This window comes from Centruroides vittatus, unplaced genomic scaffold, assembly GCF_030686945.1.
Source record: "Centruroides vittatus isolate TY-2023 unplaced genomic scaffold, ASM3068694v2 contig_6, whole genome shotgun sequence".
NCBI lineage: Eukaryota > Metazoa > Arthropoda > Arachnida > Scorpiones > Buthidae > Centruroides > Centruroides vittatus.
Window position 1 is genome coordinate 256,789 of NW_027122364.1, and position 72,089 is coordinate 328,877.

General features: G+C 28.4%; 3 protein-coding genes across 3 annotated transcripts; 1 reads left to right on the forward strand and 2 right to left on the reverse strand.

Annotated features, from left to right (window-relative positions):
• Positions 1 to 926: 926 nt before the first annotated feature.
• LOC136979242 (death-associated protein kinase 2-like) lies at positions 927 to 35,109 on the reverse strand. Its single transcript, XM_067275186.1, has 3 exons — positions 34,895 to 35,109; positions 3,005 to 3,226; positions 927 to 987 (listed from the first exon to the last, which is right to left on the reverse strand). Exons 1-3 carry the CDS (start codon positions 34,954 to 34,956, stop codon positions 927 to 929), a joined length of 345 nt encoding a protein of 114 aa, XP_067131287.1. The 5' UTR covers positions 34,957 to 35,109.
• Positions 35,110 to 37,346: 2,237 nt separating this feature from the next.
• LOC136979245 (TIMELESS-interacting protein) lies at positions 37,347 to 58,591 on the reverse strand. Its single transcript, XM_067275189.1, has 5 exons — positions 58,176 to 58,591; positions 54,799 to 54,874; positions 47,743 to 47,865; positions 44,920 to 45,165; positions 37,347 to 38,163 (listed from the first exon to the last, which is right to left on the reverse strand). The coding sequence occupies exons 1-5, from the start codon at positions 58,382 to 58,384 to the stop codon at positions 37,612 to 37,614; spliced, it is 1,206 nt and encodes a 401-aa protein (XP_067131290.1). The 5' UTR covers positions 58,385 to 58,591; the 3' UTR covers positions 37,347 to 37,611.
• Positions 58,592 to 65,772: 7,181 nt separating this feature from the next.
• Positions 65,773 to 66,983, forward strand: LOC136979246 (innexin shaking-B-like). Its single transcript, XM_067275190.1, has one exon. The coding sequence runs from the start codon at positions 65,812 to 65,814 to the stop codon at positions 66,898 to 66,900; it is 1,089 nt and encodes a 362-aa protein (XP_067131291.1). The 5' UTR covers positions 65,773 to 65,811; the 3' UTR covers positions 66,901 to 66,983.
• The last annotated feature ends 5,106 nt before the right edge of the window (positions 66,984 to 72,089 follow it).

Consider the following 72,089-nt stretch of genomic DNA (forward strand, 5'->3'; position numbering starts at 1 on the left):
ATACATAATTTTTTGAGTGGGCGAGCTCTCTCTCTCTTCAATTTCTACCTACGAACTCCATAATAACAGTGTCGCAATTTTTTGTTTAACAAGGCGCATTATACCTATCTCTCATAGACTGTATCATAATAATCTGATGCTCTACATAAAGCTAAGGACCCTTTTTAAACGAACATCTTACTAATCGCTAACAGATCTTTCTTTCTTATATAACTTTCTTGTTATACTATATTCACACACATTAAAGCTCGAGTGTAATTCTGAATCTAATATCTCTCTCATAATAAACAACGTATAAAAACGATTATCTCTCTTCTCGTGCAACATATTCTCTCGATTCATTATGCGTTTTCGTATATCAATTATGGCCAGAATATGTATGCGTAAAAAAGAGTGGCGTCGTCGTTATTCAACTATCCGACCTCTCTAGCACTCTTCCCGTGCGACAGCATCCCTGATTAGCCTCGTCGACTAGGAACAATTGACCCACAGGCAGTGAACCTTCTACTAACCCTATCGCCATACTGCCTCGATAGATATAATTAATAGTAACAGTGCTCTTGTATAAAGAGAAAGCCACATAATCATTTAACTCTTGACCATAACTTACTTAATATACCTAGCGATCTCTGAGATTATCTCTGCTTAATACCGTGATCCTCTCTCCGGACTCGAATTAAACAGAAATAGAATTTATGTTACTCTTGAATGATAATAATCCTTTTTATTACTGATTCAAGAAGACGTAATATTTTCCAAAATTTTCAACTCCTCTACTTTATTTAACACTACTTAAGATGCGCCATGAACATTGCAATTTCTGTCTTATGCTCTAAATGTTTGCAGTCTCCAATCCACCGTTGTAGAGGATATTCTCGTATTGAGTCAAATTGGTGACCAGGATGCTCCAGTTTCTCTCACAAACTTTAGATAACTGCAATCCTTTGAATAGTAGAAAAGTGACCAAACAATTCTCCACCTTTAACACTATTCAAATAAAAATTAAAATGTAATTAATAATAATTTTTATCAGATATAATATGCATATTTCTATTAATGTACAAAACATTTAAATAATTGATCTAAAAATATATAAAATACCATATTAATTTACTACATCATGTGATTTAAAATTTATTTTAATTAATATAAAACTAATTTTAAACTTTATTTTGTTTTAATTAAATTTTATTTCTGTTATTATAGCAGAAAAGAATATTTTTACAAAATATGCTGAAGATGGAAACTTATTTTTTTTCTCAACAGATGGCGCTACAATTTTCTTGGTTTTTCAAAAATAAAACTAAGTAGGAGAGAAAATAAAATAAATAGACAGAAGAAAATAAATAGATATAATGAAAACTAATGGAATGTTATTTATCTCTGCTCAGAAATCAGATAAGAGAATAATCCACAACAGAGGAACATTGACCCATAACAACAAGCGCGTGAGGGTGGCATGCACATGAATTATGTCACATTGTCGCTGGCAAGACTTTTCTTAAAAGACATTCAAAATTTCCGTGCGTGTATGAATTTAATTAGTGTGGCAATAATGGGCGTGTTTCCATTTTATATTGTAGAAAACAAGAGAACAATAGGAAAGAAGCTTGGGACAAATTAACCAGTTGACTTAATCGCATTTCATACTAGAATAACACGTAATCATTTCGGCACGGATAATCGATAAAGATAAAAGAATGAAAGCAGATGTATGCGAGAAAGATGAGAGAACAGACGTTTGTTATGACAGCTGGTACGAAACCCACATCACACCTGCACGCTAAATGGCTTTTCTAAAAGGTCGTGTGAAAAGCAGCAGGCTGAAAATCAACTTTGTATGTTTTCTGAACTAGTCGATTCGCCTCGTGTATGTACTGTACGAAAAGAAGAAAAATACGCGAGATGATGATGATGTTAGCTAAAACCAAGCTGAAAAAAGAAAAGAAAAAACAGTCAACTTTGTATGGTCTTCCGAACAAATTGATGTACGAGTACAGAAGAAAACCACAGAGATGCTACTAGTTAAACTAGGGTGTGGTTAAAAATATTCTTTCCAAATCATGTTCCCTAACCACACCCACAACAGTAGCACCGGTCCAAAAATACGAAGAAAGAAAAAACGGCATTCTGATGAGATTTCTGACCGCACCCGGTTATAAGTACAATGCTGCAGCAGTTAAGAAAAGATAGAAACCTGCTTCGATTACGTCGTTAGAGGTACAAAGACAGAACGAGCGTCTTCCCAGAAACAAACCACGATTTAACCCTGCAACTAGTATAAAGGGGAGAAAAAAATTTTCCCTCCCAAACGACACGTGATCAAAGATCGATATTAGAAAGTAGCTGATTCATAGGGAGGTACCGACATCCCAAAACAGCGCTATTTTAACTGTAATGTACTGTACAATCTATAAATATCTTCAATATGACCGAATTTTTTTCTCTTTTAATAGTGAGGTAATACAAACGAGCCAAAATTAAATCAATAACAAGATTTAATACTGACAGGATTTATTATTTAATATGAATTGATCATTGTTGAAATGAATAAAGCATGAAAACATAAATAACGTGCATGTTATATGTTAAGGCAGGATATTGCACCGCATTATTATTTTCACGTACGATAAAAGGATTTTAATATTATTTTACGGTAAGTTTTGTTACGGACTGATATGGGACGATTACACACAAAAGCTGTGAATGAATCAGAATGGAGTTTGTTGTCGGAAGGGGTGTCTTTTATTAATCACTTCCCTCTCTTATCTTCCGGTCTGACGAGGGTCACGGTCAAATGGTGACCAGTTTGACGAGTATTTTTTCGTAACCCTACTTGCCAGGCTGTAGGATTTACTTCCCAGAACCTTTCCTCGAATGTCGTTGCCTCCGACGTGATATAAATAATTAAAAAATTCCACCTCGCTGTTAATAAAGCCGTGCCGTAACTGTTAAAGAATATTACGTAAACGAGAAATGCACGGAAGATAAGAGAGTATCTTACAGTTCCATAACGAGAATGACTTCTGAACCGTTGTCGTAGACATCGTGTAAGCTGATGACGTTGTCGTGGTTCATCTGGCACAGAATTTCCACTTCTCGAACGATGTCTTCCATCGGTACGCCTCTCCTACTTGTAGAGGTTTTCCTTTTCCTGATAAATTTGGCTGCAAACTCGACTCCGGTCGATCTTTTAACGCATCTTCGAACGACTGCAAACTGACCACTGCAAAAAGAAATATTAAATATAAATTTGAAGACTTAAAAATATTAAAATTTCACATTTTGGTAAAGATTTGTTTATTTATTAAAAGTTAATTTGGAAAATAATATGTTATAAAACGCAACAAACAGGCTGGAGATGTTTTAAAAAAGTCTTCAAAATTATCCTCTAAAAACACTCTAATTTTGTAAATAATAGACCTATTTTCTAGATTGTATAATATATTTTTGAATGACATTGTAAATGGTAGAAAAAAGTTCCAGACGAACAAATATAAATCAGTAGAATCACGAAAGCTAACAATAATTTTTTTCCCCTCTCGGACAAAATTCATCTTTGAAGAAAGCGACATTCAATGGACATCATTAAAACAGAAAAGAGTTCTATTTTTTTTTTTTCTTTTTTTTTTTCTTTTTCTTGTGAAAATTCTCATGAAAACGCGCCTTTCTTTCAGAAGTGGAGCGAACTAGTCACGTGTGGAGGAGGATCTGATTGTCGTTAACGAACCAACAAACAGTACTAGCTGTCAAACTAGATGTCCAAGAGATACAGATAATTGGTCAAGACATCACATTGTTCCCTATAGAAAAACGGCGCAAGAGAAAAAAAATATTGTTCCAACAGGCTTCAGACATTATTAGAGGTCAATGAATGCATCCCGATTAGATTACAACTAGCAATTGCTCCTGTCTCGACATTTATTATAGTTTCAAAACTTAGTTTCTATTTATAATTTCTGCTATTTTAAACGGCTGGTATTTTTTTTTAAATATCTGATTGCATTTTTCTACAAAACAACAACAAGTTTCAATTGAAATAATTCGGGAATATGCTTTATTCGTGTTTAAAATTTGTTTAGAAAAATCGATTACTTTGATTTCACCAACCAAACTTGCCGTGGCGTAAATCAGATAATAAAGATAAAAGCAGACAATCGAGACAAACCCGGAACCTAGAAATTTGTGTAAATGAGCGTTTCAGATATGCGAAATAATCTTATTTGATACAGGATGACAAGATCAAAGGTCATCATCATCTAGACTTTGAAGTACAATATCCTCCAGATTGAAGAAAAAGAAAAAAAAAGAAAATCAATGAGCGTGTCGCCCATCAGTTTTCAAAGGGAACACCCCTTTGAAAACTGATGGGCGACACGTGTATATTGGTTTCCTGTATTACCTTCCTTTTTTTTTAACTAAAGAGGAATATTTGGAAAGATACCTTAGAATATTAATTTTTTTCTTTAAAAAATAATTGCAAAATATATGATTTAGAACACACGCGGTTCATCTTTATTATATTCTTAATCGCTAATAAAATCAACCCATGTTTATGCTTTTTTTAATTTTAGATAGTGTGTGAAGAAATTATACTAGGTTAAACAATTAGAAATATTTTAAGAATTTATATAACAAAATATGCACACGAATTGTAAGAAGAAATGTCGATAAATTATGTCACTAATTGGCGAGTGAAAAGAGAATTTGGCTTTCTCGCTAATGGTTTTGTTAAAGATGATTTGCTCAAAACACTTTTCTAAACTATTTCGTGCCGGATGTGCATGAATAACTATGTCAGTTTAACAAAGATTTCCGCTGGACAGGAATTATGGTTACAATAAGTCGGGGAGAGAGAGTCGAGACAACGAGAGAAACAGTTTATCAGCTTTACCTTTTGTGTAAATGGTGCAATTAAGGTTAGCTCCGGGCTTAACTAAAAAGCACGATTTTCTTGCCACTAAAGAAAGTAAAAAAAAAAAAAAACTAGGAAGGAATGCAAGAAAGATAAAAACCGTAGCTAGTCTATTACGAGAATCTCGGTTTATGTTATGATCAAAACATAATTAACATTGATTTTAATTTAAAAATTCGTACGGAGTTCATTAACCCTATTAAATAAGGAAGAAAATTAGAGAGAAAAAAAAAATGTTAATCTCTATAACCATCCAGCTATTTCACCTCTGTCAAAGGAAGCCTGACCAGAGAGGAGGGAAGTGACCCATATATAGGACGATCAGATGATAGACAATAGTACCGTGTATACAGATAGCCGTCTTGGAAACGATACGGACTCGACGATTTACAATCAGTGAAATCATCAGTGAACCGTACTGTCCTTTTTTCCGCTCCAGAGACAAATCATTGTTTGTCGTTTCCCAACTGTTGTCTGTAAATTGTCAACGGGTAAGGGTTTATATATCAACAAAACTGACACCTTGTACTTTAAGACTTCCTCGTTTATACGGCGTGGGATGGAAATATATGGTTGTTTTCACTATATAACCGGTTAGATAAAGAACTTCCGTGCTGCATTCTACAGTCTTATTTTACCACTAGACTGAAAGAGATCTTTGCATTCGTGTATATATATATACATACATACACAAACATATTCCTGACATGATTTGCAAAAAAGTGATATGGAATGTAAGAAAAATGAAGAAAATTTTCGAAAGGAGAACGACCGCCTAAGATAATTAGATATACAGTATTGGCCTGGAGGAGTTGAAATGGCCTTCGAGTTCTAAGTAGATAGACAATCATTAGAAAATAGTCTACAAGGACTATTTTCTATGTATCGATTATAAAACAGTGATACAGTTTTCTTAAACATATTATTAAATTGTTTTTTCCCCCATTTAGTTGCATTGACATACGTTAATCCGTCCTAGAACAACATTTAAAATCCAATAGATCAACAAAAGGCGAGTCAACATTAGGAACAAGGTGAACTAGAATAATGAATCTCAAGTATGTTCCCTCTCGACGAAAGGAAATTTTATCACGCATTAATGCTATATCATGTTAAAAAGACACATTAATAAACCAGAACTGATTTATCATTTTTAAACCTTTATTATTCAAAAATGATTGGAATTCTTTAGATGGACGATAAGATTAAAGAATCCAGATTTATTAGCATTTAATTGATGTTTAATAGATTTTTTTCCTGGCGGAATCTTTTTTTATATATAATATAATAGTTGCTACATGTTAAAAACGTTCGACTCGAGTGAGTATAAACGATAGATTCATTTAACCGGCAATTTTCCACAAAAAATATGCAAAATAGATAATTATCCGATATTAAGTAGGTTAATTACCGCAATGTATCCATAGTAACTTATGTATGCAACCAATTAAACTAGCACTTATTTCCCGAAAAAAAAATTTTATTGAAAAATTCTGACTGTTCTTAGAGAAGTGTAAGATGATACCCTCGTGACAATAAACATTTTTAAACCTCTTTGTATTATTATTTGCATTGTGTATTGTTTACAATTGAGAAATTTAAGTCTATAAATCAATCACGAAACTTGTTTAATATCAGAGAAAGGTTTTCAAACATCCTATTAGTATTAAACAATATTTCTGGAACATGACATCTCTGTTCATTTCATCCGTGTCAGATGTCATGTACCAATGCTATTATGCATTCTTATATCGCTAAAGGTCATGAATAAGTTCTCAATTCTTGGTAAACCATGCGGTAGTTAAGATCTTTTTTTTTACTGCTTTTTTATTCTGACATCCGTCGTTACGATATCTGATCTAAATTCGATCCGTAATGCAGATAAAGTAATCTTATGGTTTGAAAAGTGTTTCCAGGATGTTTATGATGAAGGAGTGGTGAGAAAACTAACTGGAAACGTGAAGCATCTACTCCAGAATAAAACTGGGGCCAATGAAAACGCTAGAAACTTTCACGATAGCCAGTATGGCCCTTGGCTATAACGCCTAATTGTGAGAAAAGCGAGAAAAGGTTAGCGATCCTAAGATGAATCTCAACTAACGGAAAAGGTCACGACCTCTCGACGAAATACAAAAGAGTATTTCTGAAAAGGAATAGTGGCCTCAACTAGCGGGGAAGGTCGTCCTTCCTGCATGACAAGGACACTCAAATACAAAGCCGGTGGGGGCAATCGCGGGTACGGTCGTATGTCAGTCCACTGACCTCAGACGATTCTAGTGGCGGAATTCTCTAGACCGTCACGTAATTTACGTGAACTTGATGATCTATCACGTTTTTCTTCTGAACGGAGCACTGGATCAAGTGCACAAAGAGATGTTTGTTTAAAAGACGTTGATGATGAATAAATCTTACTCTAACTACGAGTTTCATATGTATTGGTTTGAATTTTGACCAAAGCATTTAAAATTACAGTAAATATTACTGTTTTAACTTTAATACGTTATATAACTTAAATATTTATTAATATTTTTAAAATGCTAAATTATTTCTAACCTTGCACTTTTTATGGAATAAAAAAGCATGTTCCTACGGATAAACTATATTGCTCATAAACATTACACAGGAATCATTTTTGAAAAGACGTTACTTTAAATATCATGATTGATTTGAAACATTAGTTTATCTATTCTACCATTGTTGTAACTAAATGAGCTAAATTTCCATACTCTCTCAAACAATAAATCTGTTATTCATGAAGAGATAAATCTGGAGCTCTAAACATATTCCTGCAGAGAACAACCAACTTCCTTGTATTCAAATCTTAATCATTAAAATATCTAATAGTTGCAATCTTATGTAAATAAGTATTCTGAATAAATGTTATACCTAGGAAAGATTTGATGCTTATCTGATATGAAAGATTCATATTTCTCATAATACTGTATATAGTATAATTGAGAAATTTGAATTTTGTTTAGTTTCTTGGGTATGTAAGAAAGGCAAAGATATTTAATGTAACTTGACTTATTTATTATTGTTCCACATTAAAACAAAAAAGTTGAATAGAATATGATAATAAAAGTTAAAATGCAAAAAAAAAAAATTTATGCGCTCTGTTTAATTAATGAAATAAAAGTTAACAAACTTTGATTATTATTTTACGTATTTGCTAACGACATGAAACAATACAGAGTTCAAAAAGAACATTCCTTCTGTAATTAAAACTGCAATTTTAATAAAACAAGACTTTTTCCAATGAAATTATCTAATATAAAACAATTATGAGAATATAGTCATACATAATAAAAGAATTAATTGCCATTTTATTTCACTAATTGAAGTAATTCAAATCAAAAATTGTTATAGCACATGGCACGATTAATCAATTTAAAAACTACAGACACCTGTCATTTCACTGAAAACAACACATTAAATACTTTAAAAAAAAATAACTAAACAAATAACTGAAGCATTTAAACATCAATTAGCTCTGGAATTTCCAATTTTATTTATATTACTTGTATAATATTCACCGCTTTTGTTTCTCCTTTAAATCTATTAATTTTTTTTTCTTTGATTTTGTTCTCATAATTAAATAACCAAGTTTTAAATATTTTTTTTTATAATAGCTAAAGATAAAGTTTTCAATTATAATTTTAATGGTATGAAATTTGACTGATGTCACAAGTTCATAAGATCAACTCGTGTAATTAAAACATGAATTAATTTATTAAAAAAAAATACTTAATAAGGAAGCGAAGAATTTGTAATTATGATTTTTAAACTAATTAATTCTTTGGTATCAACATATTTTAGATAAATCTTTTCCTATATTTTATATTTAATAAATTATATCCTACATTATATAAATATAATATTTAAAAGTAGATTATTGATATTGGGTACATTTACATTATACATGCATATATACTGGTAATCTTTTATGTAAATTTTTCAAAAATTATTAACCTCATTAAATTTTTTTAAATTAATTAATTTATCCTTCAGCTTACAAATGGAATAAAAATTAAACAAATGAAATAATATCTAATTAGGAAAAAACTATTCAAAGCTATAAACAAATTTTCTTTCTTTAAATTCAATATGAAAAATGAAAATAAAAACTGGCATTCCAAACATTTTAAATATTTGAAGAAGTTTAAAAATGCTATTCCGTCGGCAATAAAATTCAAAATAATCTTTCAAAAAAATTCTTTATTATTAAAGAAAACTGTAAAGGTATTTTATATTATAAACGCAAGTAAAATACATATCAAATGAATATTCAGTATAATAAACATATAGTAACATGATGTGTTGATATCATCTATCAAACTTAGAATATGACATTGAAATTATCCAGTTAACTAACCTATATCATAAAACAAAACCAGCAGGTGTTTAAAGAATACTTCAATTATAATTGTACTTTTTGAAAGTTCATTCTTAATTAATAAATATTAACTGCTATCTATCAATTTGCTAAAATAATTAATTAGGATTATCAAATTATTTTAAACTTAAAAATTACTTTGATTAATTATTTTAAACAGTAACAGTACTTCATATTTTATTATTTATCTTTAACTGAAACTTTTTCATAAACACTTTATATATAAATTGAATGAAATAATTGAAAACATTTTATAAAAAAATTTGCATTTAATTTAACTATTATAATTTAGTTCATGTTCATTCATTAATCATAACTATTATAATTAGATATTCAATGATTTTACAGTGAGTAAAAACAGATTCTATTACTAAATTTTAATTTGAGTCTTTTGTAATTAAAAGCTAATTAACTTTATTGATCAATTTCAAAAACATTAACACAATTAAAAGAAATATATGTTCAAGATCACTCGTTTAAACAAATGAAGAAATATCCCTTACTTAAGATTCCAATACTTATTATATTTGTTATTGGAACAAGTTGTTATTTTCAAAATGTATAATACAACACTAAAATAACTTGAATACTTATAAACAGAGCAGCTAGTTGTAATTTTTTTCTTTTTATAAATGCTAATAAAAAAAATTATGCTTGTTTGTTAAATCTTCTGAAGATTAAACTTTAGTTACATTTGAAATCAACAAAAAAAAAAGAAAAAATTGGATTATTTCTGAATATTATGCTTTTATATTACGTATCAGATCAATATATAGGTAATAAACAAACAAATTGGATAATATTCAAACTAATTATTTTAGAGTTGTTATTTGATTAAATTTTTCTTCATTGCGATTAGCTAAAGTCCACATTCTTGGATCTAAATTATTTTTTTCTTTCTTTTATTAATAAATATAGGAAAGTTTTTGTATCACACCACACTTCATATATAAACAAACATTAATTTGAAACGTTATCTTTTCATTAAACTAAACATTTTCATTAAAAATGGCAGTTTGTAAGTCAGAATATAATATTTATGTAAATGAAACAGTCCATAAAACAAAATTAAATATATGAATTTAAAAATATTTTTAAAAATTCAAAATATAATTTAAAATCATTTTAAAAATATTTGATATATTTGTCAGCTAAGACATTTTCCATACCTTGGAACATAATTTTCCACACTCGTGGCTAATAGAAAGGTTTGGAAGCATACTTGTATATTGATATGAAATCTCAAAAACAGTGTAAAAATTTGGTTTTTTTATACTTAAGATTTTAACATGAACATAATACTTGATACCATCAAAGAAAAAGAAGTCTGGTTTTACACTGTATCTCACCAGCATTTTCCTTCAATTCAAGAAGGCATTTTGATATGGTTCTTGATCAGCATTACAGAGAATTAACATCTGGTTTTACATATTGATGCATTCATTACCTTGCTAACATATCCATTTTTTTTTTTATATTCAAACTGGTGCATATTACATGGAAGAAAGACTTACTGAAGATCCTCAAGAAAGGCCTCTATACTTCTGACTTGACAATTTTAACGTTGAATTTTCCCATTGAAGTGATAAAATCATAATCTGTCTCTCTATGCTGCTGATGCATCACACACTAATGTTGAATGCAGTCTGATTATATCAGAGCATGTGTATATCTATATGACCCAGATAAATTATCCATACCATCCCAAAAAAACATTGCTTTTTGTCTGAAAATACTACTATATTTAAATTAGTACCTTTGGAGAGATGGTGCCAGTGAACACCAGGCATTCCTGATGGTGCTTTTGAGTCAGAGACATTTGTTTCAACCTTTTTCAGGAGCTAAAACCCTCCTGTTGCAGAATCTGGTGGATAGGTTTATTTAGATTATTACATTATTATTATTATTATTAGATTATATTACAGAAGGTATATTTAGCTCCAAGGATTCCTGACAATAATAATTTATAATGAGCTGATTTTGTTTGATTACTGCCTTTACTATCTATGACAGACGTCCTATCCCAATTTTTACAAAAAGTTGTCACAGTTTCTATCCTGTCCTCTTGTTCCTATTATGAATGATATTGATGGTAGTATTTCTAGGAATGGCTGTCATTTCATCTATCTTTTGCTGACTATAGTACTATTCACATAAGGTCATCACTTGTGAGCAGATTTCATCGGAATGCATTCTGTTGCACAGAATTCAAGTCAAACTACTTCCACAAATATGATACAATAGGCAGAATGTGATAACACAACCTGCAAAATCATTTTTCTCAATGATGAAAAACTTCTGGTCACACTATTTATAGGAATCTTGTGGAAAAATCTGAAAAGTTCAAGAAACTTTCTGAACATCTTGACCAATTTATTCATTAGTCAAGTTTGAGTTATTTCCAGGTTAATCCTCTAGCTATATCTTATCAACTTACACTTTTAAGTGTTCAATGTTGTCCAGCAGTGAAGTTAGTTTTTATTGTATATTACATTTTAATATATATTAACATCACTAAGCTATTAACAATAAACCAAACTATTGTCACAATTAAATTGTTATTTTTTGCTACTATTAATAATTAGATATTAAATATATTGCCATAATTGGGTTAATACAAATCATTTGGTTTATTACCTTTTAATATATACTGTATATATAGTTATATTTTTTATTTTAAAAAAAAAACTACTGTAATAATTTTTGTTTAAATTTGTTGTATGTTTATCATGTTAAAATGTTTTGTTACAAATAACATCTATTTATATTGTGTATAAAAATCTTAAAATGTTTTGATATCCAGCACATGTTTCATAGATCCACTTTTTTTGTACTTGTACAAAGAATCATCCACTGTGACTATTTCCTGACAAAAACATCATTTTTCAATTGAATTTTATTCAATAGTATTTTCTATTAGTATTTGTATTAATATTTTGTTTTTGTATTCATATATTAAGTGGTAACTATAAAAAAAAACACATACTTGAATCAGTTATTTTCAAGCATTGTAAAAATGTCTAAATTATAGAATTTGGTCTAAAGATTATGCTTTAATCTTCTGTTAATATTAATAATTGGAAATTAAATTCAACAATTTATAAAATTCTGGAAGAAAAGATCAATTTGAACTAGATTCAAACCTCAAGTTTATTTATATGAGGATGTATTACCAGTTATATTATCTGGACCTCCATCTGATCTTATCTTTTCAATGTTGTAGTTATCTACAATTAACTGTCTGATTATATGATAGGTATAAATTATGCATATATCTAGAACAGTGGTTCCCAGTTTGTGTTCTGCACAACTCTAGAATTTTGCCAATAAAATCTGGAGTTCCACAATAAAATTACCTTTGGAGATTTAATAAATAGTTTAAAATATAGTTTCATAAATTATTAAAATTAATATTCCTTAGAAACAGGGGATCTATGCAAAGACTCTGCACTGCTCAAACTTCTGGAAAATAAACCCCATTGAGTAATGGTAAGAAAATCAAATCATGTATTTGATTTTTCTTGAGTATTCAAATCTTTGTATTTGAAAATTAAAGTTTTCATTCCTGTCAAAGAAACTGTTGTTTAGAGGGTAGCAATATTCGAATAACTGCGTATTGTAAAGCCAAACAATTGCTTGATTATGTCGGGCATATACCAGGCTATTACTACTATATATTATTAGTACTATATTATATTTTAATATAAATGAATTATTTTATTTATAATCAATAAAAATTGTCAGGTTTCAAAACTTTTTTCACAGTGATAATCTGCATAAATAATTTAGATTAATTTAGGTATCCACAAATATTCAGTTTTGCTCAAATAATATATAGGGTAATAAAATAAACTTCAAGAAATGAGTTATTACTATCAGCACTTGTCCAAAATATTATAGAAATTTCTATCAATTTTGTCTATTTCATCAATTTAGATTTAAAAGTTTTTAATTATAAAAATGCAATATAACTGATAATTTGAGAAAACTATTACTATCTTAGTTCACATTTAATGTATCAGCTAACATATCAATGATACGCACAAGTAGAAAAGTAATACTGTGATTCAAGCACCATTGTAACCATAGGGTAATTCTTTCTTATGATATATCTTCTCTGGTTGAAGATCATTTTTAATTCATCATTTATACTATTTATATGCAAATCTTTTCATCTTACTACTTGATCTTAACCAATTCCAAATTATTTTAATGTTCCTCAATGCTTTTTCTAATATTATGTGGCATCTCCCTGACTTAAGTATCTCTTTTACGTCCATTTATTTTGTTAATGCTTTTTTTTATATGAAAATATATTTAATCTTTGTAATTTAAATTGGAAATTGAACACAAAATGTAAACACTGATTTGGAAAAATGTTTTTGTTTTTCATCATAAAATAAAATTTCAATCTGTTAACAATTTTATAAACTTAAAGAAAGCTGCTTTATTTGGAGCTCACTAACTTATATCAAATACAATCACCTTAAGTGCTTTCAGGTTAGTAAACCCATATCAGAAGAAACAACAGTGAACTAAATTGACTGCAAAGTCAACTGTAGCTGTTCAAATACATCTGGATGTTGATCTAGCTATAAATCGTTGACACTGCATCAACTAACTACTCTATCCTTCTGAATGCAAATTTGCTTCTTTTAATTCTATTACAAAGTTTTTTCATTTCATCTTGGATTTTCAATGCATTGTTTCGAAAAATTATATCTTTGATTTGTTAATAACTAATGTTTTACCATAAAAACATTTTCATAAAAATGATTGGTATATGCTTTTTAGTTCTTTGTTCTTACCTTGTCAACAGATTATTATTCTATTCTTATTTTAAAATGTACAGCACGGTACCATCCAGAAAACCATAATTATCTCTCTTATCTAATTCTAATAACAATTATTGATCTTAAAAATAATTATGTTCTCTCTAACTTTTGTATTTTCAAAAAGATTGACAGATTCTCTTTCATTGCAGTATTAAAAACATTTCACTTTTCAATATCTAGTTAGTTTTCAAAGAAACCATGGAGATCAATATTAATGACTTATCTGGGAATTCACATATGGAAAATATTGATAATTGTAGTATATTTTATTTTATAGATTAAAAAACATGTTGAATTTTCTTTACAAACAGAATGATTAACAGAGTGTTAGCTAAAGACACCAGACTATTCACATCCTTTATTCAATTTCTTATCTTGGTTGATACATTAGTCAAAACTAATATATTTAACTTTTATTGTAAATTTAAGTTTTTCCAAAGTGAAATTTAAAAATTTTAGTGCTGAAAAATGCAAAATAAAAGATATTTTTACAATGGTTCCAATAGCTTTTTTTTTTTTTTGCTTTATTATATGTCTTATTGGTTTGTTCTTCACAAAGGTTCAATCTTTATTAAAATAGCCAGTTAGCTAAAGCATCCAGACCTTCTCACATGGAAAATATAGATATATTCAAATCAAATTATAAAATCAAAAAACAATCAATCACTCTGTAAAATCTTAATTAATAAAATATATCAATTTTTTTAATAATTAACATATTGTTCATATACATGTATGTACAAAATAATTTATTACTACAGTAGAAACCCCAGTTATCTGAGGTAATATGGATCAATGCTATCTCAGATAACTATAAATTTGGATAAAATGAACAGCTACATTCGTAATTTTGAATAAAAAAAATTATATCATAAATCTTTTACATTTCATAAAATGAAGTGTAAAAGTGATATACCTTAGTAAATTTAATAACAATAATTTTTACCCATTTAATATATAGCTAGTATGGGTACAATAGCTTTAAGAGGCTGGCCATAAATTATGTCTGCATTTTTCTTGAAATTTTTACTCCCTCTCCCCCAATTGTCCCAATTTGAAGTTTCTGTAACTCTTCCCCTCTTTGGATATCTAACAAAACTGAAGCCCCCTCGAAACCTTTATCACTTTATGAATAATAAAATGCATAAACTGTATAAAATTTAATAAAATAAAATGGATGTCCATTGAAATTCAATCCCTCCCATCCTCCTTGTCCCACTTGTCATAACCCCCTCCCTCCCTTTCAGTATGGATGTCATTTACACATAGAATTAAATGTCCTAAGAATTTTTTAATTCTTAGGGCATTTAATTCTATGTATGCATGCATGCATGCATGCAATGCATGTTTTTGTAGTTATGCTTTTAATATGAGACAAATTATCGATATTTTAAGTTAAATAATAAAAAGCAAACCATTTTGTAAGACAGTTATGGTTTTAAACTTCTCTTTTATGAATTACAGTACAAGAAAAATATAGTCTGCACAATTAAAGATTGTACTTGGTCAATACTAACTGTGCTTATTTTAGAGGTGATAGGGTAGTACTATCCACATCAAAATTTTTTTATACTGGTTTTTTTAAATATCTTTTCAGGGCTTCATTAAACTTGCTTGGAACTCTGTTTTTTCTAGAACCTTGGGATTCAAAATTAGTCTCCATTGAAGTAAAAAATCTAAACTGATCACAGGTATTGACAGAAAATTTTCCAAGGTGGAACAAACCTTGGAGACAATTACATCAACACATTTTTATGTAATTATTTAATTTTTGGGGGTTTTCACAAGTAGATTATAGAAAACATTATTGCATCAAGACAAAAAAAAACAGGCAAAGTGTCCCAGGGTTGAAGGTGTAAGGTTACATATCTCAATCACTTTATGATTATAACTTGTGGAATTTTTCATTCAATCCCAGGAGAGGGCAAGTGCCCCTAACTGACTATCAAATCTATAGATCACCCCCTGGTCCTACCCTACTTCCTAATTATCACCAAGCATCAGAAGGTTTACTTTTGTTTACACAAATGCTCTTTTCAAAGAAATATGATGTATTATAACTGACAAAGCTCATACTGAATAAGTATTTGCACGTGTAACAAATTACCACAGAACTATCCCATCCTGTCTCCCCTAAAATAGGCACAGTTAGTATTGGCCACATGCAATCTCTCATCATGCTGAGTACAGTGTATTCACTTACAGATTTGCTTTAGAAAATGTGAAACCTCAGATAATCAGGAGTCTACAGTATTTAATTGTAGATGCTACATTAATAGCAATTTGTCACAGTAGTCTTTTATATTATTATATATACATTATCGAACATTTAAATCAGAATAAACAAACTTAATCGAAAGAAAGAATAAAATAGATTAATTTAAAAGAAATTGATAAATTTGTAATTTTTAATTATTGTTAAGCAAGTTAACATGCAAAATTTATTTCATAGTCTGTTTTGCTTTAAACATATAAATCAGGGGTGGGCAAGCAAGAGTTCAGTGGGAGCCGAAATGTAAGTTTTGGAAAATGCGTGGGAGCCGCAGTTCTGTACTGTCGTGGCGGATAGTACGGTAAGGCGTGCAATTTTATTATATAATATAAATATAATATAAAACAAATATTAAATTTTTTTAATAAACATATTTTCACAAAATTATAAAAATAAAATTGTAAAAATAATAAAAAAACAGAGATTAACACTTTCAGCAAGAGCCGCATTTGCCCATATCTGATATAAATATAATAGTATATCAAAACATGATGCTTTGGTATAGGCTAATTTAATGTCTGTTATGACTTAAAATATTACATTATAAAAAATTATTCAAAAACATTTTCAAATAATTGGTTATTCTTACAATTCCAAAAATCCAAAAAAAATAATTCCTTGTGATTGTTGCAATTCTAAAACAAAAAAGCAATTCTGATTCCTATAATTATCTAACTCTCTCTCTGAGAATTTGAATGACTCTTATATTGTATCTAGAAATGAAAATTGTTTAATTTTTAAATTATAAAAATACTACTTTCAAAACTTAAAATACATACATTATCGGAATTGTTTTAACACAAATTTTTAAATAGATTTAATAACTAACTGATAAAAAGTTGTTCATATATTTTGAGTGCCTATCATATCTACAATCTCCATCAGAGAGCCATAATAAACAATTATAGGAAAATAGAACAGTAAATTAAATATGTGGAATTGTACATCTCGTTCTATTTCTAATAATTTATTTTCAGTAATGAATATCTATGTTTAGATTTAGTTCAGGACAAAAATAGTTCAGAAAAATAATGTCTACGTATTGTAGTATATATGTATAAACGATGTTTAAATAAATGTTTATCAGACATCAAAAAAAATTTAACATAGAAACATAACCAAATGATTGCCTTAAATAATCAGGCTATAAATCTGTTATTTAATGATTGATTTATAGCCTGATTATTTAAGGCAATTGTTTGGTTACGTTTCTATATATTTATTGGGCTTCAGGATGTTTGATATATTTAGAAATTTAACAGTTAAACATATTTTGTAGTTGTGTGTATTTATACATATAACACACAAAAACAGATCATTCAAAAGTTTTTTAAAAATATTATAAATTTTCCTAAAAGTCATGTTAACTTTGCAGCAATTGTGAAACATCTTTTCAACTCAAACAAATTTTAAAAGCAATTCATTTTTAAAAAGGAAACAAAAGTTTGGAAACAATAGGAAACCATATTGGAAACAAAAGTTTAAATAGAATCATAAGCTATAGAAATAAGAATTAAACTTAAGTTGCAACAGAACTATATAAAAATAGATGTAAACAGTTAGCATAGCCTTTGCTATAAATTTAAAAAATTAATCCAGACTATTAAGTGAATTATTACAATCAATAAAATATATTTTATTAACATCTTTTAAAATATTTCTATACACCATCTTTCTATAATATTTAACAACCAGCATCTGATGCATTATACACATGTACTGTACTGTACTACATATGCTAAGCAGACAGTTCATGTAATATACGGAAATCATTGTTAGTAAAACACCTGCATATTACTTCTATTATAAGTAATGGAAACAAAATTTAATGCAAATGTGCTAGTTATTTATATTCTATGAATTTATTTCGTAGTTTTTAGTTATATAATATTAATTTTTTTCCATTTAAATTTAAGGAAGTAGCTTAGCTGCTATTCAAAGATGTCTTTGGAAAATAACAGGATTTTTATCCTGTTATTTTCTAAACCTCACTTTAAGATCAATTAGGATAAAGAAGAAATTAAAAAAAAAAAAAAAAAAAAACAGAATTTTAACATTTTGGGAAGTTGCAAAAATTAAAAATTACAGTAAAATTTAATGTCAATATCATAGGAATGTAGATTTTTCAAGGCCTTCTTTGGGCAGTTTATTGATTGAGTTTATTGTATATAAAAGAACTCAGAAAAAGACAACTCAATTTTTATCTTTACTGAGAGGAAACAATGAGCAATGTTATTTATATCAATAAATAAAAATACAATTATTACAAGAAATTCATTTCAAGTGATTACTTGCTTCACTGCAAACTCTACACAACTTGCAGTGGTAATATCAAGATGGATAGACTTTTCTTGTCCTTTCTATAATTCAGTCTGTTTTAAAGACACTTTCGTCCTTCAACATTTTTTTTAAATCAGCAAATGATTTTTATAATTCTAATTCGAAATATAGAAATTTTCTCCTAGATAGATCTAAAATTTGTAATATTGCAAGTTAAGTAATAAATGATACTAAGAAAAATATTTATCTCATCTAAAACTGAAAATATAAAATTATGAGGTTAGTCATGGAAAAAATATGTAAAGTCTATTAAACTAAAAATTTTAATTGCCTTACATATTTTCTCTGTGATAAATATATCAAGAGATGGAATTTAATATATTCAAAATTTGGCATATTTTTCTTCTTTTCAGTTCTAGTAGACATGCAATTCCTGTATTATATTTCAATTAAATGTAAAGAATACAGGAATTTATAATCATATTTAATTTGTATTTGTTTATATCATTATAGTGGGAGTCACTAGTTGTTCTAGTTAATATTCAATACGTCTAACCAGGGTTCCAAAATCAGAAACACAAATATACTAGCTGGGAAGATATTAAAGCAAATAAAAAATTATCATCATTCTATTTTAGAATATTTTCATAGCTGATATCTTTAAAAAACTATTTTAAATGTTATAATGACAAACAAAAACAACACATTCTTTAATTCTTACTATACTTACACAATTATACAGATATATTTTTTCCTTTACATGAGTTTAAATTGTATGCCACTAGAATTCTCATATGAAGAAAATAAGCAATATATTTTGAATGCTTTTAGAATGAGATAGGTGATATGTGAATTTTCAATCTCCAGTAAATGGATACCCATGGAAAATGGATAAATGAATTTCTAAATTCCTGTTAAAAACTACATGATAGTCTATTTTGTAATCTAAAATTTTGCTATACATTAAAAATGAGACTAGTAATTTATTAAAAAATTAATAAAGAAAATTTGATAAAGTTTATAATTATAAAACTAGATATAACAAATGCTATTTTATTATTAACGTTATATTTTATTTTGTTACACTTCGTAAACATTATATGAATTATTAAATTAAGAGAGAAAAATGTAGAGCATTCTATCCATTTCTATAGTGTTCATAATGGCATCAATATGTATAACTGGATCTATTTTTTACTGCCATATTTTTACATTTTATTATTTATTTTAATTATCATTAAATACTAAGAAATTATTTAACTAAATTTCAAAATTAACAAACCTCTGCACCATTTTTAAATGTAAAGTCTACTTATCAAGAGCACCAATTAATAAGAAGATAAATCAACTTTACATTTAACTGAACTATTTTAAATCATATTCAGTTTTTAATTTATTATATGTGTAATTCTGCTTTTACTTATACAAATAAAATGAATATCATAATAGTGCATATAAATAAAAGTTAAATATCTTGTTTTTGACCAATTTTTTCATTTTTTGTATTATTATTAGTTTATTAAGAGATTTTTTCATTATACCTCCCTAATTCTTTTTATGAAAAAGTTTCTAATAGGTAACTTTCATTTAATTAAATTAATAAACACTACACATAAAATCAATATCCAGTAAGAAGATATTACAAGAAAGCAAACATCTTTATCCCCGTTTAACAGGCATCATCAGGCTAACATTCAGATGCAGAAACACAGATGAAAACTTTTGCTTTCTTATAATTTCTTGCTGTGTAGTGCTTATTAACATATTCTCAGTTTTGTGTATTTGAATTTAACTAAATTGTTTTATCAAAAAGAAGAGATATGAATGCATCCAATAATAAACAAATAATATTGCAAAATTTTAATCAAGCTATAATTTGGCTAATTAATTATAAAGTTATCTTTTAGTTCAATTTTTGTAATAAGTTTTTAAGCTGCCATTTTGTATTAAATTTAATAATTAGAAATAAACAAATATTCTGGAAAAAAAAAAGATCAATGCAGAGTAGGACTAATTCCTGATTATCCTAAACATATAGTCATTTGCTGCAAGAATATAATTGTATTATGTTATATCGTCTAAATTTATTAGTCTGAAACAAAGATCATATGGAGGTCTGAGTAGTATAATTAGTAACACATCTGCATTAAGTAAGAGCTGCAATTTGAGTCTAACTCCAGATCAATATCTTTATAATTAATTAACTATATTACAGCCTGATTAAAATCTAGTAGTATCATTTGTTTATTATGATATGTTGGATTTGGTTTATATCTAATTATATGAATGCATCTTTGCTTCAAAAAAGTACTATATGTAGTCAAACTTTCCTTTATTTTGTATTTCTTTCAACATTATATATTATTACTACTACTACTACTACTTATAATGGTACAGATCAAGAATTCAAACATCTGAAAAGCTCAAAAACAAATTTTTTTCATTTTTTGTTTTGTACAAAATGCAACTCAAATGATGATAAACAACCTGATACAGTTTGAATCCTGATCCTGAATGAATATTACTACCAATAATATGTATTGTATCTCCCTTACTTTATGTATAAACACAAACTGGATGATATATCAACAAAACAAACTGCTTTTTTTATATCAGCAGTTAATTTAATATAAAAACAAATGTTTCCTATTCACTTTTAGAGATTATTGTCAAGTTCCAAGGAACAACTCATAGTACTAAATTTAATGCAGAAACATTAGTTTGTATATTAAATCAACTTTTGATATATAATAGTAGTTTGTTTTATACATGGTATGATCCAAAAGTTCGGGGACTGCAGTAATCTATGACAACAAAAGCATGTATTTGAAGTTACAGCGTATGAAATGGATTCTACCAAACCACCTCTACGTGTTCAGGTTAATTTCACCTATGTCATGTGATTAAACTGCAAGTGCTGCTGTTTTTTTCCAGAGATAGTTACCTTTGTTCTGCGACGTAATAAAAGTGGAGTTTCAAGAACAACCTCCAACATTAAATTTTGTCAGCGTTTAGGTAAAACACCTACAGAGACTTTAAAATTGCTAAGAAAGGTGTACAGTGATTCTACCATTGTGAAGTCGAAATGATGGAGGTTGTTCTTGAAACTCACCTTTGTTCTGCGATGTAATAAAAGTGAACTATCTCCGGAAAAAAACAGCAGCGCTCGCAGTTTAATCACACGATATGGGTGAAATTAACCTGAACATGTAGAGGTGGTTTGGTAGAATCCATTTCATATGCTGTAACTTCAAATACATGCTTTTGTTGTCATAGATTACTGCAGTCCCCGAACTTTTGGATCGTACCACGTATTTCTTTCACTTTGGGATATTTTAGATTTCCTAAAATACTTTAAATTCATTTTACTATTGAAATATCAAGAGTTAAGGTGTCTCAATGGACAATAATGCAAACTAAAGAAAGCATTTCTCATAAAATAAAGCATAGATTTTCTACAGTTTACTTCTACTTCTATGTTTAAACTTTTTCTAAAGATTAAATATAGCACATTTAATTCAAATTTTATACAAAAAAAATTTTTAAAGAGCAGTACATTTAAATTAAGTAAAGTCAAAAAGTATAAAATCACAGTAACTATCTACTTCAATTTGATCAATTCTAAATTAAAAATAAATAAATAAAGTATGACATTTCTGTATTTAATTTAATGTTTGAATACAAAAAGCAAATTTACTGATTAAATATGTTTCATACATACTAAAATTAATATCTTATATAAAAATAATTTTAATAAGCATATACAGAAATCTTATATTATTTATAATAATATAATTTCTAAATATTTAGTGCTTATGGAAAATAACATATTTAGTTTTTTTTATTACATGAAGTTTTTAGAAAAAACAAGATTTTATTCATGAAAGCTAATGTATATTATTACTATATAATTTAAGATCTATTTTTACCACATTTTATTTGAGAATTTTATATTTTATACAGTTTATGCATAAATTTATCCCATAATCTACAATATGGTTATAGTTGAAAAACTGTAGCGAGAGGAGAGAAAATATAAAAATAAAATAAAAGCCTTTTATCTAAAGTAACCTTGAGAAAAAATATTACATAATTTGTGATATTACCCTACATTACTAAGAATTTCAAAAGTAGAGAAATATTTTTATTATTTAAATTATTCTACCATAAAATCATAGGAAAAAAAAAATGATAAGAAAGTGCATGAAATTCACTTGAATAACTGGCTTTGATTCCAGGAAGGTTATCTTTATAAAAATTATTCATGTGTAAAGCCTGTTCTGCTTTTAATATAAAATTATAACTAAATATAAATGAATCAATAGATTGAAAAATTTCTTATTACTCAAGTTAACTTTACATAGCTAGATAATTTTACAATGCACATTATTCAAATACTTCAAATATACATTAAAATTTATTTAAAGAAAACAAACATTCCTTTTAACTAATAAACTAAATTAAAAATCTCTCTAAATATTTTTTACATAACCACTTTTCAAGTATATTTTATTTTATTTGAATGTTTATTTTAATATTTAATTTATCAGCTCAAAAATATATCCTGGTTAATTAAAAAAAACTCCATTTTAATATATTTATATCAAAATCTAACTAAAATTTCACTTAAGCCAAATAAATGAACATTTAAAGATAATAATGGTAAACGATAAAATGAACAAAAATTTCATTATTAAACTTCCATAGGGAGAAGGCATACTCCAGTTTTTGAAAAATTGTTGAGTTTATCAATATTCACAGCATTATGATGTGATTTTTTATTTTACACAAATGTTTGAATTTATTCTTTATTCATAAGAAATTTACACCAAACAGTTGTAATGGTAATCATTTATCCCATAATCACATTACATTCATTATGTTTGGGTTAATATCAACTACTGAGCAAAATGCATGCTAAAATCTATATACTATATTTTAAGTATTGCACATGGTCAAAAATTTAAACTGTAACATTGAGAATATGCCATTGATGAGGTATTCAGTCAATGAGTTGGTTTAAATCTTTTTTTATATGAATGTAACTTTAAAACACTTTGCTAATAAGGTGCTTTTCGATTGTATCCATGTTTATTATTTTTGGTGCTTATCTTGATCTTAATGTAATTTATTATTTTTAATTTTGCATCATTTTCTTAGCCTAGCACTATTGCATATAAAATAAATTAAGTGTAAATGTGTTTTCACACTTTAAATGTACTGGAAAGTGAAAAAAGAACATGATTTGCTTTAAGGCAATATTCACTTTACAGCAATGATCTGGAACTTAACCCAACTTATTAGAGGTATAGTACAGTACATGTGTATTATAAATACTATATTATACAGATATATTAAATAATTGTATTAATAATAATATTTACTATTACATATTGTAATCATATTTGTATTTATTTTCAAGAATATTTAGTAGTGTATATATATATTTTTTTTATTTCAAGAGTAATTCATACAGACATTTTTATATATTCCAAACATTAAATACTGTATTAGTATATAGTTTTATGTAAAGTACTTTATGGTACTCGTGATTCAAAAGATTCTCTAAATTAAAAGTTTGGTTAATGGAAATCACACTATAAATTTAGAGGCACCACACAAAAACTGGTATGAAATCTTTTAAATTAAATAAATAAAATATTCACATATATTATGCTATAGAACAGGTTAGAAATCCTTTTAGATTCAAGGACTAAATTGCAATTTTATTTTGAAAAAGTGGATTTCAGATACATATTTGAATTATAAAAGGATACTGTAGAACACCTTCTAATAAAGAGAATTCTTAGAGTTTTCTAATGCCATGCCATGCTACAGAACCAACACACAACAAATTAATATCCAATACAATTGTACACCAATGTCACATTACCGAACAAAATAAATAGGTATTTATTAAAAATATTTTTAAATATTTATTTTTCTCATAACAGAAATTTTAAAAAGACTTATATAATTATATTTATAAAATTAACTTAAATGTTTCCACATTCCACAAGAAGAATAAAACTAAATAATAGTTAGGAGCTACACAATACAAAGAATATTCAAGGGCTGCAGGTTGCAAAACCCTATTATAGAACATTTTTTTAAATTTTCAAAAAAACAATACATTAAGGTTACATTTAATTTGGTGCTATAAACTGTCTTCTTAAAAAATTGATTTAAAATGTTTTTTAAATCTTAAAGTCTTTGTGTAATTGCTGTGCAGAACAACTTTAGTTAGCATATATTAAACCTGTTGATGTCCTGTGATAGCAATGATAATTTTTTCAGTTTCCTTCAAGATTTGAAAATTAATTTTTTACTAAGTAATGGATGCTTACAAAATAATAGGAAGCTTTGAAAGTAAAGTAATGCTTGGATTTATTATTAAACAATACTTAGTTAAGATTCTGAATTTTTTAATGCTAATAATTTAAAGAATAACAATTTTATTCCAGTTAGAGATATTCATAATGCTTACTTCTGTATTACAACAATTTAAACAAATGTTTCTATTTATTTAATACTAAAATCTCTTTGTAATAACTTTAATAAATATATATTATATTGACTGATTTTTTCCAAAATACTTTAAAGCATAATAACTATTTTAATATTCCTTTTCTCTTGGATTTTTCTACTTTTGGAATTAGATTTTTGTACATATATATATATAAGCATAATAATAAAATTTTGTGAAAAAATCAATTCCAAAAATAGAAAAATCCAAGAGAAAAGAAATATTAAAATAGTTATTCTGCTTTGAAGTATGGAAAAATCAGTCAATGGAAGAATCAAGTCCACCCTTCAGAGCTTTCATCACTAAATAATACCAACAAATCATCTTCCATGAAATAAATAAATATGGATACAAATATAAGGAAAATGATTATATATTATATATAAAGTATAAAAAATACATAAACAAAATCTTAAAAATTTTCAATTAGTTTATATATTTATAGCATGCTTGATTTATTCTAAATGTAAAACAATCTTAAAAATAAATTAAGCATATATAAATATTTTCTATTGTTTTCAGTCTTGTACTTTTACCAATGTTATTTCTTCTTTTTCCATATATATTACTGTTCCATCCTTTAATATCTTTCATTTTTACTAATAAAAAATTATATTTTACAAAACTTATAAAGTTATTTTTACATATGTGAATAATCCATCTCCATGTAAAATAAGTCTAAATGTTACAACATAAATTTTTTTGTATTTATTTTACTTTTTAAATATTAAACAATATTTGCATTGTAACATTTTATATTTTATTAGAGGGCTTTGTCCACACTCACTTCACTCATTTGTTCAAAACTTTTGTGACAATTCACTAATTCCCAGTGCCACTGTTTCTATTTCTCCGCTTAACTATACTATAAGCAGCTCAGACTCACCCAGCTGGCTTCTCTTTCTCACCCCATGGACTTTGCCACCTTATACACAATGAAAATTTCACAACAATTCATCAATTCCTATTTGTGACAATTTTAAGTATTTAGATGATATATATATATATATATATCATCTAAATACTTAAAATTGTCACAAATGTTTTTTCCATCAACCAGAAGAAAGATAGAAATAATAGGAATTATATATATTATATATAGGAATTATATATATTAATAATAGGATAATATATATATATATATATATATATATATATATCATCTAAAATCCATCAACCAGAAAAAGAATAGAAATAGTGGGAATTGATGGATTGTTGCAAAATTTTCATGTTGCCTGTTGCCTACTAAAGGCCATTTGAGAAATTGATTTACCTATGGAAAATTACAACTTTACATATAAGATGTAAGCTGATTTTTTGGGTCTTTTTTCGGACTAAAGTTGTGCCTTATATGCTCTTAAACATGGGTATATGTTATATTATTTTTTTATTAAATAATAAGTGAAGCCTTACAATAAAATAAAGTTTTTTGTTTATTGCTATATGTTCAAAGATGATGCACTCATATACCTGTATACTCAAAGCAGTGCTATTTTTCAGTAGGAATGAATACATACTACTAAACTTTTCTTAACTGCAAAAAGAAAACTATTTCAAAATCACTTGGAATAGCACCAAAGAAATTCATGCTTTATAATAGTTATATGATTTGGTTTTTCCTCCTGATCTTGTTTTAGTATATGCTATTATAGAACATTATTTGTCAGCCAGATGACAAAAGCTGTATAGGCATCAGCTTGCTGTTCTGAAGTCTTGGATCAAATCTGGATAAGAAACCTCAGTAAATTTTCATAGGCAGTCTAAAACAGACATGCTGGATCCCATTTCGCAAAAACCAGTTGCTCTCATTGCGGGAATAGCTGAACTAAAAATGGATATGATTAAAACAGCACTCTAGCATGCATGGGCATAGTCTAAAAAATAAGCATGTTAATTAGATCATTTGCTGATACCATTTCTGTTCATATGTAAACAATCACATCATCAATGGTAGTATATAATTAATTAAAGTTGTGATAAAATGAACATTTATATAGACAACAAAAGTAAATTGCCATCTTTTGCTGACTGCTTGGAAATGAGATTGCAGTGAGATATTTAACAAAATCAATAAACTAGGCAATATCAAATGAATATAAACTAAACTCCAAAAATAAAACTAATTTATTCAAAGAAATTTTATGAATTACGTTAAAAAAAGCAATATTTGTTTATGGTAATTCTTTATTCTTTTTTAATGGAAATCTGGAATGGTCACAATCAGGAAACTGCTTAATTTTTTTTTTGCAGAAAAAAAAACTCTTAGTAAAAAAAGTCAAAGATAAAATAACATTTCTCAATAGAAAAAAAAATGACACTCTTTTCATATTCTAAATTAACATTAAAGTGAAATTTCAAAATTTAGCAAAATATTTTGTATTTCACTCTCTCTTATGATTAAAAACAATAATTAAGATTGTTTAATTAAACATTCCCTTAGTGATTTTGTTATGGATTTTAAAGAATTAAAAGCTATTGGCTTTTTTCAGTAACATATCATACAAGGAGCAGTTGTTGATATAGGCTTTATTGATGGAGGAAATGCATTTTGGATCTTAATGACCCCTCTTCAGTCTTTACAATAGTTGATTATTGGTTACAAATTGACATTAAAGAAAATATTGGGTAATTGACTGAGTAGAATCTGTTTATAAGGATTGCTATAGATGAGTAGAAAATACAAGGTGGGTGGTGTTTAAAATACTAAAAGAGTAAACTAAGTATTTAATGTTACATAAAGATAGAGGTGAGCAGAGTTTGGATCATCCTTAAGTTCACTCTGCCTGCCTCTACCTTATGTAACATTAAATACTTTAGTTTACTCTTTTGGTATTTTAAACATCACCCACCTCGTATTTTCTACCCATCTAATACAGCAACCCTTGTAAACATTCTACCCTGTCAATTACCCAATATTTTCTTTAATGTCACTTTGTAACCAATAATCAACTATTATAAGGACTGAAGAGAGGTCATTAAGACCCAAAATACATTTCCTCCATCAATAAAGCTTATATAAACAACTGCTCCTTGTATGATATGTTACTGAAAAAAACCAATAGCTTTTAATTCTTTAAGATTGTGTTATAATTTTGCTCTTTATGGATTATTAATAAAATAAGACCTCAAGTAACCAATGATATAAAAAATTAATTACCAACTTTTTTAAACTGTATGCAATACAAGCTTATTTAAAAATACTAAAATATTTGGCTAATATTCAAAAAACTGCCATCATTGATGATTCTGCACTAATAAGAATAACATATTTTATCAAGATTTTTTCCTGCCCTATATTGAAACTGCCTGATTACTCATCTCTTCTGTTTAGCTCATAGCAATTATATTATAAATTTGTTACAGAACTAAGTGATAAAAATGTCAAAAAGAAAAAGCAAATTTAATAGAGAATTAAAGATAAAATTTCTATTTTTTATATGGTGAAAGAAAAGCAAAAGAAAATTAATCAGTATTGGTTTCTTTGTCTCATTTTAAAAATAACTGTTTGTAATGCCATAAACATTAATTATTATGTTGAAAACAATTTACAATATTTAATGATAAAGCAGTCATACAGTAGTTAAAGCAAGCAGTATTTGGCAAAAGAAACAATGTTTTTTAATTTCAAAGTAATATTCAGTATTATTTACTCATTCTTCCAAGAAGAGCAATTAAAACTGTTTATGCATATATTTAATTTCATGAATAATTTTTAAATGTTTTTTATTACTACTATAAACTTTTAGATTAAAATTTTGAATAGAAGACAGATTTCAATCAATGACAACAAAATGTCCTCTTTTTTGTCCTATTCATCATTTTTATACCTTTTTTTAAAAGATGGATCATCCAAACGTCCTCTTTCTTTTTATGAAATATAATAATTTTATTCAAACCTTAATATATATTCAATACTCATTTAATTTTATATCCTGAGCTTATTTATAGAAATGGAAATATTTATTTAAATTAAGTACTTTTTATTTCAGTATCATTCTCAATTAGAGCTAACTTGGAGTTTATCTTAAGATAAATTACTATGAAAAAAACTCATAAAAAAAATAAGGGAATCCTATATTAGGTATCTGATATCTACTGTATCTAATGATACCTCTAACCAAATAGTTGTTCTGACTTAAATTAGATATAACTTACTTAAATAAACTAAAAATTAAATGATTTTTTAATGCATTCAAAAATTTCTCAATTCAAATATTTAATAATTTAGTTTAAATTAACCTTTAATTTCTCAGTTAGTTAATTTATATAAAACAAAACCTTAACTTTTTATAACACATTAATATAGAAACAGGGCTATCAAGAGGATTTTTCCTAGGCCTGGTAAAAACACACTCTTAGCAATTCCTACCCCAACAACCATTGTTATTTTTACTAATACAAAAAAGAAATCTTTAAATTTGCTTTTTATTAATAAAGAAACATTCTACACATTTCATTTATTCAAAAAACAAAACAAATGGCCAAAGAAGCCACCACTATACACCCAGGCCCCATAAGAGCTTTCAAAAGCTTTGGATAACAATGTTCAAAATTCTTTTAAGTGTTCCTGAAAATGAATGCAAATCCAAAAGTGCTTGAATCCAATTCTACAGTTATATATACTCCATTAAAATATTTTTGTTTTTTTATAAAAGTAAAATTTTAGGGTCTTTTATAAATTAATTAAATTTATAAATGTTTTAATTCATATCATAAATTGAATCCTCATTGTTCCAATAAATTGCAATTAGTGTAGTTTCCACATTACAAAAAAATTGAAATGATTTTTGATTATTTTAATTTGATTTGAAATTTGGATTCTATACAGGAATAACCTAGAACCCAGACTGAAATGATTTGAATAAGATTAATTTAAAAAATGCATGCAAAACTAATTCCATTTTTTATTTTTGGTATCATAAAGTATTAAATAAAAATATTAAAAATAACATTATTTCTTCTTTGTATAATATGGAAAAATCTTTTAAACTAATAAAACAATTAAACATTATTCTTTTGAATGACATTTTCAAAATTAAAAAAAAAAAAATATATTCTCATTCCAAAAGTTCTGACGACTGCATTTTATCTTTTGTAACAACAAATATTGGAGATTTTTAAATACGTAATTAACTTTAAATAAATTTGTTATAATTATTTTTCATCAAGAATAGAATTTATATTTTTGTATAATATATACACTGAATTTATGAAATTCTAAAATGTGAATAATGTAATTTTTCATTTAAAATCTATATATATAAAAACGAATGAATGTCTGTGTGTGTGTGTGTTTGTCCTTTATGCATTGCCACACCATTTATCCGATTGTCATGAAACTTTAGGAAGTTGTTTAATACATTCCCGCGAAGGTTTGTGGCATATGTGAAGATTACCATTTCCCCCCTTTCAAAAATATATTTATATATGGATTAAGGCTTTTATGTCCAACAGATGGCGCTAACTTCCGACGACCTAAGTTTGCTTTTCTGTGAGGCATTATGCTTTTCTGTAAGAATGGACCTAAGCAGATCATTTTCTACCTATCTATATAAATAAAATACAAAGTTTGTTTGTTTCTACCGATTCCTTTGAAATTTTGACACAACGTTGCATTCGAATATGCACGTGTTTTTATATAATATACATGTCGAAATTCCCCCTACGGGGGAGATGGACGGGATTAAGGCTTACCGTGAAGAACTGGGCTTCTATTTATACTATTTTACATGCGGTTTTTTGCGTTTTTAATTGCGTTTTAATAGGTGACGTCAACAGAATATACACTAAAAAGGAATTTTTTAAAATTTCCCCACGGGGGAAGTGTTACACATTTATAATAGATACATTTTGAGCCACAACAACGCGTGGCCGGGTCAGCTAGTAATATTTATATATATAAAACATTTTATTTTGTATAAAATAAATTTTAGAAAACTTAACTAAATGTGCTTTAATTTACTAACAAATATTGATAAGGAACATTAGTTAAAAATGAATTTTTAGACAGTGAATAAATAAAAATAATGAGATATAATAAAGAAAATATATTGTTAGCTTCAGCACCTAAAAACATAATAAGACCTAGAACCAAATCATAATAAATTTTCTTAAAAGCAAAATTTCCATTATTGTTTCTGCATGACTCAAAATCAAAAATTCTTTTCACAGATTTAACACATCAGTCATCTGTTGTAAAATTTGATGTATTACAGATTACCCATAAAATGAAAAGCACGATACAGTTGCACAAAAGTGTTCAAATAATAAATCTTCATGAATTCATTTTTAAAACATTGTTTTATCATGTCCTTTTAATGTCAGAATTTCCACTGATTATAGTCTTATTTACTTATCCCACTTAATATGTTATTAGCTGGTTATATCATCAAGTCTAAGCAAAGTCTAAAGTAAATACTGTATTTACTCACATATAAGATGAGGTTTTTATTCATTTTTCACTGCTTCAATAACCTAGGTTGTCCTATATGCACGTGCGAAAGATTCTTGGCATTTTTGCAATAATTTTTGTAAACCATATGTTCGCATTTTTTACCGGATGCTCATCCTTTGGTGTTTAAAAACAAAAGTATTTTATCTGAGTCATTTGAATCCTTCTTGTGTATTGTCAGGAGTAAAGATGAATAGCAGTAGGAAAAGCAAAGCTTTTGGATTGAATTCCAAAATCATATGAAAGCCCAATATAAGTTTTAATCCATTCCCACATGAAAACAGATGATTATTCGGAAATCAGAATTTGGAGAAACTCATAAGTGTAATCGACAGAGTGGATTCGACTGTTAAAAATTGGCATAAAAAGGTTTCTGATAGTCCAAGTCCAGCCTTACATGAAAAAATTGTGTTGTCAATATTACAAGATTTTTTCCTTAAAGTTTAAAATGCCAGTAATTTCTGCAGGTCAATGTGTGCATTTACATGCATTTGATATTTTATTTGTGATTAAACAAAATAAAACTATAATTGTATTAATACATCTAATTTTCTTTATTTTGATCTTTAAAGTCACACCTCGTCCTGTATGTGAGATTGTCTTATACCGTATTTACTCGCTTATAAGAGATATCAATTTTATTCATAAAATTTCAACTATCAATGCTTATATATTTAATAATTGATACAGTAATGGTTATGAATGTGTGCTAATTCTGTAATTAAATGTGTGTTCAACTGAGACAAATATCATTCAAAGTTTGCAATTTTGATTAGTAGGAAGGTATCGTCCTGTATATATGATTAGGTAGAGGACAAATTAATTCTTAATTACTATTTTACCACTTTTTCATTCATTCTGCTTTATCAATTTCTTATGAAATTTTTCCAATATCAATTTTCAATTTTAAAGATAATCATATTATAGAAAACAATTAAGCAAATTTCATAAACAGATCACTATCATTTTTCCACTTAGACTTATTCTAACATCTGTACTCATTCTGCTAACATAACAAAACACAAAAATATTAAAGGTACCCTTTTTTACTAAGTATTAATACAATCATATTTTGTAAAATTGTTACTTTAATCAATCAAATCAAAACCATCAAATTATTTATTTAAATATAAGACAATAAGTAGAAATTTAGATAAATACATTCACATAAATTGGAACAAACATTTCACCATTCTTGTAACTTCTACAAATGGACTCTAGGTATTCTCCAATAATCGTGTTATACAATGCACTTACTATACATAGAATATAAACCAAATTCAATCAGATTTTATAATCTCTAATTATAGTATTTGTTAACTATATTATTGTAATTTGCCTACAAGTAGTAGATGCAACTAATTTATATAAACATTACTTGAAAAATATAGCTAAACATGGTTTATAATTGGAATATAATTTGGTCTTTGGGTTGTATTGTAAATGCAGAATTACATCTATCACATGTGCACTCATGTGAATGATATAAATATATATCCATTTTCCAATTATGTAAGTGTTATACATTAATTTTAAAAATTATTGTAACATTAGTAACATTGTGAGGAAATCATTATCTATTTGAAAAATTGTGAAAGTAATATATATAGTACTTTATATATTTCACAACTTTTAAAAATGAATATATCTAAGAATGAGAAGAATATAGATAAATTATAAAAATGATAAAAATGTTTGATTAAAGAAATTTTTAAACTTTAAAATAAACAATTTTGAAACAGGTTTTATCAGAAGAGCTTAAAAACAGGACAAAAAAAATTCAACTTCAACTGATATAACTGATTAAAATTTAACTGAGATAAATCTATTTTTATTGATTTCATTTTTTAAAATAAATATTACATTAGAGATGTTTTGAAGAGTCTTGTCTTTACATTTCAATAATTATATTTTTCCAATAATTTTCAGGACATTCATTGACATTCAACAACTGAATATTTCAAATTTATAGCATCAAATTTTAAAATATCCAATAATTACATGTGCTAATGTTTTACAGCTGGTTTTAAAATAATCAAAAAGAATTTAACAAGTTTGTTTATGCAATTTTAAAATTGCATAAACAAAGAAAAATCACACTTTGTATATCACTTTATATTTCTGATACTTTAAAAAATTTTTAATATATGAACTAAAAAGAACAATGACAAAACCATATATGTATTTTATATCTGATATTCATTTTTATATAAACAAATTTCAAATCATTATAAATAAATAGTTTAATTCAAAAATAATAATTAAAATTCATTTTACTTCACTATCTCCTTCCCAGCAATATTAGTCAATTATAATAACAACACACCTGAATTTATTTGCCGAGTTTTTTCTCTTTATTCCAAACGTTTTCAGCCTATTTTGACTTCACACTGATAATTAGATCATTTACTACCCCCATTAATTATTCATATTTTCATATTCATATTTTAATTCATTTAATTATTCATATTTTCATATTCATATTCAGTAAAAACGCGAAACAAAACCATAGATATAATCAACACACGCGGCAACAATTTGAAATACTACAGATCACAACAAAACTCTTACATCTTTATTTTACACATAAAATATAATTTCTGTAAAAGTTTTTCCTATAAAATTAACAATTACAAAAACAGTTAATGATATATCAATATCTTGTACGTAGTAAACCATCTTTTACAGATAAGCACGGTTTGGCGAATCTTTCCCATATAAAAAACATTTTAAATTTACAATAAAATAAATTATTATAAATTTAAAAAAGGATTTGTAATGAAAAAATTCATGAAATCGTGCTCATCTCTAAAAAGATGGTAATTACTTACAAAATATTGATATACAATTAACTGTATTGTGTGCATGTGTTATATGCTTGTTGTGTGTTTGTATTCATATGAAAACACATGTAAAATAATAAGTCTGTAGAAAAAATTAATAATGTGATAAATTCCTAAAAGATGATAATGATAATTTATATATTATTTTAATAAATCTTAAATTCTTAATTTACTCATAAATCAAAGGCAGCATCTATAAACACATTGATTATAGGTTAAATTAGAAATAATTGGTAATTAATTATAAAATAACACATTAGTATCTACATTATAATTAGTGATTAGGATATATTTTGAAATAAAATCAATAAATTGAAATTTGAATACAACACAAAGACGAAGAATTGACAGATAAGAAAGACTCCATTTTTCATCTCACCTTCCAATTTCTTCGAAAACATCGTAATGCAGCCGGAAAGGTGTGCGTTTAAATTCGTGCATCGTTTACCGATTATCATTGTCGCATCACATTATCACAAATCCAAACAGTTTTTCTGATGTTCGACCGAACAAACCACATAACAACCACCGCAACTCGCCTCCATCTCCATTATGGTCGTCTGCTAAACATTTCCCGATTTTATTAGGAGACAAGTATCGCCCTCTATAAAGTTAAATTATAACGATTCCGGTCTTCATTTTTTTTTTTTTTAATTTCCTTAAATAAGTTTATTTTAATTTTTATTTTATTGTAAATAATTTAAAATCATTTTCCTTGTATAAAAGTTATATGTTGTGCGAGTGTGGTGTAAAAATTAGATAACGTTGTCATGGAAACCGGTAAACTAATCCGCCATATTCGAGGGGAAAAAACTTGGAATAAACTTCAAACTTTACATTTTATACCAATATATTACCTTAGCAGTCAATTTATGCACAATAAATAAATAAATTATTATATTTTTAAATTTTTACTATAATACAAATTACTTTCCAAATAAGTCAACCTAAAATTTTTTATATATTTTTTTCAAAATGCTTACTTAATTAGCTGAGATAAATTGTATAATGCCAGAGAAAAATTTTTATAAAATTGTTATTTAGCATTTTTTACAAAGTATATTTATGAATTGTATATATACAAACACACAAACACAGCTGTGAATTGCCAATGTGTTTTAATGTGTTTTTACATACAGAAAGCATTCTGTGAAAGGAAAACTAATAAAAAAGGTTATAACAGAAAGCACATTATTAATCTAATAAATGTACAAAATTTAAGTTAGGAAATAATTTTATGCACAAATTTATCATAAGAGAAAAATTTTATAGAAAATTTTAGTGAAATTTTAAAATAAAAAGATTGCTATATTAATTTGTTACTGAATTATCTACTGTAATATTTTTTACAATCATTATCCCTTTTATAGTGCAAGTCTGATCAAATTTGATCAATCAGACTAAAAAAATCAGTCCAGATCAATCACATTTACTCTGTACTGTAAACACTACACTTGTAACAGATCACTTACATGTTAGACATTTTATTGAATCAAATGTGCTTAACCAAAATGTATATGTATATACATGTATATAATATCTTTTGTATGATTATTGTTTTATTTAATCTATATACTGTAAGAAAATAATTTATCGTATGGTTGAACAGTATCAAAATTTTTTTATAAATTTATGTTGATGTAAGGATCTGTTTTATGGAAATCATTTAAAAATTTTCCATAAAATAAAAATCCTGCTAATAAATTAATACAGCTATGAAAGTTCTTTGATACTCTTTTATTGATATAAATACTTTATTGTGTAAGTAAAAAGAAATTCATCAAAAGATATGAAGTGCTAGAGAATTTGTTTTCTATATTAAATGATTTTAATTATTTTCAATATTCATTGAATAGAAAATACTATACCAGGCCGTCATGTTAAATTGTGTGGCCCGCTAAGTGATATTATATATCTATCAAAACTTTTGTTTCCCGTTGTGTGTATACCAAAACAATTAAATAAATGAAAATTTGCGTGTGTCCATTGTTATAATGCGCAAGTGCAAGTACGAACTCTTAGTATAACAATAAAATCTTATTCATTTTGTATTTCTTCTACTTTTTAAAAAGCATGTTTGCCTAAATTGTGGCCCATCGTAATGTTACGCGTGGTCAAAGTGGCCCACAAAACAATTTGGGTTGGCCAGGTCTGTACTATGCCATAGATACTGTACAAGAGATTTATTTGGTATAAGTTCAAAGATTATACTTGAATATCTTAATATCATCATTGGAATATGATAAAAGTGTTCATAATAAAGATTATTTCAGATAATCAATATTTTTTTATTCAGCTGTCAATAATTGAAATTTAAAATCTTTCTTTTTATCATAATGATAATCGTATGTGAGTTAAGTATTAAAAATAAACTATTTAATCATATTAAAAAGTGGGAAACTTCTGTGTAAATTACTACAAATTGAATTAAATATAAGTTACAAATGATAATTATTTATTTATTTTAAAATAATTAACATGCAAACTGCATACCACATTTATATATAATCCATATGTGAAATCTAAAATTCATGTGATATCTTCTAAGAAATTCTTTAATAAATGAATATTTTGTATCATCGCTGTGTGTTTAAACTCATTTTTTTTAAACAAATTTATTTAAAGATTTAAAAAGAAGCTTGCTTTTATAATAATAAACAGTTTAAAATAAAAATTTAGGTTAAATCCAATCTGAAATATTTCAATTATTAATTTTGTTAATGTATTAATTTAATGTTAAAAAATGTTAGCTAATGATAGAAAGTATTATATTAATTAAAAAGTTTTGTTAACGACACATTAAATGTTGTATATGAAAGACACCTTTCAAGTTTCGATACATATCTAAAATATTTATTTAATTTTATAACTATATATACTTATACTAATTTATATGCAATTTCTATATCAATAATTAGTTACATCAACTCTGAAAAATACAAACTAACCAAAAATAAATATTGAAGCTTCAAAAAGTCAAAATTCCAAGCCAACATTAAATATTTTAACTTGAAAATTAAAAAAATACTTTCAGAACTAATAAATAATAAAACATTTGATAAGCACAATAATCATTTTTCAGTTCATTAATAATTGTTAATTGTAAATATCTTCATCACAAGCAATTCTTAGACAATCACTATCGTCTGAATCAATATCAATAGGTTCTTCATCAATAACTGCAGAATTCAATTTCTTCTTTGGTGATGTATTTAATTTATCATCATTTTGTACTGCATAACAATCAAGTTCTTTCTTTGAATAATCATTATTTTCCAAATCATCAATATATTTGGGTTCTTCAATAGATAATACTTTATATGAATTCAGAGAGTTCATGTTTAATTTATCATTGCTGTTTTTTCCAATAAAACACTCAGGATTTTCTTCAGGTTGCTCTTTTTCAACAGTTTTATTATTAGATATCAATGTGTCATGGTTTGAATCATTTAAATGTGTCGTTATAGATTTTTCGCTTAAATCATCACCATCATTTGTTAAGCTATAATTGTTTTTCTCTATTTCATTTGTAACAGATCCCATGTTTGTTTGACTACTGGCTTCATTACCAACATTTTCAGAAAGTAGTCTACGTTGCATAGCAATTCTTTTGTTCTTTTCCATTCTTTCTTTCTGTTCGTCTGTAAACTTAAAAAAAAATAAAACAAAATAAATATATTATACAGATATAATTGACTGATATAATGTATAAAGTATTGAAAAATGCGATATACCAACAAATTTTTTATACTACAAAATCTAATAGTATTACGGATTAAACTAATTTTTTTAATAAAACCCGAATACCAATTTATTGGAGGCCAATAAGTAAGAGTTTGGGTTTTACTAAAACTATAATTAATATTTTTTTTTCTATTTTAATGTTAGACAACAGAAAAAGTATATAAATAAGGTCAGTTTACTTGTAACAGATTTAAAACTATTTAATAAAAATCAAACAATTTTGTAATCTTTTTTTTTATTCTAAGTAATTAGTATTTTAAAGTTGCATGAGATTTTTCATTTTTAAGACTTTTTTCGTCTGTTATAATTTGAAGTCACAGTACTATTCTCCGAGTGCAATTAATGTTAAAAAAATAGTTTTTCTAAAGGTCAACATACTAAAAGTATAAAAATCAGAACAAATTACTGAGAAAATGAAATACCTCATTTAAGATAAAACTTTTATATATATATATATATTTGTTGACTAAATAGAAACAGATTTCGGTTATTTTAAAATAATATACATTATATAACTACAAAGTATTAAAATAATTTAAAAATAACCATTTTTCAGTGGCAAATATTAGCATAACTATTACTAAATTAAAAATTACAGTAAATCATATTATTAATTTATAAAAAACTAATTTGTCCCTATAAGAAATTCTGTAATATTTCAAATTGTTATCATCAATATGTTCATAAAAAATCCATTAGAAATACATTTATATCCTATTTTATTTGTGTCCTTTGTTAATTGTATGCCTACATTATTATAACAAACTATAATAGATTTCTTTTTTATATGGAAGTGATCATATGCATATTAAAAAAGAAAAACCTTTAAATACATCAAGGAATTATATGCAGTTTCTTTGGTTATATGAACTTGAAAAAAGCTTATTATTATCTATAATTTTTTATAAATTCATCCAACAACATTATTAGTATTATTATTATTATTATTATTATTATTCTGAAAAAACTAATTTAATCATGCTCCATTTAAATTGAGACTTCAATTTTATTTTCTTCCATGTATTTTATATTTATTCAATTGTAGCAAATGAGTGAAATAATAGTAATACAAATATCTCAAGCGTATCCAAACTTTGTGATCTTAATCCATACAGTGTTTACTGTAAAAAATTACTAGATTCGTATATTTATTCAGAGAAGCAAACATTAAGGATTTTTTTTTCAAATCATATTAATTTACTGTCAATAGATTGTAATTAATAACAACTTAATACCATTCAAAAAATCATTAAAGTTGCATTTTATCAATAATCTAACAGATAATTATTCTTATATTTATTGGTAATTTATTAATAATTCTACATTAATCATTATATACAAACAAACAAAAACACAACTATGAAAGGTTTTGTACAGTACAGTTTAATTTATAATGTTTTATTTCAAGCAATTTTATAATTTGAAGCTGCTCATGTTACATCATATAAGACTAGTTTTTCTACAATTTTTAAAAATGAATTAAAATCGTCTACATATTCACTCGAAATATGTGTATACAGTGCACTCTCACTAAACCAAACTATTTCTGTTCCATGAACTTCGAGAATAACTGGAATAAGCTTTTGTGAACTATTTCCTCCAGGAACTAGTTTACAAAAACTTATATCTTTATAACTCCAGCAACAAATTTAATAAAAAAATCTATCTCTATTGATTCTTTTGCTTTATTCCAACAAGAAAAACAAAAATTATCTATAGGTTATTTTTTAAAAACAACTTGATTTGTAAAAGTATTACCCTGAAGAACTTGGCTTTTACTGTACTATTTTGGATGCGGTTTTTTGCATTTTTGCAGGAAATCGAACATATTTTTAGACCCATCTAAGAATTTTCTAATTAGCCTCAGAAGAAGGGGACCTAATTCATGGACACGATGAAAACAGGTAAGATTGGCTATATAACTATAAAGGTTATCTATGTAAGGGTTTGACCAATCTAACACATTTTTAAAATTCTTCATTCCTCTACTGAACACAATTTAAAGAATTTTTAAAATGTTAGAATGGGCACTCGGTGTGATAATCTCTTACTTAAGATAACCTTTGTAAATATAAATCAAATACTATAATGTAATATAGTAGTGTGGTTAGAAGTATGAAATAATCTAATAATCATAATCTTTGGGCTCATCTGCTAGTATTTTTATATTTAAACAATTATATATATATATATATTTATATGTATGTATGTATAATTAAAAAATAAATAATAAATATTAAAAAAGTATTTCAATTAAAATAACATCAAATATTTGACTTAAAACTGTATATTCCACAAAAATAATATTTTATATGTTAGTTGGAATTTTCTAGTTCAAAATACACAGTGCTATCTTTCATTTGAAATAGTCATTTATATTTTATAAAAGTATGGTTCAAATTTTCGTGTAAGAATAATGACCCGCCATCTATTGCAAATACTTTGGATTATTTAAACATATGTCAAAAAATTGTAAATAAAAACATTTTTTAACAAGAAATTTGCTTATATTCTTACAAAATAACAATAAAACATAATTATCATAATTATAGAGCCAATTCTATGTTTAAATAAGTAAAGTATTTATATTAAAAAATGTTTTTGATGTACTTTAATAAAAACATTTTGATGCAGATATTCGGGATGTTCGGCAATCTCACGGCCCAATTTGTGTCCTTGGCAACAGACCAGGGACCAATAGGGTTGCAAGGACCCACCGTTCGGACCAACCAAAACCTCGGGATTTCAGGTAAAAATGATATAAAAGCCTGAGGTCCCAAAGACATGGGGAGGTTGGGAGAAAACAGTCTAGACTCATCATCTAAAGATTGTCGGAGCTAAGGCTAACATGTGAATCAAGAGTGATAAGAGAAACGAGGGGACCAAACTTCCCACAGCTGACCTTGCCACTCAATGGATGCGACTAGGGATTCTACCTCCCGATGAAAATTGGGTACATCGTAGTCTTGTGCAATATGGGCCTGGTTACCACTTCCTCCTCCAAAGGATCCTCCATCGTTTTAGTGCAACATCTCTTAACTGGACAGTGCAACCCATCTATTTGTAAGCATGTCTTTATGTAAATAAATGCAGTAAATTGGTAAATACGGTCTCTGAATCATCTTTGCATTCTGTAACCACTACCCCCATACATTAAAAAGCTTTTTCTCGTGTCATCCTGACAAATTGCGGGCAAAGCGAGGGTCACAACCTTTTCACCTAAGGTCGACCCTAAGTGAGTGGCATCAGGGCAACAAACCCTACACAGAGGTGTCGGTCCTCACAGTAGTGTCAAAGAAGTTGGGATTTAAGTCTCCAGTCTCAACCGGACAGGGATCCTTACACATCCTCACAGATATATTGGGGACCAACCAGTTTCGTAATTACATGATAGTAAAAGGGTATTACCCATCTGAACTTAAATACAAGTATGAAATGCAGTATAAAAAATTTTTAAATATTTATACTTGTCAGTCCATGCCAAGCAAGTATAAGGATTGCCTCTTTCTAGCTCTACCTCAATGCTATTGTGATACAACAAAGTTGTGCAATGTCTTAGTCTTCAGTTAAAATGTATAGTAAATATAATTATTCTAATGAAAATTTAAATTTTCAACCCCACGATCATCCCTAGATACTCATTTGAAATGAGATTGAATGAGCTTAGAATTGGGTGAATGACAAATTCATATCTTAGATGCCAGAAATATCTAGCATCCATTAACAACAGGTACTTCTCAACTTGTTAACAACAACTAGTAATAAAATATTGTAATTGCAATGTATCAGTAATATTTAATATTTGAAGGGAACTCCAAAAGAAATGCCCTAATATTTTTTCAATCAAGTTTCCAAGTGATGCATACTTAATTAATGCCCTATCCATGTAGAGTTTGTGCACATCACACAAATGGTGCTCATTGTAAAAGTTCTGGAAGTGGCAGTTTCTCTTCACATCTGTCGAAAGCAGTTGTTGTGATAAACTTTGAGGTGTGCAAGGAGGATACCATCAGCAACATCCATAAGCAACTGGAAAAGTTGTACAGAGATGAGGCTGTTGACCACAGTAATGTCAGCTATTGAGCAATTTTCAGTAAGGATGGACATGATAGTACTTAAGATTTAACACAAAATGGTAAATCACTATGTCAGAAGCCAGAGTGCAATACAAACATAATTCATGCCAACAGATTCACCATGAAAGAACTGACATTGGGACTGAACATTAGAAAATCAAGTGTGTGCAGGAATCTTGAGGAATTTGGATTTTCAAAGCAGTTTAACAGATGTTATCCCCATCAGCTGACAAAGGACCACAAAGACCAACATTTGTTGATTTCTATTGAATTGGTGTACATTTTGAGGTTGAGAGGAATGACTTCCTGTCTTGAACAGTGATGGAAAATAAAACACAGCTCCATTATTTCAAGTCAGAAACCAAGTGACAATCATTGGTGAGGCACCATGAAAATTCTCCACCAACAAATTTCAAAACAAGTCCATTTGCCAGTAAATTAATGGCAACACTGTGTTTTGGGAAGGCATTATATATATATATATGGAGATCATATCAAATGCACCCACCATCAATTCACCAGCATGTGCAAAGACATTGAAGCTTTATGAAAGCCTATGTCATATTTTTCCCCATAGGCAAATGACAACTGATATACTTCACAAACCAGGGAAGGAACATCAGAAAAATCATATTAACACAACTACTATATAGTCTGAGATGATTTCCATCTCTTTGTAGATTGAAGGATACCTCATGAGAAATCAACTTCCCTGATGATGAGTTACTTGTGACAGCAGCTGCAGCAAAAATATGGCTCAAGAATGCTGATCCTGAGTTCTAACGTGCAGAGATACACTCTCTCTCTTTACGTGCCATATCAGGACTCCTGACGTCGGCAAACACCTGGCATAGGTTAATAGATGGTTAGTAATGCACCAAGGTGTATCCTGGTGGAAATTACATTCAGAGTGGTTCCCCATTGCCTAGAGACACACTAACTCATTTCACCATAAAGAATAATATCAGAATGATGGGAACTGAATAGAAAATAGGACAATGTACCTGAAAGTTGGAAGAATCTATATACAGCTGTAATATTAGAAGCATTTTTAAAACAAAATATAGTGCATTTCTTTTGGAGTCTCACTGGTACTTTATATAGTCTAATATTAGCAGCCATTTTTCTGACAAATAGAAAACACACAGTAAACACATTATTGTCATGGAAGCCAAAAGTTACACTTTTAAAAGTTTAATAACATTTTAAAAAAATACTTCCTTATGAATTCTGAATTTTATTCCTAAACAAATTCCTGGAATTCACAGTAAAGTGATATTTGTGCATTACTAATCAAAAATTGCAGGTGAAACAAGTGAAAAATAAAGATTGTTTTTTCTGAATAGATTTCTTAACTTTGCAGAACCCAGACACCAGTATAATAAGTCCTACTAATACATATGTCCTAATAAAAAAATGTTGGAGGAAATAAATATATGAGGGCATATATACACACTGGGCAAGACCAACAGGAAAGATGACTGTCTGATCATCCACAGCTGTGGACAATAAGAACAATCAAAATTAAAATGAACTGTAGAAATGAAGAGACACAATGTCATCTTTGTCCACTATCCAGAAATACATGCAAGCCTCATTACTAAATTCTGTCTATTCTCATACCATTGGTAGGAGACTAGAAAGGTAAATTTCCATTCATGGTAACTGCTACACATCTTGACATTAGCACTCTGACATTGTTGACTTCATTTGCAATGGTTCTGTGATAAAGATGCACTGCTACAGACTGGCAACATATCATCATAAGTGATGAATCACAGCTCTATTTGGGAATAAATGACCACCATGTTAAGAGCATGGAAGACCTCTGATGAAGGCTTCAATCCCACCTTTACTGCTGACATGGTGATCTGGGGAGCCATCTCATATATTAATAGTATGAGGATCATTGATGGCACACACAGCAGTCAAGAAAGCCTAGCCCTCATAAATTTCCCTTCGTGGCAGAACTGTAAACAGGAATTTTCAAGCAAGATAATGCACAACTGCACAGAGTTAGTGTTTTCCAAGATTGACTCCATTACAGAGTTTTTACCAATTCCAGTAATCAGAGTTTTTACCAATCAAGAATTTGTGGAACCAGATGGAATGTTTGAGAAATCTAGAGCAAAGTTGCAACATCTATAGGCAAATCTCAGAGCGGCATATGGCTTCTTATGCCTGATCACATCACCACACATCCAGGCAAGGAACTATCATACAAAGTACTAAAGGTTTCTTTAAATTCTTGTATTGTTTCACAGGAAATTGTCCCTTTGCCATAATATTTTAATCACTTATTACTGTCATCATGCCCAAACTAATAAAGTTTCATTGCATTCCAACACTTTCTTGATCCAAAACTTTTTTGTCAATAAATATATATAAATACCATATTATCTATGCAAACTTGTCTTATATTATTATATAGTATATGAATTTATCATTATATTATTTTTTATAGTTAAAATAAAAATAATCTGATACATTATTTCATAATGGGCATCAAATTAGCTCTTATTCAAATTCAGATATAATGAAAAAAACATTGAATAAGATTCATTATACATTGCAATATACTTACTTCTTTAGGAAATTTTACTGATGATTTTACTGGTGGTAATGAATAATTAATGGGATGAATACCAGATAAAAATGAACTATCTGCTCGATTTTGATTTTCATATTCCTTAATTAAGCTATCAAATCTATCTTCATTTGTCATCATTGGTACATTTTCTGAACTATTTTCATCCTTATTTTCATTATCATCCCTAATAAAATCGTTTGTCAGAAGAGGCATATCTAATCTTAATTTCTTTAAATAAACCTGTAAATACAATCTTTATTATAAAATGCAAATATTTTAAATAAATTATTTTATTCTAATTTAACTTTTATATTATTTATAAACACTTATTAAACATACTCTTCTAAATTTTTCTCTTGCAATACAATTAATTTTTTTTCTATCAATCATATTAAAAATAAAAGATTAAATATTCACCAAATGATAGTTACACATTGTTTTATATATGTAAATGATACCATTCAATTTATTTTGAGAAATCTTTCTTTTATATATATATAATGTGGTGCCCGTCCCTCGCGCTAATGACATGGTCAAGCCAAATGTCGTGCGCATCCATTCTGGCACACATGGGAAAAGACGACGACAGTTAGAGTTAGAGAAGAAGAAGCAATGATGTGTCCGCTTCAAGATGATTGCCCAGCCATCCATAGACCCCACATATATATGTACTTTATTTATTTATATATACATATATATATTTGTTCTAAAACTACATTAGATTGGTAAATATCTAACATCAACCAAATTTGACAAATGAACCCAAATTATTCATACAAAGGGTTTGGAAGTGCAAACAATTTAGACAGACGGGCAAAAAATGTCTTAATATTCTAAAACTTTTATGAAGAATAAAATTATGAACTGAAAGAAAGTGAATGTTATTGGATGTTTACAATATTATATAACATTTGTGTAAGGAATTGTTTAACTAGGCTGCCATATTGATGAGAAGGAACTGAAATGTATTTATAGCTAATTGTAAGACAATGATATTGTAAACTAAAAATTAACAATCACCAAACATTCATCAATCTCAGGAAGGTATTATTCCTGAGACTAATTGAAGATATACAATGTCATTCCAGTTTTTAAATTAATAAACACATTTTGTTAAAATGCAATGCCAATGTAAACACTGAAAAAGATTTTCTGGTAAATAAAGGATGAAGATAATAGAAATGATGTTATTGTAAGAAATTATTTACTATTTCACTTATTCATTTATTCTATGATTGTTTACAGATAATAGCGTATACAGATAATATCATACTATACATTAAGTCCTCACTTAACATCATTGAAAGGTTCTTGGATACTGCAATGTTAAGTGAAATGACACAACAAAATAAATTTTACCATAGGATAATTGATGAAAGAAGATATAATTTGGTTAATATTATTCTTATTGGGTTGTGTTTGCAACCTCCAGCATTTTTTCCCACTTCATAGAATCAATTTTACTGTTTATAAAGAAGATTCAATAATGATAATTGTAAATGATTACAAATGTATCTTTCCTCAACATTATAATGAAATGATGTTAAGCAAAGACTTGTAGTATTTGATGGCTACTCTCTATAACGAAATAACATATTCCAATTAAACTTAATAAGATTAACAACAACACAGGAAGAACAATTAGAAGTTAGCTAAAGAAAAAATTAAAATTTTTTAGCTCCAACATTAATCTACAAGAAAAGATCTATTCTGAGTTGGTGCATTTTCATCATTTTTGAAACTATTTCATCAAAAATGTATATTTGTTTTTTTAAATCTTTTCATTTGAAATATCATATTAAATAGCTTCAATGAAATTGCTTCTGTTATTTGGATTGTATAAGAAATAAATCTTTTATTAGGAGAAAAAGTAATACTTTAAAATATTTCAAAATTTTATAATGAAACGGTTGTAATATGGTTTTTACCATCATATTCTAGATGCACTTTTAAAATGGATAAGTAATGTTTTCAAAAACTTTCTTAAATTGAAAATCTCCTGCAAGAAACGACTGCAGCAATGTTATATTTAAGTATATCTTTCTAGTCGACAAATTACAAACAGAAAAACTGACTTGTGTAATAATTTAGTTTCATTTTGGAATCTGAAAGTGTATTTATAACTTGTTTCTGATTGCTTTTCTTTCAAATAAATTAGTGTTTGTGGGAAGTTATAATTTTATTAATTGTTCAAAAATTTAAATATAACGATTTTTGACGACATTCGATTTTCGTATCGAATCATAATTCATATCGAATGTCGCCAAAAAACGTTATATTTAAATTTTTGTGTGTGTTCTCCTTTATTTCGAATGTTCATGTTCAATTTATTAATTGATGAAGAACATCAATGATATTGGCTACTTTAAACAAATTAGTTATTGTTTAGATAAATTAGAGTTACTGACAAATTATTTTCCAAAAGTACTAAAAAAAGAAAACAATTATTTTATTCTTACAAAAAGCATGTATAGGAACTAATTTTTTGTATATTTTTCATCAAAATTAATCACATATCAAATATCAAAGATAAAAAGATTGGCACTTTTTGAATAATCAACCTGAAAAAAACATGACTGAAAAGGGAGTAAGGTAAATACACTATAATGATTAATATTTTACTGTTTATTTATTTTCTTCTAATTAAATATCCAATATTTTTAACAGCTATTTTAGCAGTTGGATTAATATTTTAGTTATTTCACACTTAAGAAATAATAAGAAAAAAAGTTAATAAGAATTTCGATAATAAAAGGCATGTACTATAAATATTTATAAACTGTAATTTTATATTAGTATAAAACTATTCATATTTACCTTAACAGGTGCTTTGTTTCCTAATTTTTCAATTATCTGTAAGCATTCATCAAATGGTACACAGGGATACATACGATAAGCCCAATGTTCTAATGTTGACATTAATTTATTTAGATCTTCTTTCTGTAAGGGAAAAAATTTACCAATTTTCAAAAATCATAAGTTCAGCATATAAATACTTTACTTCAAGGGCATCATGCTATAAAATTTTGCATGATGAGCTTTTTATTTATTAAAAACTATGGAGGAAATCTTCATACCACAACTTGAAATTAGTAGAAAGAAACAACAGAGATTAGTAACCATAATTTTTAGCTATTAAATGAACTTATTAGCAACTATGCAAAATTTTTTAATCCAAACACAGAAAATCCTCATTGGTTCAAAATTCAAGAGACAAAATAATCGTAACTTTGAATTATCTGAGTTACGTATTTCTGCACAATATGCAAAATGCCGTGTAACTGATATTTATTTAAAGCAAACAGAATACAGATAAATATTATTATTATTTATAATTAGAATTATTAATATTAAATATTTTGTACAAAATATTTAATATTAATAATTTTATATATTTTGTATATTTTGATTTTAAAATATATTTTAAATATATTTTAATTTTATACAAAATATTTAATATTTATAATATTAAATATTTTGTATAAATATTATTATTATTTATAATTAGAATTATTATTATTATTTATAATAATAATAATTATTATTATTATTTACCTGCAGTTTATTTATAATAATAATTATTATTATTATTATTATAAATAAACTGCAGGTAAACAGTGTGTGTCCAGTGAAAACCTAATAGGTGTTATAAAAAGTAAAGTAAAATTCTCGAAATGTAGCCAAAAAGTAGTAAGTCACTCAAATCCAGTAGTCTAGAGCAGGGACAGGCAAGGTGGCCTGCATTATTTTTTGCGGCCTGTGTCGCATAACACGTGAATAAATATATCAATTTCCTAGCTTAAGGAAGCAATGAATTTAGTAAAAATTAAAACAAGAAACTGGGTAACAGACACTTCAAAACTAATTTAAAACTAGCAGTGACGAATATTTAACCAAATATTTCCGATATATTACGTTTACATCAGTTCCAGAAGCTAAATTAAGTATACATATGCTAATTTATAATTTTATATGAATAAATAATTGTGATTTACCGGCCTTTTTTTCCCTCCTTTCTCTTGTATTGTGGCCTGTGTCAGTTCAAAAGTTTTAAAATGCGACCCTTACATACAAAAAGGTTGCCCATTCCTGGTCTAGAGCATTACAGATATCTCAATCTGGTACTTGTAGCCTAATCTTGCAATCCCAAACCTAGCTAAATTTTATGCAATAAGAGAAAAAGGATAGTCAAAGGATAGTCTTTTATGAAACTTAAAAAGCATGCATAATATGCATGCTTTTTAAGTTTCATAAAAGATATAATGCTATACAAACAATAAAAAAAGCTCGTAGTGTGTATGGGCAAGATACTCCTAAACAACAGACATGTCAAATGTTGTTTTGAAAATTTAATTTTGGAAATTTTGAACTAAAGGATACGAAATCTGCAGGATGCCCAAAACCTGACAACAAAGAGAAATTTCAGAAAGAAATTGTTAAAAATCAATGAATAACAACTCCTGAACTTGCAGCAAACCTTGATGTATCACAGATATGATGACCATGTTCCGCATGCATTAAGTGAAAAAAACAAAATTGGATCGTATAATTTTGTCTAACAAAGATAGACAAATCTAAGATTTCATTTCATTTCTAAATTAATTACTCATTTTTATCACAGAAAACTTTTTACAGATGATAAAGTTAAAATAAAAAATTTCTTATTAACCAAAATTTCATGTAGTAAGTCATGATTGTTCGGTCAAGACCAAGGTACCACTGTATTTGATTAATGCAACTTTGATATATGCAGTGGCATAAAGAGATTAATTAATCACATTAATCAAGGGATACCTGTAGTATGGAGGCATGTAAACTTCAATCTAAACATACGAATTTAAGAAGAACCAATGGAGTCAGAACTTTTCACTAAGAATGGATACATTATGGACAGTAAAGCTAAAAAATATATAAGTAAATATAATAAGATAAAAAAATTTAAAAAAGAATCTAATCTATGTATAATCAAAGCAGATAAATTGCAACAAATTATAATAATGACGTTGCAAGACTTAAATAAAAGAAAACAAGAAATCACCTCAGAAGGAAACTTCGAAGAACTACAACAGGACCTGACAAAGGATATACGAAATGTATTAATTAAAAAATTAAAGAAATTATCAGATGAAGGTAACATTTCAATACCTGAAAGTAAGGAAATAGTACCTAAAGAAAATGGAAGAACACCTAAGTTAAGCATTCGTATAATGACGCATAAGCAAAATAAGTGTAGACCAATCATTGACTTCAAACTAACACTACTATATAACTTGGAAAGTTTTTAAAAAAAATCCTTACAGCCATCTCAAACTCAAAATACAGCATAAAGAATGCGGATACCCTGATATCAAAATTGGAGGGTGGAACAATCCTCCCGGAATATTAACTGATGAGTCTAGACATAATGTCAATGTACCCCTCCATCAATAAAGAAATGATAGTACAAAGCTCAAGTAAAAATAACGTTCCAAACTACTTAATAGAACTAATTATTTTTACGCTGGAAAAAAACTACTTCACAGTAAACAAAAAATATTACCGCCAAAAAGATGGTATCTCTATGGGTTCCGTCATTCGCCCGAAATTGGCAGAGATCTTTATGATAGACATGGACATAATAGCCATATCAAAAATTATAGGAATAAAATTTCTGGCAAGGTACGTGGATGATATAATACTTATATATGACAGTAAAATAACATCACCCGACCAAATACTGGAACAAGCAAATAGCCTTAATTCATATATTAAATTCAGATATTAATTAATAATAATATTATTATTATAAATAAACTGCAGGTAAACAATGTGTGTCCAGTGAAAACCTAATAGGTGTTATAAAAAGTAAAGTAAAATTCTATGAGATTGAAAAAGATAAAAAAATTATTTGGATATAACAATTAAACGCTTTAATAACCACCTAGAATATAGAAAATATGAAAAACCATGTAACGCCAAAAACATTATAAATAATTGAACGGATACCCAAGTAAATTGTTAAAAAAGTGGCACGATGATTTTATATTGAACAGATTTCAAGTTAAAAAGAAACGGGAAGTAAAAAAGTACATATCATTTCCATACATCAAAGGAATATATGAAAAATATCAAAAAATTTTTTATAAGAACTTAATAAAATTGGCCCCTACCTAAAAAAATAGGTTGTCAGAACTGATGAAAATAGACAGTATTAAAAAAGATCTGTTGGAAAAAGGAGTGGTGTATAAACTGCAATGCACGTGTAAAAATCCAAGTTTCTACGTTGGAGAAACAAAACGAAAGTTAAAAGTTTGACTATCCGAACATCTCGCTGCAATAAAACTCAACCTCACTGGTATTTTTGCATTGTAACACTCATAATTGTAATATCGATCTTAATAATGTTAAAATAGTATATAAAGAAAAAAATTGAGTAAAAAGAAAATTTAAAAAACACTTTACAATCGTCAGACAGAATAATGCTGTTAATTTGAATAATGGTGTGTTGCCAGCGGAATGTTGGGTAGATCTAATCGGGTATAGGGACCGTAAACAACCAATAAGAGACAGTAACTGACCTTTATGATTGTACACTCTTTGAATGATCATCCTTTTGTACTGTACTTATGTAAGCCCTACTGAAGAAGCCAAAGAAAATTGGTAAAATGCATTTAGGGATAAACATCATGTAATTAAAAAAATTTTTTTTCTCCCTATATACTTGTTTGATTTTCTTGACTCGTTGGGAGAATTCTATTTCATTTTTATAAATGTTTTAGAATTTTTAATTATTTAGTCCTCTTAAAAGTCAGAAAAGAATAGAAAATTTGAAATTTTTGTGCACTTTTTTTGAAAGTACAATACGTAAGATTGCTAAACATATGAGTTAATATCAGGGTTGTGGAGTCAGAGTTGGAGTCACAGAGTCGGAATCGGAAGGAATTTCTGACCAGAGGAGTCTGAGTCTGAGTCAAGAAAAATGTGTGCACTCCAACTCCAGAATTTTTCTCTTTTTTGTTTTCCACAGAACCAATTTTGAAGTTTAATATTGGAAATTGGCAAAATGCAGTTTCTTGGTATGAAGACTCTCAGCTGAATGAACTGGGGTCTCAGGTAAATGAATAAGGGTTCATTTCATTTTCCAAATTTGCCTGCCATATGCTTTGCAGAAAAATTTTACTGGTTAAAATTGGAAATTTTACAAAGGGTGGTTTATTTATATGAAGTCTCTCATGCTATTCAGTACATCAGAAACACACAATTAGTCAACAACAAAAAAGAGATAAAGTTAAAGATGAGATAAAGTATATTAAACAAATACTTCTTTACAATTAAGGGAGTTTTTGTGGTATTTCTCAGAAAATAAAATATTTAGAAAAATTTTGATAAAACTCAATATGTTTTGGGTTATTCACCCATGTTCAGAACAGGACTGTGGAGTCGGAGTCGAGTGTTTTTTTTGTCGACTCTGCGGCCTTGGTTAATATACACATATCACAGTTTGGACAGAATTTTCACTTCAAATTTCAAAGTAGCCATATTTAAAACTAACCAAATTCCTTAACTTATAAACCTCTATGTTCTTGGCTGGGACAAATAATAGTTATAAACTGATGCGATTTCAAACTATCTGAGTTTGAATTAACAGAGGTTTCCCATATAAGAAAAAGTATAATAAAATTCCAGTAGCAAAACCACTTGTTTTGCTGCTGGATTTTTTGGTGTTGCTTTGTTTATTTGCTTTCATTTAATAATCTGAAATAAAGATGCATAGAATAAAACAAAATATTTAAAACACAAGCAAATTCAAGCTTTGTTTTTTGGAAGTTTTAAGAATTTTTTTCAAATATTTTCAACCAGCAATTACTTAATTCCATGGATACAGTGGAACCAACTATATTTATAATTAAAATTAATTACTTCACCCCAATAGATACAGTTAGTAGTATTTACAGATAACTAAATATATTATAATTACTGACCCAGTAATTCTCAGGAACAGTTTGAGAGGCATATAAAATCAAATTTTCAATTTATAATATTTTATTTCAGTAAAATGAGTATTATATCATTCTAATATATGATTTTTGTTTTTAATTTAATTTTAACAACTTTAATCCAAATAACTATTTTTTCTAAATTATAACTGTTGAACATCTAATACTATATTACTGTGTCCAGTTAATAAAATAATAAATATGCACAATTATGTAAGAAATAAGTGGAAAAATATTTCTTAACACCCTCTTTAATATATTCTGGATATGTACCTGGCATCACAGACGATTGAAATGCTATTATAAAAGTATTCAACGACTGCAATAAATATAACATAATTTGTTATTTTATATAGTGATTTGTGCTTGTTTTAAATTTAATGTATTATTATATGATTGATACAATCCTAAAGTAAACCTACAATGAAACAGCCACAGAAAATAAATTTATTATACTTGTTATCTTCTCTGAATCAGTACATCCATATAATTAATTATTCTTCTTATCAATTAGTTCATTAGCCAAACAAACATTTTGCTTACATTCAATATATGTTAATTTTCATATACTTTTACTTTGTATGCATTAACTCAAAATAAAATTTGTTGTAAAGAAACATTTTATTTTAATTAAGAACCTATTAAAATATCAATAAAATGTATTACAATATATGTTTATTTATTAATTGATTTAAATAGTGCTGAGAAGGAGATAGATAGATATTACAATATAATTGAAAACATAATTCTTGTGATTACAATTTTTTAAAGTCCCAGAAATTCACCAAACTTGCAAAAACAATGTCTATGAGTCCTGGGAAAAAAAGATAACTGAAATTCAAAATTCCTAATCAATAATTAAAACCAACACTGTTATTTTTTTTTGTTTCAGAACTGAAATCAAACATTTTATTTTAGTATTTAAATTTTTCTATATATATAATCAAGACGAGTTAATGATGATGATGATGATGACGACGATCAGTGCAGAGCCCAAACGGTTAGGAGTTGAAAGTTGAAATTTGGTACACAGTTAGGGTATGTCACAAGAACGCACACTAAGAAGGGATTTTTCAAAATACCTCCCCACAGGGAAGAGGGACAGGATTAAGGCTTAACACTTCCATTAACAATGGACGTGTTAAGTAACAATGGAAGTGTCAAGTAACAATGGAAGTATCAACAATGGAAATGTCAACAATGGAAGTGTTACATAACAATGGAATTGTTAAGAGAAAGCAACGTGCAAGATGCAGATGCAGTTTTTTTTGTTTTCGCGAGACATCGAACATATTTTTAGACCCATCTAAAAATTCTGTAATTAGTCTGGAAACAGGGGGAACCCAATTCTTGCATTCTGTGAAAACAGGTAAGGTTGACTGTAACGTAATAATCTTAATTTTCGCTAAAACAGTTAGTTAGGAGTTGAAAGTTGAAATTTGGTACTCAGTTAGGGTACCAAATTTAAATACCAAAGTGTTAAGTAACAATGGAAGTGTCAACAATGGAAGTGTTAAGTAACAATGGAGAACAAGAGAAAGCAACATGCAAGATTTATGGGCTCTGGAAAAAAAGAAAAAAGAAAAAGAGTAACATGTTAGAACATATTCAATTTTCAAATTTAAACAGATTAGTTCGGTTTTTCTCGACCTTTCTTCTTTAGAACACTTGATGAAAATCGAATGATATAATCAGAACACGTCATGAAAATCGAACAATATTAGAACATTCGATTTTCAAATTCAACCTTTCTTTAGAAATACTTAGTTCATTGATGAAATTACTCTTTTCCTTTTGTGATTATAATGTAATAATCTCAATCTTTGCTATCGTTACTTTCACCCAAGCAACGCCGGGCTTACTTACTAGTAATAATATAATAATCTGTAATTCTTACCTCATAACCTTTACCTTTAAATCTCACATTTTCAAAAATCTTTGGTAATATAGCAATTCCTCTTTCTCCACATAATCTGTAATAAGTAAAAAATGTTTAATTTCATTACTTGTAAGAACTCACTAAACAATTATTATTATACTTAGTATTTTATAAAAACTTCATATAGAAACAAGGTAGCTTTTTAAGGCATTTAACAAATCAGATTTATTTAATAAAATATGCAGATTCTTAATGATATAGTTTATCAATAAAACAGTTTAGCAAAAAAAAAAACATACTCAATGAGCCGATGACCAGTGTGTGATGAAAAAAACAAAGGAGAAAGTTCACCAATAACATTTTTGAACTCCTGAGTTCTTCAGGTGTTAAACGGAATTTCTGATGGAACATAAATTTGTTTTCTTTTTTGTTTTTTCATCACATACTGGTCATCAGTTCATAGAGTATGTTTTTTTTTTTTACTACACCCCAGTGTTGTGTGTTGTTGTTTACTATTTAAAAGAATTTAGTAACAGATAACTAACTCACTTGATTTTTTAAAAGTTAAAAGATTGAAAGAAATCTATAAAATATCCCTTATACACAGTGGCGTAGCGTTGGTGTTAGCCGCCCAGGGTAGAGGAAAATTTTCCCCCCTTAAATAAAATACGGGGAATCCCTACAAGTCAGTACAGACGGTGTTGTCAGTCGCTACAATGAGCAAGATGTCATTATTATATATTCATTTAAAGAAAGGGGATTCCCCAGTTTCGTCACAAAATAAGTAATGAAAAATTCCCTGCTCATTTCAATCGGTCCGAATCGTAGGTGCGACAAAAATATGAAACAAAATGATTCAAATTTTTACAAGATATTATTATTATTTATTGTGAAAAAATGCCGCCCGGGGCGTACCGCCCCTGCCGCCCCCCTACGCTACGCCACTACTTATACAATTATTGGGTTGTTTGGAAAGTAATTTTTTTTTATTATTAGAGGAATTAGTTGTATTTTTACCAGCCAATTTCATTTTAAACCTATTTTCATTATACATTTTGACAGCTGACATTTTAAGGCTTATTTGTAAAAAGTTTTGTTTGATTCCGTACAATTGTTTTTTTTTTTTCAGCGTCCCATCAAATATGGAAAATCGAAAGCATCATTTTCGGCATATTTTGCTATTTTATTACCAAAACATCAAAATGCTGTTCAAGTAAGAAAAAGTTGTGGCACATGTATGGAGAAGATATGTTGAGAGAAAGACAGCGCCAAAAGTGGTTTACAAAATTGTGTTCTGGCAATTTTAATATCGAAGATACACCACATTCTGGATGGCCATTTGCAGCCAATGAAAACAAAATAAAGGTACTGATTGAAGCAAACTGCCAAATAATAACAAAAGATTAAATTTGTTGAATTGAACCGTTTGTGATTACTTGAAACGAATTGGTTTCGTCTCAAAGCTCGATATATGGGTTCCACATGTTCTTAAAAAGAGATACTCTCTTTGGTGGGATATTAAGGTTCTTTAAGGGATATTAAGGTAATTTGGTGGGCAAATTTTTTTTTGAGCTTTCACCAGACAATTGATTCAAAGTGTACTGCCATCGAGTAAACAAATTGAGTAATATCATCAAACAGAAAAGGCCAGAACTGATCAACAAAATAGGTGTAGTGTTCTACCATGATAATGCCAAATTTCACACAAGTTTGGTAACTCATCAGAAACTGTTACAGTTTGGATGGGATGTACTACCACACCCACCATATTCGCCAGATCTGGAACCCTCAGATTATTATTTGTTCCAGTCTTTACAAAAGTTTTTAAACAGTAAAACATTTACTTCAAATGAGGATGTCAAAAATCACATGGATCAGTTTTTTGTAAGCAAAAATCAAAACTTTTATGAATGTGGAATCATGCTCCTAGCAGAAAAATGGCAACAGGTATTTGACCAAAATGGTCAATATATAATTCAATAAAATATTTATATATTATAAGAAAATTGTTTTTTTCCCCATGAAAAAAAACGAAATTACTTTCCGAACAACCCAATAGTAACAGGACATATTCATTACCTTTTTCTCTGGCAACATAAATTTTAGATTAATCTATAAATACTTTGTAAATTTAGAAAATTAAATAAGACAAATAATGATTTGTTTCCAGTGCAGCATATTTAATATTGCACTGGAAACAAATGACAAAGCATGAGGATATCTAAATATTCTTAATGCCATCCTCTAAACTAACGATCTAAATATTTAAATTAATTACTACGGGTACAGCATTTATTTGTTTATTTATTTATATCTGCCAAATATATAGCATGTGAGGACTACACCCAATAAAACAAGTAATTTGCTACATAAAAACAATGGCTGTGTTCAGCGGACTCAACAGTTCTGGAGCTGTTGAGTATTTTTCCGCCGAACGCAGTCTACAGTAGCACTATCTCAGAACATGTTTGGTGTTTTGACATAACATTTGGTAGTGTCTTTCATTTACGGTACCTATCATTACCTGAAACTGACCAATGAGGCTTTTTGTTCCAATGCAACGTCACTCGTTGCTCATCAGATCCAGGTTGCTATGTAATAGCTACCGATTTGCTCAATTACAACTGTTAAGTCTGCTGAATGCAGCCAATAGTAACAAAACACACCAAAACAATAAAATGCATATACATAATTGTTTTTTCAAGTTAAATATTTTGAATAGAATAATTTTTCAACAGAAATTAAAGATTTCATTGATTTTAATTTCAATGTTGTCAGGAATACAATCATTTAAAAAAAAAAAAACTTCTGCATTGTAATTCACAAAAATCAAGGTAAAGTTCATCCTTAATACATGGCACATTTTTTTCCTAATTTTGCTTCCTTAAGACACCTCACTAGTAGACATATCCTACACAGATAGAAATTTTTGGAGGCAACACATATAATAAGAGCTATGATCGAAAACTCGTCAGATTACTTACCGACTCCATGCAGTGGAAGCCGCCATTGCCTAACCTTGTTCGTCGCAGAGTAGCACATTGGACGATGGATGCTTACAAATCGTCTCACGTAATCTTGCTTTGACGTCACCGGTCACGTGACGTGATTTGTAAGCATCCATCATCCAATGTGCTACTCTGCGACACGAACAAGGTTAGGCAATAGCGGCTTCCACTGCATGGAGTCGGTAAGTAATCCAACAAGTTTTCGATTATAGCTGTTATTATACGTGTGGCCCCCAAGAATTTCTATCTGTTTAGGACACGTCTACTAGTGAGGTGTTTTAAGAGAACAAAATTAGGAAAAAAATGCACCATGTATGAAGGATAAAGTTTACCAATTTGTTTTTTAAAAATTTATAAACATAATGTGATAATAAAAAAACCTATAACCTTGAAGCATCCAATTTAACTCTAGGATTTCTAACAACTCTTTTCTTAATATCTTTTTTAATATTTTGAGTATCTTCGACTTCATTGTCCTTATTTTCGCCATGTTCGTCATTTCCATCTTGTTTCTCAACATTTTCATCTTCATTCTGTTCGATCATATGCTCTATATCATCTTCCTCAAATAAGTCTCTATCGTCAATTTCATCCATCTTCTATTCTTAATATCTCGTTTAGAGCTTTCAGAATGCTTAATTAATAACGATTCCTCTTGAAAGAAGTTAATCGACTGATAACGTAAATAGGAAAAGTAAATATTAGTACCACAGTTTGTATTACTTGCATAAGAAAACAAAATGGACTGAATTTCTCTTTCAACGTATACAAACTCGGATTACCCGCCATATCCGTTGCGCAAAACACACCAATTTCGTGTTAAGCTCCACCTAACGTCAAATGTTAACCTAAAAATATTATATCATTAAAAAGTATGTATGTACTAAATATGTATTAATAAAATATAAGATAATATTTATACATATAAATGAATAAAAATAAATATTAAAAAATGTCCGTTATTATCTTTTTACTTTCCCGGTTGTTATGTATGTATGGGATTGAAGGAAGTTGCCTGGAGTAGGCGCAAAAATACTTCCTGCAAATAGCAGCTTACTTGCCTTATTACTTGTAAGCACAGTTAGTTGCTGTGATGTTATGGACTTTCTCCAATTCTTTAATAATTCAGTAATATATTTAAAAAAATAAAAACTAATTTATGGTCTCATATGACAGCTTTCTACTTCTGAAATGGATGCTCCATTTGAATTAAAAACTATCTTCCAGCCATGCACAGTGTCCACGAAGTATTTCGCCTTTTTTTTTTTCATGGGTGAAGCAATACTGATTCATTCTCTTTCTCCGTTTTTTTTTTTTTTTTTTTTTTTTTTTTTGATTGACCGTTGGCCAGGCTCTGCGTCTTCATAAAACATATCTACTTCAGCTGATAAAAATAATTCAGTGATGTGCTGTCATTGGAAGTGGTGGAAGCGCCGCATTCACCTTCCAATGACCTTTCCTTGTATTTTCTAAAATATAAATTTTCATATTTTAACATTCAAAGTACGTTAAAATATGAAAATTTAGAATTATGATACTAGTTAGACGTCGATAAAGTGGAACGTCGGTAAGTGGAATGCCCGGAAAGTGGAACGATTTTCAGTCGGACTGTGTCGTGCTGAATCGAATGTTTTTGATACTAAATTTACTTCTAAAGTATAATTTTCATGTTTTTTTTATTCTTTAATATATTTATTTTGTTTGTACAAAATGCAGAAATAATTTTTAACGATACGATAGCCTCGATGATTATTATAAAAATTTTCGTTAGGTTTAAAATCGACGAAAATTCAACACGAAGCGACACGCAACGGAGAAAAATTCAACAGGAAGCGATACGCAACGGAGAAAAATTTGAACATCAGACAGGTTAATGTATTTTTTCGTACAAAGTCGGAAACTGGAACAAATCATTAACTGGAAGGACCCCAGTCCCCAATTGGTTCCACTTATCGACGCTCTACTGTACTTTGAATTAATTAAAATTAATATTTTATTATAACTGCATTATGTATCTTATTTAAAATTCTATACTACAATCAAATTGGTATACTGCACAAAAATAATTGCACAAAACACATTGCACGTATAAAAAATCGCACAAAAAAAGACCGCACAAAAACAGGTTTGAGTGTATATGTAAAAAAAACGATAAGATTGCTATTGTATATTCGAATGTTAGTGGCAGAATGGAAGAGCTTCCGAGACAGCTTTCACGGCGAGAATAACTGAATAGTGTAAAGCCGATACGAACATACAACAAGACATTTTAATTTTAATGTTTTTTTGACAAAAATTTAAATAACACAATATTGAACTTATTTAAATCATATTAGTCGATATTAGCGAGGTTGAAGCCGAAGTTTTAAACGCGAAAACGTGTACGTCGGACGTTGAGCACCGCTTTCCTGTAAGCCTAGAAGTTTGGCAATGGCATTTGGAAAGTCAGTGGAATCATGCTCGACATTCCAAACGCCATTGTCAAACTTCTAGGCTTACAGGAAAGCGGCGCTGAACGTTCGACGTACACGTTTTTGCGTTTAAAACTTCGGCCTCAACCTCACTATTAAATAATGCTCGAACTCAGATTTGAAGTGGGAAAAATCCAGTTCTACTACCTCTGGAACGGGAATTATTTAAACTGATCCAAGAGCAGAACTATTCCGACGGAACGGTATCTCGGAACTTCTTAGTCTGTTGGATTCGATGGTTCCGTGCAATCATTACGTTCTGTCGGAATTGCTGTTAGACTCGACGGTTTTCATCAGTTTCATATATGACATGAACATATGTATATATAGAATAGAATATTTGTCTCGCTCTTCTTGAGGTTGCTCTTCACTAAATATTTCTTCCTTATTGTCGGGGACTCTGAGAAAAATATAGACTACCGTTAAAACTGGATACCCCGCCTCTTTCTTGATTTCATCACTCTTATTAACTCCTAAACCTTAACCCCGAACTGTTCCAAATTTCTTATACTTATTCTCCCGGACTCCGAGAAAAATATATACTTCCATAAAATCTGAACGTCCCGCTTTCTTCTCGATTTGATTTCTTCGACACTTCGTGATAAACATAACAACGGTAGGCCAAAATAACCAAACTTATAATATGGTTTTCATTTTAACGTTTATCCTTCTTACTTTTTTGCTGGACAATGCTGAACATATCTGCTAGTTTACTAATAAAAACAAATAATTAAAAACTAGAATAAAAGTATAAATTTCTAAAATATCTTTATAAATTTAAAATACTCAAAACTAATTTCATTATTACTTAAAAGTCGTGCATTGTCAATTAGTTTTATGTTCAAATCCAGATAAAGAGTTCACTGTTCCATTAAAAGATGTATTCATAAAATAACAAAATGAAGAATGTATTGTTAGATCCGGAACTGGAACTGTTTCGACATTCGATGTAAAACTGTTTCTAGTAGTTTCGAGTCCGAAGCGGTTCCAACCGGAACTACTCACCTGTAACTCTGGAACGTTTGAAATTAGAAGCGTTGGAAGTAGAAGGTACCACTGCACATTTGTCTTTTATTAGTTACGATTCGAATTTTTTTTAAAAAAATGAGATGTAATTTCATTATTTTAGTTTTATTAAGCTTCAAAAGAATGAACAACATCGTGCCCCCCACACACAATAACATTTATACATACAGAAATTACCCGGAATATTTTTGCATTTCTCGACGTTTCAAGGTGTCTTTCCAATAGCATCAATTACGGAAGTTTTTAAGTCATTGTAGTACTTCACAATTGGTCTTGAGCTTATGACCTTCAAAGATATATCTAAGGATCAAGACGCTAAGTAAACAAACCAATCAGCAGCTGTCAGGAGATTCACAGGCGCCTTCCTGAGATTCCCGAAGCCTTCTGCATCGCCGGCTCACGCTTCCTTCCGAACTTTCGTCGGGGAAAAAACGCTCCGTGCACACCGGAAGTGGATTCGACGTATTCGGACTTGGCGCGTGGTCAGAAGTGGTGTACATCGTTGGTTTTCTTCCTTAGAAACACCTCAGGTTTAAATACAGTAGTTATTTTAAAAGTCCAACGACTCCCTGTAACTTTCTACGTAGCATTTAACGACAAAATCATTAAATACTGATTGTAGGTCACACCTGATAAACGGGCTGACCACGTGGAGTTTTCTGGATTATCTTCACGTGCGATGTAGGACCTGTTTCCCAAAAAAAGTCTACCTAGGAGGCATCTCCATCCACTAAAATGAATCTAAAAGCACAAAGGAAAATTTTAATCGTTAAGATTTTAACGATAATATAGGAAATTATATCCTTTTTGAAATTATCATTAAGAATAATAATGGTTTACTACTGTGTGGAGCCTTCAGAACCGTCCACAGAAAAAGAGCTGAAGATTTTTCCTCGAGCATACAGAAATTTTAGGGGCTCGTAACGGTTCCTACCATTATCATATCATGTTACGTTTGCTGAAAAAACAAAATCTTTAAGTCTGTTTTTATTAATTTAATAAAACAACATTCTAAGATAATTGTAAAAGCCTTACTGTCCTTAAGTTCTAATATTATTGTTGTCTACTTGGACTTTACTTATTAATAGGACTTCATACAGAAATTATTACTACAGGTGATATAATAAAGAAATTTTGTTCTTTCCTGAACTAACTCTCATTACTGTGCCAATCTTTAAACACCAGTATAAAGTCCTATTAATAAGTAAAGTCCAAGTAGACAATTAACAATAACATTCTAAGTATTTCACTTGTTCAAAACAAAAGAAAAAAGTGGCAAATAAAAATTTCGCTAATTGGTAAAAGAAGCCCACTCTGAGGTTATATAATTTGTGCCCAGGGCCGGATTTACCAATCCAGGGGCCCTGGGCACAAATTAGGTGCCCCCCCTTTAAGAGTAAACAAATTTGATGATTTAGAAAATTTACACAAATTACTGTACTTTTAACTAGATTTCAACTAGGAAGTTGTAAATTTCATTTAAAAATAAGATTATTGTAAACATACATATATTTTATTGTGTAAAACTAATTATTTTAATTTAATTGAAAAATACCTATGTAAAATTTTTTTCCCGAAATTTTCCGATATTTCATAGGTTTTTTCCCGGGTTTGGTTTTCTTTGCCTGTGGTCCTCATTTTTAGGCCACACTAGGCTGTCGCAGTAATAGGAAAAAAAAAAAAAAAATTATGTTTAAACATAGTTTTGTGGAGGTCCCTATTTTGTGGAAACCCTGGGCACCGGTCCCAAATGTCCCTATGTCAATCCGGCCCTGTACACAGTGAAGCTTAATCGATGAAGGAAAATTTTTTAAAATTTCAAATAGTATTAGTTTTTACAAAAAATTTTTTAAAATATATTTATAAAAATAATAATTGCTATTATTATTTTCAATGTTTCCTCTTAGAAAAGTATAAAAAAAAGCAGATATTATCGATTGTTCTCTCAGAATAAATACAAATAATAGATTAAATGATTTCCTGTACTTGAATCAAAACTTCTAAAATAATCTTTAAAATGTACTCATGAAATATTTCTACTAAATTAATTACAGGTTTACATTTGATTAATACAATATATAAAATACTAAAACTGTATCTAACTTAAAGGCCAAAACGTGGTAAGTATTGTTTATTGTCAAATATTTAAAAAAAAATATAAATTATCAATCAATCTTTATTTGTAGTAAGGAAAACCCTTGTTACAGGGGTTTAATATTATACATAACTTTAGATTAGAAATAACAGTCGTTATTTCTAATTCCGGGATTTCGGGATTATACTTAGTCAATCCCGGGATCCCGGGGATACTTCGGGATTATTTATTCGGAATTATTTAGTAGCGTTCGTTGGCACAAATGCTACTAAAATCCGCTGGCAAAACAAGATGGCTGACACATTGACAGGTAAATCGCACTGAGCACTAGGCGGGAAGATCTCACCCCGCATTCTTAAGTCTACAGTTATATAACATACCTGACACGTGTGACAGAGCTGTGGACTGTACATCAATGCTAGATAACATAAACACACCTGACACGTGTTATAATTTTGTTTAATCGACTACAGAGTGTATTCGATCCTTAGAAACTCTAAATTTTAATATAGATGAGTTCTCGAGCATATTATTTATATTCATTATTCAATTTAAATTGGATGCAACAACCAGAGGCTGGTGGGAGCGCTCACTTAAGGGTGATGATATTCCTCCATTGAATGACTTATTAGAATTTTTGAAGGGTCATGTTATAACTCTACAGCCAACCAAAAGTGCTCTCGACTGCGCCAGAAAATTTGCGCCCGCGAATTGGCGCCCGCAAAAATTTAAAAATGCAAAAATGAAGTATATTACCATGTAACCCAGTGAGAACTGCTTGCCTATCATTTTAGTTCAAAATACAAGAAGTTTTATATTGAAACGACAAGCAAGAAATTCTGTTAAGAGCACTGGCACTAAACGTTTCGTTTCATGCAGTCTATTTTGCAACTTTTTTAAAATAATGTCAATCCCGAAAATCTCAGAAACAGGAAAACTTAATCCCGAAAATTTTGGAACTAAAAAGTGATCGGGATCCCGGGATCAAATCCTCTAGAGGGAAGACAACGTGCCACACGGAGACGCAGCAGACTAAACAATACCATATAGAGACCTATGACCAAAAAATCGTAAAGCGCGCCAACATAACGCCGTCTAATACTAAATATGTCTTAGCACACAGGGTTTACATTTTCACTTTCTTTCACAGAAGTGATGTCCGAAAAAACTAGCTTAATTTTGAGGTTTGAGACGGATTTTCTATTAAATTTATAATGTCCGGTTCTACATTAATTTGTTTTAGTTTTTCTTCAACAATTTCCCATGCCATCAGGAGTCTTATTTTTAACTAAAGATTTCTCCCATTCTATTATCTCCACTATGGTTGGGTATTGAAATTTTTTAACAAGTTTGTTATGTTTGTTGACTTCATAATGACTTAGGCTCTCAATCGTTTCATTTCTATCATTTAAATAATCTCTTTTTTTCGGTCGTTAATTTTTTTTTAATTACGCTTTGGACGTCTAAGTTTAATATATTTATATTTTATTGCTGATCTTAATATTTTAAGATTAAAATATTTCCTTTCTCTTGTTGGGATTGCCTCCATGATAGATTTTGGGAGAGAAAGTGTTATTTATTTTTTTTAGATGTATCTTGAGATAATTTAAATCAATTAAAATTTTTTGAATCTCACCTTGTATCCCTTCAGTATATACGACATCCTGTTGTTAAGCTATATGAATTATCTTTCTTTGATGAAAATCGCCGTTTCAATATGAACTTGTTCTTTACACTACGAGCGCCAAAGAAATTACAAAACACGGTTTCGTATTGTAAAGAGTAAATTAACGTTTAATAGATAAATAAAAATAAAAATATATCCCCAGGAATTTTTCGGGGGTCTGTCCGAATATGTCGGGCCCCGACCCTCACCACCCAGCCGCCCCATTATGGGCCTGGATGAACCAATGATGGGCTTGCTAAAAAAGAGGCCCTCTTAGTGCTCACAGAGTGAAAAGAGTTATAAAAAAAACTACAATATAGTACCGGAATACCTTAACGATGTTTCAATTAAAATAATTAAAAATTTATAATAATTAATTTAATTAAATAAAATTTAAATCATATACGCTAATTTATAAAATTATTAAAATTCTTTAAACTAAAATATTTTTATAACTTTCAATACAATAATTAAATTATTATTCTTTTAATCGGCAATTAAATATTTTTATCGTTGAAGTTTTGGCTATAATTAGGTTATATTTAATCACTGGCGGTTAAAAATTTTTCAAAACAGATGTATTTCAAAAATTCTATATTTATTAAATTAATAAATGTATTTTTTAAATTTTGAAAAATATATTTATAAAAAAACAAAATATTTTTTAAAACATATTTTAAAATAATTTACGGGGCTAAGTAAGAAGTTGGAGGGCGTTGGTTTCGTCTGGCGCCATGACATTTTAGTAAAATATTCAATCTCAAAATGTTAGAGCTTTTGAAATTTGATGTAATAAAGAACTTAGTGAGGAAAAACAGAATAGAAATAGACAGCGTGGTATTTCGTCTCCATTATATTTACACTATGCTTATATTACTCGTTTTCTGCGCCATTTTATCAGCAAAGCAATATGTCGGCGAACCCATACTCTGCATGGAAAGAAAAGACATCGATAAACACGTGATGGATACTTACTGTTGGATTCACGGCACATTTACAGTAAAGAAGCCAAATATGAGCAGAGAAGGAAGCGTTTTTCCCGGAATCAATTCGAAATATCAAAACGAAGAGCATTTCTATCAGCATAACTATTACCAATGGGTGTGCTTCTTCCTGTTCTTTCAGTCCATCCTCTTCTACGCGCCAAGATGGATGTGGAAACACTACGAAGATGGCTTAATTCAAATCTTGAGTCTGAAGAGTAACAACATCATGTGCGATGAAACTCAGAAACGGGAAAGTACTACTACCGTAGTTAAGTTTCTACACGAAAGTATGGGATGTCACGATTGTTACGCTCTTTGTTACTTCGCTTGTGAATTATTGTGTCTAATTAATGCCATTTCTCAAATGTTTTTGGTTGATGTATTTTTAAATGGCGAATTCTTAAATTACGGAATTGAAGTAATTAAATATAATATGAACGATAATAATAATTCTGTAATAAATCCAATGCTGGAAACCTTTCCGAGGATGGCCGCATGTTTGTTTTACTATTACGGATCGTCCGGTGACATAAGAAAAATTGATAATTTGTGTGTTTTAACTTTAAATGTAATTAACGAAAAGATTTTTATATTTTTATGGTTTTGGTTTATCATTTTAATTTTATTGAGTTCCATGTCTGTCGTATACCGTATTGTTTTAATAATAAGCGGAAAGATGAGATTGTATATCTTATCCATACGTTACAGGCTTGTACGGGAAACTTATTTGGAATTGTTAATTAAGCGATTGTCTGTAGGAGATTGGTTCATCATATATATGCTTGGTAAGAATATTAACAGATTTATTCTAACCGAAATTCTATGCGAATTTTGGAAACGAGTTAATGGAACGGTAAAAAATGTCTGAATTTTAACCTATGTTGTTGTTATATGAATTACAAATTTAGTAATTCATTTTACTTTATTCATTATTATTTAAGTGTTTTTAAAAAATGGCAATTTTATTTTTTTAGTTTATGTTATTGCTCTTAATGATCAAAAATAAGAGAGAGTTTTTAACTTGTTTATAATAGTTACTTTATAATAGTCTACATGGGAGGTTTAAGGCCTTATACCACATTAAGTAAAATATGGCAATAAGGCTTAGTATTTGTTTATGATATTCTAATTGAGATGTTGGGAAAATGTTTTTATTTTTTTAATAATTTTAATTGTTCTACTGTAGGCTTGTCTTATTAAGTCTATATTGTTTAAAATATAACTATCTGGCATTTTATTAAATTGTATTGAAGTTTCAAGAATAACTTTTAAAAGGTCTATTAAGTATAAATAATTTTTTAAAGTATTCAAAAAATTATTATTTAGCTGAAAGTAGTTTATTATTATTGAATTTTTAATATAAAGTTTTTAAATTTCAAAAACTTTTATTTATTATTTCTCTTTTATGTTTATCTCACAGTTTATTATAACATACGAACACCTTGATTAAAGTATTTATCAGTTATCAAAAATAAGTTATAATTTTTATAAAAGACAGAAATGTTTAATGTGATAAGTTATTTTCAAAAATGTTAATTTTTTAGTCATTAAAAACTATTAAACAAGCTTTATAAATTAATATATATATATTTCTCTATGCAACATATTTACATATAAATTTGCATAAATAATCGGGCATTTAACGTTTACGATTAATAATAAATGAAAATGAATATTTAATACAAAATTTTCCGTTAGCAGTAGAGAAGTTACGACTTCGAATATTTATTATTATTGTCCTGGGCGTTGTTTATAGGTTCAAATTCAATTAACGTAAAAAAAAATTCATCCTTAGGCATAGAACGTGTGCCACGTCCGGAGAAATCATCTGGCACGTAACTTATCACGCGATTTCGGTTTTTTATTCAATTATCCTCTTTCAATTGGCTTCGTTACGTTTATTACGGTATAATTAAAGCAACAGAATATTGGAATAACAGTATTCATTTCATTTTTTTGAATATTGTTATTCTAAAACTTCGACATGCATAAACATTTTTAAACGTAAGTATGCTTACTATACGGTACGCGGACTAAACGGTTCGCTAATTCTGAGCTAAGAGAATTAGTAAATATGAAGTTGTCAAAAAATGAAGCAAATAAACGAATCTAACGACGCGCAGAAATATACAATGCGGTGGATATACATACCTGGTACAATATATTGTTCAATTGTATTAATATACTTTTAAAGAAAATTATAATTAAATATAGCTTTGTAAAGAAACGTACATAAAATTAACATATAATATTCTTTTTAAATTTTAAAACAATCCACTTAGTCAAATAGCTCGATACGAGTGGCTAATGGATGGAATCAGAGACGGTCCAGGTAGGTGTGCAGTGTGTACGTGCCAAATCCCGAGGGTGCCGGTACCGGTCAGTGCCAAATGCCTCTTGTCGCATCACTAGTGTACTGTACCTCAAAGAACGCGAGAAGGTTGTTGTAAATTTTAAAAGTTTCTCACAACTTTTTAGTCACTCTCATTGAACTGGAAAAATTTCTGTCTTTATTATCTAATATTACAAAGAAATCAGTTCCCACTGTACTGGGCTAGAGATTAGTTCGGTTAAGCTTTTGTTTAAGTAAAATTCCGACTCTTTCAGCAGGGTTTTATTTATGTCCCCAATTCCCTAATCTCTTAATTATTTAATTACTTCTTAAGTAGAAATAAGTTGAAACCAGTTACTTTGTACCTGAATATTTGTAGTCTTGGGAAAAAAGTGGAAAGACAAATTTTTATGACAACGGATACATAAATCGTAAATTTAAGGAAAATAAATTCTAGAGCTTTTTTTGTACCTTATGCATCTTTCATTAAATTTGGTTGTAAATGATACTGCCAAAGTAACAGTTAATTTTTTAACATTGTACAAGAATTGTACACGTTTTTTTCTACATACCTTTATAGATGGGACATTCGAAATCGTAATATCACTGGTTTGACATTGAAATCCGGGTTAATGTTACCTTAGGTAGCCAAGATGGCGGGTCGTCTCTAATTCCAGCAAGGAAACAGTGAGACACGTTCTAACCTAACTTAACCTATTCTAATAATTTGGTTGCTAATAGTTATGGTAATATATTAGAATAAGTTAGGTTAGGTTAGAACGTGCGTCTCACTGTTTCCTTGCTGGAATTAGAGACGAGCCGCCATCTTGGTTATCTAAGGTAACATTAACCGAAATCCGTAAGTAATATAAGATGGGACAACCTCACCCTGTTTAGCTGATGGAAGCCAAGGTCCTAGATTCTAGGACCTTGGCTTCCACCAGCTAAACAGTGTGAGGTTGGTGCTCTGTAAAGCACACGCGCCAATGTCTATAATCTGGCTGCTTAGAAGCTGACCTGGTTTCGACAATACAGCGCTTCCATTCTGCCACTAATATTCGAATATACAATAGCAATCTTATCATTTATTTCACATGTAGTATAAAAATTTGTAATAAGATACATAATGCAATTGTAATAAAAATATTAATTTTAATTAATTCAAACTACGTTAAAATACGAAAATTTATATTTTAGAAAATACAAGTGAAGCGCTTCCAATGACGGCACGGCACTGGCTTTTAATATGTTGAATATAATAACTAACATTTTCTATAGACATAGGAATATATAATGGAAAAAGCTGTGTTGTTTATAGAATAAATGCAATTATAAACAACCAAAATTTTATAATGGAGAAACTGGAAGAATATTTGGCAAAAGATTAAAGGTACAGTACACGAAGCAGCAACAAGACATAAGAATAAAGAATCGTAGTGGTATCAACGTTGTCGAGAAGGAAAGTCTATTATACTGTATTATTTAGAGGAAAAAGTACGTTTAAACGAAAAATTAAAAGCATTTTCTCGTGATAAAGTGATAAAAGTTTAATTAAGTAATGGAGTAAAAATGCGACGTCGTCAACAGTAACAAATTGAAGTAAATCACCTACGGTAGATAACGTTGAAGTAAAGTACACGTAAATGCGTGAAACTGTTCGATTTATCTAAAATGTAGCAATTTTAAACTGTTTAAAATATAAATCTTTAATTTTAAAATTATCATAATTTAGTATTAATGTACGAATTTTATTTTTATAAAATAAGGTCCAAAAACATCGGTGTTATATATGTATGGATAACAAAAAAGCGAAAGATTGCTATTCTGTAGACTTCCTGGAGCTACGTATGGGAGGCAGGAAGGAAGGCAAATTAAGTTTAAATACTTTGGATCGTTAGACAGCAATTATCTTGGAACAATACAACGTGATTTTGGTGGCGTATAGGTTTGTAAAATACACACCGTTGCGGGTAATGTACGAAAACAGCGCGTTTTGCTGTTACACAAAATTTATCGATAATGGGCATCTTCATCTGGTGGAATTTTTTTTTGTAGAATCTAATCTTTGGTATCAATATAGAAATATAAATGTGGTTTCAACATCGATGTGTAATATATTTGTATCCATATTAATTAAATATATGGTGAAAACATGCACTGCACATTCAATGCTGATAATAGTTTGATCTAATTGATCATTAACTTTATTAAATATATTTTAAACCACGTTCTTCTGATATCACCAAAATTCCTGTTTGCTTTGTAACTTTATTTTGAATGTTTTATCACTTCTGAATTTTGAACTCGAATACTAAATCAAATATTTTACCTTAAATTGACATTTTAACAAAATTAGCGATAACAATTTTATCTAAAATGGGGTATTCTTTTTAACTGTGAAGAGGCGTCAAATCATTTAATATATGTACAGCACATTTAAAACAAATGTTGATTTCATTCAAAAATATTGAATAGAAAGTTTAGTAAATCGTATGAATTTTACAAGCTCTGAATTCTCTGAATATTTATTTTTGTAATGACAATAGAGTAATTCAATGTCGAGATAAAATTCTTTATAAATAACTTTTATTGTTAATCTTAACATTTGTTTTCCTTGTTATTTGAAAAAAATATTTTATATAGTTTTTCCTCCACACACTTCACAGATACCACGATTAATAAGTAAAGGGGTTGAACAGAAAGGCGTTGCGTATTTTCAACGGTTGTAAGTTTTAACACATTGTTGCGAATTTGAGATTATATTCTTTCTTCAGAAGCTTATTTTACGTTTTTCATTTTGCGCGCAGTTCGAAGTCCGACTTGAATTTTCGTTGAATTTGGAGTTCGAAATCAGAGTCGTTCGATGTACGGCGAACCACTGTACACATTTTCTAATTGTTAAAATAAGTCAAATCCCTTTAATATAGATAACGATGTACAATATTTTTGTATTTCATCACATAACTAAGTTTTAAAGCTTCTGAATATAGATTAATTTTGATAAATTTTAAGATATTTAAAAATAAACGCTTTAGTTGGCCATGTTCTTCGAGACCGGTATAGGTCAAGGACTATATACTACAAGGATAGCCAGATCCCTATTCTACAATGTTAGCCAGGAATGCGAAGTTAGTGACGTCAGCACGAGACCTGACCTCTTTCTTTACGTATATCAGCGTGTGCACGTGTTTAGTTTTCGCTTTAATATTCGTCCAATTTTGTTATTAACGAAGTAATTTATTTTAATATTTCTGTAATTGTTTATTTGACTAAGTTGTTTATAAGGTAAGATAATTTAAATATAAGTCATTAAATATTTAAAGCTATATTTTTATGTTTAGGTGAAGGACAAAATGCCGGGTACTAGGCGTGCTGTATATGGTTGCAATAATAACCTTCTTGCAATAAAAGCTAAAGGAGAAAGTGTAACGTTTCACGTGTTTCCTAGACAAAAAGACTTAATTTCTAAAAGCATTAGGTCTGAATGGATTAATCGTTGCAAAAGGGGCGATAAATTTAATCCAGATACAAGTAGAATATGTTCTGTTCATTTTGTTCAAAGTGATTATGAAAGAGATTTACAAAATGAATTGTTGGGTAAGTCATAAGTACAGTTCATTCATATAAATTACTTGTTTTTGTGCGTGAATGTTTAATTTGCTTGTTTTAGTATAAAACTGCAGAATATTTTCTATTTCAGGTTTACCAGTTAGAAAGATTCTGAA

Excerpts from the sequence above, each read along its gene's own strand:
- LOC136979242 (XM_067275186.1), bottom strand. The coding sequence starts at position 34,956 with ATGCACGAATTTAAACGCACACCTTTCCGGCTGCATTACGATGTTTTC. Across the intron at positions 3,227-34,894 it reads GTTTTCGAAGAAATTGGAAG|TGGTCAGTTTGCAGTCGTTC; the intron begins GTGAGATGAAAA and ends TTCTTTTTGCAG. Across the intron at positions 988-3,004 it reads GTCATTCTCGTTATGGAACT|TGTTAAAGGTGGAGAATTGT; the intron begins GTAAGATACTCT and ends TTATTTGAATAG.
- LOC136979245 (XM_067275189.1), bottom strand. The coding sequence starts at position 58,384 with ATGGATGAAATTGACGATAGAGACTTATTTGAGGAAGATGATATAGAG. Across the intron at positions 54,875-58,175 it reads GTTAAATTGGATGCTTCAAG|ATTATGTGGAGAAAGAGGAA; the intron begins GTTATAGGTTTT and ends TACTTATTACAG. Across the intron at positions 38,164-44,919 it reads CAGTAAAATTTCCTAAAGAA|TTTACAGACGAACAGAAAGA; the intron begins GTAAGTATATTG and ends TTTTTTTTTAAG.
- LOC136979246 (XM_067275190.1), top strand. The coding sequence starts at position 65,812 with ATGTTAGAGCTTTTGAAATTTGATGTAATAAAGAACTTAGTGAGGAAA.